This window comes from Heloderma suspectum, chromosome 2 (assembly GCF_057233095.1).
Source record: "Heloderma suspectum isolate Gila_16-S chromosome 2, 16-S_ref, whole genome shotgun sequence".
NCBI lineage: Eukaryota > Metazoa > Chordata > Lepidosauria > Squamata > Helodermatidae > Heloderma > Heloderma suspectum.
In genome coordinates, this window is record NC_139459.1 from 362693342 (window position 1) to 362762677 (window position 69336).

Below are 69336 nucleotides of genomic sequence, written 5' to 3' on the forward strand. Positions count from 1 at the left end.
CCTTGGTCCTTTTTGTTGGTTAGATATATTTTCTTTTGTGTTTCCTTTTGGTGCCATTTTGCCTACATAAGGACAGGCCCTTGGAGAATGAGTGCTTCTGGTCAGGGTTCTTTCCAGCCAGCCATGCCCTGCTCAAGGATACTCCATTTCATTTCCCCCCTTTCCTTTCTTCAGCCAACGCTCAACATTCATGGTGATTGAATATGCTCAGTCCTCATTGGAGTAGTTGTTGTCAGGGCACCTTTAAATGGGGGCGGGGGGTTTAAGTACCTCTACAAACCTTAGGATTCTCCCAAGCAGGCTGAAACTTCCCTCTTGTTTCGCAGTATCCCGTCTTTTGGCTACATAGTCATCGGCATACATCATCTGAGTTTGTTCTTAGAAGGTGTTGATTATTGGCTTGGGGGTGGGCAGTGGCTTCCTGATTTTTGCAAGGGCTAGCCTGTCAGGGTAGACACTGAGCCCATAGAATCCCAGAGTAGTTCTGATTCTGAGGAAGAGCAGTCGCTCCTGGGAGAGGAGCGCGCTCCTCTTTCCCAGGGCCAACAGCTGACAGAGATTCCTCCCACCAGCATTCCTAGCTTAGACAGCAATCCAGGGAGTGACAGGAAGCAGACTTGCTGGACGCGCGACGCCGACACAGAGAGCAGTGCCAAATGGAGGGCGCAGAAAGGAGGCGTAGTGCCCGGTTGGCGCGCAAACAACAGCTGCGCCCAGAGGATCCAAGGGAAAAGGGGAAGGACTCTCCCTAGTCCTTAAGTTCAGGGGTCTGCCAGTAATTCGGTCCGGAAACTTCAGCTGGTCCAAAATAGGGCAGCAAGATTGTTAACAGGGACTGGCCTGCGAGCTCATATTACGCCAGTACTTTTCCAGCTGCACTGGCTGCCAGTCCATTTCCGGGCCCGATTCAAAGTGCTGGTGTTAACATTCAAAGCCCTTAACGGCTTGGGGCCAGGTTACCTGAAGGATCGCCTCCTCCCATATGTGCCTGCCCGGACCTTAAGATCATCATCAGCGGCCCTTCTCCGTGAGCCCCTGCCAAAGGAAGTGAGGCGGGTGGCTACTAGGAGGAGGGCTTTTTCTGTTGTGGCACCCCGGCTCTGGAATGAGCTCCCTAGTGAGGTTCGCCTGGCGCCTACATTGTACTCTTTTCGGCGCCAGGTGAAGACCTTTTTATTTTCCCAGGCATTTTAGCTTTCTAAATTTTTATCTTTGCTGTTTTAAATCTGTATTTTAAACTCCTGTACTGCTGCTAGGTTTTATTGTGGTTGTATTGTTATATTGTGGTTTTAATGTTCTATATATTTTAAATTGTTTTATTGTGTGTTGTTTGGTTTTAGTTTTTGTGAACCGCCCAGAGAGCTTCGGCTATTGGGCGGTATAGAAATGAAATAAATAAATAAATAAATAAAATAAATAATTCCCTTTCAAACGGGGACCAACTGTTCCAACTTAGGGCATAGGTACTCTGCTGCTCATAACTAGTTGCTAACGGTAGAGTTGTTAAGTTGTAAAAGAGGAATAAAGCTTTGAAAAGAATCCATTTGTCTGTGTCTGGACTTGGCTACTGGATTAGACTGAGAGAGGCCTCCAAGGAGCCCTTGACACAGCCAACTACTCAACACTCTGCAGAAGCCTGCTCCAATAAATGGCGGGGAGCGGCTTCACGATGGACAGGCGGGTCAGCCAATGAAGAAAGGCCAGCTGTTCATATCTGGCTTCTCCACAATAATAAAAAAAAAGTATCCTTGCACCTGGCCCTGGGGAGAACGCTATACGTGTGTCACAACTGTAGTGCGTGCACTTGTGCACACCTTAAGGAGCAAGCCTGAGATATCCTTTTTTGTCCACATAAAAATAGGGGAGAAGCATCTCTCCAGCAAAGGAGGCTCCTGAGAATGCAAAGATTGGGGCTGCTGTATCTGCATCGTAAAAGGCCAAACGCCTCCCGGCACAGTTCAGGACCACTCGGATCCGCTGGGGCTTCCTACTCAAGGAAAGGAGAAGGAAATGAGGATGGTTGGAGGCCGTGTAAACCTGTGAAAACTGGGCCATGGCCCAGATGCCTTCCTCAGGGCTACCGGCAATAGTGCCCTTTCTCGTCACAGACTGCCTCGTGACTTCCACAGCCCAGTTCTTCTCAATGGTCACCTTGACCTCCCAGAAATGTCTGCCTGAGGTGAATCCCTCACTTCCCACCACAGAATGATTTTGGTCAAATCTCTCAGGGTTGTCAGGCACATCTTGGCATTCATTTCCACCTCTCACACCTTTACGATCCTCAGACAAGATGAGTTCGGGATGAGCTGTGTCTGGATCCAGAATTACATTTGCTGTTTTTGGGGGGAGGGGGATCGGAGGAAAGAAATGATAACAGAATCAACTGAGAAGACAGATTGAATTCTGCGCATGCGCGCGTGTGTATGCGTGCTTGTGTGTTGGGAATTCCGCTTTTCCATGCTCAGTTCCTTTCAAGTTCAGGAGTCAGGCCTGTGAGTGTAAACTGCCTCCAGTTACCTCACTCCTTCACAAATATATTTTTGTTGTTTGTGAAGGGGTCTGTAACTGGCAGTGACATAACAGAGCCAGAGCTCGCAGGAAAGCAGCACCAGCACTTTTTTACTAGCAGGGACGCTGGTGTCATCTGCCACCCCCACCCAGAATTCCCTGTTTCTGCTGAGCTTAGCTTCAATGGTCACAATAGCTGGGGGGAAATGAATTTCCCCAGCAACAACAGACCATTCCCTGTTGTAATGCAAAGTATTTGTTGGGTGGCCTGGTCTTGAATAGCCAGTTAGGATGGATCAGGTTCACAGAAGATTTGCTCCTGGTGAACATAAAACTGCTAGAGCTGGTTTGTTGATATGGATCAACACAGCTGCCTGAATTTTTGGACTCTCCTTGGGGCCGTGGCTATAGGGACTGCTATGGCAAGTGTCTGCACTTCAACGTTTACCACTACACCACTGAGGGCTAGGGAGAGCGGACGAAAACAAGCCACATTTTGAGCCTGGTCCAGTCTTGCATGGGTCTGCACCCAACACAAAGTCAGGGGCAACTTTTTGAGGGGAAGAAGGGGGTCCACCTTTTTAGCACCCCCCCCCCCCCGTTTCTACTGATGCTGGGAAAGACTGAAGGCAAAAGGAGAAGGGGACGGCAGAGGATGAGATGGCTAGATAGCATCACCGATGCAATGAATATGGACTTGAGCACGCTCCGGGAGAGAGCGCAGGACAGGAAGGCCTGGCGTGCTATGGTCCATGGGGTCACGAAGAGTTGGACACGACTGAACAACAACAACAACCCGTTTCTACACTCCGACCACCTTCCCCTGTATACACCAAAGCGATGCCCAAGGTCTTCCAAGGAGGCCGTACTGGTCCTTCCACAACCAACTGTGTGTCTCCAGGTAACGGCACGTAACCGGGCCTCAGGAGCGGCACCCACCCTTTGGAGCGCTCTCCCACATGTGACTTGAGAGGCGGAAACTGTGGCGAGCTTCAAACTCTTCTTGAAAACACTTTGTTCACTCAGGCTTTCTCTGATTTGTAATCAGTCATAACACTGCTCTGTTTTACTGCTTTTGTTGTAATATTTTTAAGGTATTTAATACTGTTTTTATATTCTATTGTATGTGATTTTATGTTAACCCTTTGGAGATCCTGGGGTGTCAAACAGTAGAGAAGCAGCTTAAATAAATGAACAAATAAGCCCTACTCGTTTCTGGTGAGCAGAGACTGGATTACGCTACCACAATGATTTGGACTGGGAATAGCAGCATTGCAGAGCCATTCTCCAGTTCTTCTCTGCCATCAGAGTACTTACAGCCCCTTCAGAACAAAGTGTTGAGACACTGACTGGGGCTGATAGACAGATTAAGATTTTGTATGACACCCCCCCCAAATATAAAATGGGCCCAATTATCTACTGAGTGGAAAATGCTCAGATAGGAATAAAGAAATGCTGTTTGAAGCTTCTTAGTTTAAAGGGACCCCCCCACACACACACACTAATGAATAGAGAAAAATATATCTCCTCCCTCCTTCTCCCCCCCTTCTCTGTCTCTCTCTCTCTGATAAATTCCATACACCATGTGCAATTTGAAAAAATAACCTAATGCCAATTAGCTGTAGCAGGTGACCCAGCTCTCTCTCTCTGAGAGAGAGAGACAGAGAGAGAGAGAGCTGGGTCACCTGCTACAGCTAATTGGCATTAAGTTACTTTTTCAAATTGCACATGGTGTATGGAATTCATTTCCATTGGAAGTGGTGAATGCCACAGGCTAAGATTGCCTTTAAGAAGGCCTAGACCAGAGATGCAGAAACTCAGGCCTGGGGGGGGGGGGGGTCAAATCCAGCTCTCCAGGCTTCCCCAGAAGGCCACCCCCCACCCCGGTTCCCACTAATTGTTTGGTGGCTTCCTGGCTTTTGTGCAGTCCCCCCCCCCCTTCTAAAAGGTAGAAATGCCTCTCCTAAGACTTGGTTACTGGCAGTGAGAGCTTCGAGCTACAGTGTGCTGCTATTTTTGGCCCTGCCTCTTTTGCCTTCAGCCCTGCCCACCACTGGAATGTGGCCCGTGAGAGCGTCTCTAAAACTGAATTCAGCCCCCAGTTTGAAAGCGTTTCCTCACCCTAGCCTAGACAAATTCAAGATACCCATGATAGCTAAATGTAACCTTTCTGTTCCAAGGCAATATAACCCTAAATAGGCTTGGAAGAAGAAAAGAAAAAAGTCTACAAAAATTACTAGCCCACAAACCATTGTTTTATAAGCCAAGCTTTCCTCACATTCCTGTGTGAGTGATTTGTTGACTAGAAGAAAAAATGAGCCCACGTTCCTAAAACCTCTCTTGCCTGGTCATCTAGAAGGATCCTTACCTGCTACAGGCAAGCAGCTATTTACAATCTTGCCTCTGAAAACAGGTGTTGAGGACAAATACATGAGGAATGCTGTTGCATTTAGACCAGTGCCCTCCAGAGGTGTTAGGGACATATGAAGAGCCCTGCTGGATCAGACCAAGATCCATCTAGTCCAGCATTCTCTTCGCACAGTGGCCAACCAGCCGCCCCAATGGGAAGCTCACAAGTAGGACATGAGTGCAATAGCATCCTCCCACTCATGTTCCCCAGCAACTGGCATACATAGGCATACTGCTTCTGATACTAGAGGTAGCATTTGTCATCGACAGCCTTATCCTCCAGGAATTTGTCTCATCCCCTTTTAAAGCCATCAAAGTTGGTGACCATCACAACATCTGATCCCACCATTCAACTTCATGGGATAACCCCAAGTTCTCGTATCATGGGACTACAATTCCCATTTTCCCCGGCCAGTAGGGCCATTGGCATCTTGCTGGCCACTCTTGGCAACAGAAGATTAGATTTGATGGAACTTGGGTCTAATGCAGCAGGGTAGTCCCTATGTAGATGGATCCATGAAAGAATATATAGAGATAGGCATGGAACCTCTCCCTCATTCTTCTTTCCTGCTAGCCAAAGCTAACCCAGAGACCCCAGGGCAGAACTGGTGCACTCCAATGAAACACAAGCAGGCAAATTTCTTACAAGCCCTCATCCCTCTTCTGGATTCAGACCCCAATCAGTCCCCACAATTACCTTTCTGCAGCACAAGTCCAGGTACCAGAGTATCTGGGGAAGGAAAGGGCACAGAGATTAAGCATCGCACCATCGTGATGACAAATCTTGTAAAAAAAAGAAAAAAAATCAGTTGATAACATTATATTTTTCCTTATTTCAAGTGAAGGGTTAAGTAGATGCTGAAACAAATTGGGAAATTCTCCCTCATTTCTAATTTGCTTGCAAATATTCACATTTCTCTGCTCCAAAAGTGAATTTTCGCAGTTATGGCTACCGTTGGACTTAGAAAATAATAAAAAGTATCAAATTTGTCAAGCTGACTCCTAAGGATTATTTATTGCCTGAAATGCTTACAGCCCAATGCTAAACATGGTGATTCAGAAGCAAATCCCCTGGAATTACCTGGAGCAGATGGCACAGGCACTCGATCTAAAATCAGTTGTGACAAAGGAACACGGAAACCGGTACCTTAACCCTAAAGTTAGTCACAGCTAATTGGTTTCATTGGTTTTATTTTGACTGAGTCATGGCTAACATTAGCTGAGTTAGGGCCCAAGTGTTTCAAAGTATCCCTTAAAAATCAAAATTCCAAAAGCAGAATGTGAATTTATGCACAACTGTATGCTAGTATTTTGTAACTGAAGCATGAGGGGTTGGGGGGTAGACCACAACGCCTTTAACGTCAATAGGAACATTTCATAAGAAAAGCAAAGGGTCCTGCAGATCAGGGGTGTTGAACCTCAGGTCCGAGGGACAAATTTGTCCCACCTGGGGCCCCAATCTGACCCTTCTGGGTTCCCCAGATGGCCATGCCCTTCTTTTGGCCACACCCCCTTTCTCCAAACCACCAATCGTTGCGTGGTTTCCTGGCTTTTTTTACAGTATCTTCCCCATTCTAAAAGGTTGAAATGTCTCTCCTAAGGCTCAGTTACTGGCAGGAAGAGCTTGAAGCTAAACGATGCTGGCATTCTGTCCCCGCCCCTTTTGTTTTTGGCCCCGCCCACCACTGAAATCCCCCCCCCCCCCCAGCTTCTCCAAAATAGAATTTAGCTCTCAGGCTGAAAGACATTCAACACCTCTACTGAAGAGCGACTGAATGAAACGGGGCAAACCTTACTGCATTTAGATTAACTTCATGCCTTCCTTTCCCCAGCACCATTTCTGCCCATATCCTCCACAGATTTGTCCAGCCACTAATTGCCATTTGTCAGTCAACAGCTAATAAAATTCCCTCCCTTTCACCCACCACTTCCCATTTGATTGCTTTTTCTACTCCACCCCCTGTTAAACAGTACCAGCTGAGTTCACAGGAGTAACTGTAGATCAAAAGGGAAGAATGTTGTTTATCTATAATTCTAGGTTAGTCTTCTAGGAACAATTCCAACCAGAGCTCTTTCCACAGTAAAATAAAATGGCCTTCTCAATTGGCATTTGAGTTTCCTGTTTTCCTGACGCCAGATAACATCAGAGCCTGCCACGCCCACATCTGAACCAATGCGACATCCCATTTAAAATCCTTGCAGCCATTTGTTATTACCTTTGAATTCCTTCATGATGCCCTCTAGAAAGGAATTTTCATCACAGAACTCCCAGATCCTCCACTTCAGATCTGGAGGGAAAGCCACAGGATTCTCAAACTTCTCCTTCTCAAATCCGGAGGAGAGAAAGAACTCACAAAATCTCTCCAGTTCAGAATTTCTGAGGGAAGTATAAGAAACGAATGGGGAGGAAGAGAACAGCAGATGGAACAGGCAACCTTTTGGGGCTGTGGGCACATCTGGCAATTTGAGGAACTGTCCTGGGCACCACCACAAGATGGCTGCCATGGGAGGCATGGCAAAGGACAAGTCACCTGCCCAGAGATTTGAGTACAAGGGAGAGGTGGGGTCTGAGCCCCAACACATGAAACAACACCTTCGAACTCACAATTTTCAGCACTCACTCTCATTTTTCAAATATAAAATTACTTTCATACTCCCTTTTTGAAACACTTCATTCATATGTAATTCATTAGAAATTACTTGCTTTGTTTTTTGGATTTAATTCATCTTCTGGAAAGCAAGGGCAAGGACATTTCTGAAGTGCCGATGGGGGCAGCTGACAGTTGCCCCGATATGCGCCTTCAACACTCAGCTGGGAAAGTAGAACCATTTCAGTGCAGTGTGGGGCAGTCTACTTTTAAAAGCCTCTGCAGTTGAAGCAGATAAAAAATTATACCTCTTTTAAAATGTGCATGGAGACATCTTGCATCTGGCCTTACTTTCCAGTCGTCCTGAAGAACTGCACGTGCGTAGGTTTTGTTTTTAGCAATGCCCTGCAAACTGTTCTTCCCTGACGCCACCCCCTACATCAGGGACATCGAACTTCTTTCAGCCTGAGGGTTGAATTCAATTTCAAAGAAGCTGTCAGGGCCGCGTTCCACGGTGGGTGGGGCCAAAGGTAAAGGGGCGGGGCCAAAGGGACCAGGCAAACATACCAGCATAGTTTAGCTGAGAGCTCTTACTGCCCAGTAACTTCATCTTAGGAGAGGCATTTGGACCTTTTAGAATGGAGGGAAAACACGCAAAAACTGGGAAACCACCAAACAATTGGCAGTCGGGGGAAAGAGGGCACGGAGGGCCAGATTCAGACCCCACGTGGACCAGATTTGGCCCACAGGCCTGAGGTTCTGCAGTAGTGAAAGGAACCAAGGTGCATAAGGGGAGGGCTTGGGAACCAGGTGAGGATCCCCACTGATACCCATGACCCATTCCTGTCCCACAATTTATAAGCCTCTCTCTAAAATACTCTCTCTGAGAGTATTTCTTTGACATAACATTTTTTGTTATGTCAAAGAAATACTCTCAGACGTTTGCATCAGCATCTTATAAGAGGAATGCCAACCCTGACAAAAAGTCCTCAGCTATGAAACACATCCATTTTGTTCAGCATTCTGTTTCCAAACATTACAGCGCTGGAAGCCACAAAGAGGAAGCTTCTAATTAAAGGTACAGTACCCCCCAAAAAACCTCAGCAGCACTTTGCAAGACTGTGCTAGACTGGGCAGTGCTACAATTATACTTTTAAGTGGTAAAATTGCCATAAATCCTTTTGGGGTGGGGGGAAGACAAGAGGAGGAAAAGGAAATCCCTAGAATGCAGCTGGTTGGCAAGAAGATTGGCTGGATTCTCTATAAAAACAGAGTGAACGGAGGATGGCAATTCCAGAATAAATAGAATCACAGAATCATAGACTAGTACGGTTGGAAGGGGCCTATAAGACCGTTGAGTCCAACCCCCTGCTCAATGCAGGAATCCAAGTCAAAGCATCCCTGACAGATGGCTGTCCAGCCTCGAATGCCTCCAGTGTGGGACAGCCCACCACTTCCCTGCGTAATTGGTTCCATTGCTGTATTGCTCTAACAGGCAAGAAGTTTCTCCTGATGTTCAGCTGGAATCTGGCTTCCTATCACTTGAGCCCATTATTCCACAGCATTCTCATAGACCACAAGGGAGGTTACTTGATAAAAAAATGAGAGATTTGTCTGGCAGGATTTGTTCTTGACAAATCCATATTGCCTTTGAGTCATCACTGCGTTGTTTTCAGGGTGCTTCCAGATGGATTGCTTTATCATCTGCTCCAGAATTTTCCCAGGGATTGATGTCAGACTGACTGGTCTGTAGTTCCCAGGTTCCTCCTTTTTACCCTTTTTGAAGATAGGGACAACATTAGCCCTTCTCCAGTCATCTGGCACTTCCCCCATCCTCCACGATTTCTCAAAGAGAAAATTCAGCGGTTCTGAGAGTTCTTCTGCCAGTTCCTTCATTACTCTAGGGTGCAGTTCACCTGGCCCTGGAGATTTGAATTCATTCAAAGGAATTAGGTGTTCCTTGATCATATGCCTATCGATCTCAAGCTGAAATCCTGCCCCTTCAGACTGTACTTTGCCTTTGCCAGGGGGCTCATAGACCCTCTTTCGGGAGAAGACAGAACCAAAGTAGGAATTGAGCACTTCTGCCTTTTCTTTGTCATCTGTTATCATTTTGCCATCCTTGTTTAATAGCTGAACCACCATTTCTTTCCTCTGTCTTTTACTTTGCATGTATCTGAAGAAAGCCTTTTTGTTGCTTTTGGCCTCCCTTGCTAACCTCAGCTCGTTCTCAGCTTTAGCCTTCCTGCCGCCATCCCTGCAATTCTGTGCTACCTGCCTGTACTCTTCCTTTGTAGCTTGGCCTTCCTTCCACTTCCTATATGTGTCCTTTTTTGTTTTCAGGTCATCCCTAAGCTTTTTGTGAAGACACATTGGCTTCTTCTGTTGTCTTCCACCTTTTCTTCTTGTTGGAATTGTTTGTGATTGTGCCTTGAGAATTTCCTTTTTTAAAAGCTCCCACCCATCTTGGACTCCTTTTCTCATTGGAGTCACTTGCCATGGAACATTACTGATCATTGTTCTGAGTTTATTAAAATTGGCTTTCCTAAAATCCAGGGTACGCATCTGGCTAGTGTGGAGGCAACCCTCTAGTTCAGAACAATCCACACTAAGGTGAATATACTTTCCTATTTAACTTGTATGCTCCTATAAGTTACAGACCTAGGTATCAGCACCACAAACTCAGTCCTTCCACTTCTTGTATAAGCAAAGGAGGTACGCACAGGTTTGGAGCCAGCCTTGCCTTGGAAAAGAGCCTGGGCTGTTTTTGCCACCGTCTTACCTGCAGGATTTCAGACACGGGCTGTTGGCTCTTCTCCTCCATCTCCCGGATGACACTTTCAAGAGAGAAGAGCTCCTCTAAGAGTTTGGCCATAAGCTCATCCCTTTTCCTTGTGATCTCCTTCTCCACCTCCTCCATCTCAGCCAGCAGAAGCTGCTCTTGCTCTTCCAGGAACTGGTGTAGTTTCTTGAACTGGGCCACTGTTTTTTGCCTCTCGGCCACTGTTCGTTTCTGCAACAAGCAGATGGAAAGGGGAGAAAAGCAGGCCAATGGCTGGCATGTAGTCTCTGACGCACACAACCTCAACACACAAGTTATGAGAATTTGATAGGAAAGGTGTTTCTGACTTTTCACAGGGGTCACATCAACATTCCAGCTGGGAAAGAGTTCCCTACAGGTATAAAAGTTCCCTCATTTAGAATGGACTAGAATGAAATGTTTTCATGAAACGTCCGGCCTTTCCAAAGACCAGAGACTGGGAGGATCAGGGCTCCCTCATGGGTTTTGACTCCTCTTCCTTTTTCTATTTGACAAGTGGGGCCTGCAACAACATGCTGCAGTGTATCCTCACCCACTAAACATTCTATTGGTCTTGGAGGCTACTGAGCATGCTCAGTCCTCACCGGGCTGTTTAGGGGAAACGGTTCTCCCATTTTAGATTTTCTTCTTAATATTTTGTACTTCTGCATACCTCCCAAACATGCTGATGCTGATACGTCCCTCATCTTTCTCAGTGAGCTTGTTATGGTTCTGGTTCCGTTAGCATTCACCACTTGGGTTCATTATTACAGGAAGCGATGATTTCCCCAGATATTGGCTCCAGTATTTGTTCACTTCCCAGTAATAATGACAACTCACCAGCAGATTTTTGCTTTTCTTGTCAGTTTTTGCTTTCTGTGCCAGAATGTTTTCTCTCTCCTCTCTCAGAATCTTCAGTCAGTTACAGATCTATTCCTGGAGACAAAACAAAAGTTCCAATTTGGTTCCTTTTCAGAATTTTGCAGTATGTGCAAAGCAAAAATGGCACTGAGGAATTGATGATGAAGATAATGATAATAATGTTCATCATCTTTACAGCACTTTCAAGTGTTTAAAACACTTCACCTGCATTATCAAGTTGTAATTTTTCCAACAACCCTGTAAGGTAAATCAAAATTATTATCCCCCATGTTGCAAGTGGGGCAACTGAGACAGAGAGAGACTGGCTTCTCTAAGTGCTACAAGTCCCAGCTTTCCCAGCCAGCATGCGATGGGAGTTGAAGTCCAAAGAACGAAAGGCACAAAACATCCCCTAACAAAAACAGTGTTTAAAACAGTGTAACAACACTAAAACAATAATTTAAAAAACCCAATAAGTCTAGTTCTCCAGTTCTAGTTCTCTAAAATACATTACAAGATCAGTCAAATATGTTAGGACACAAAAAAACTTTATCTGTGGCCTAATATCATAACAAATCTTTTTTTTTTAAATAAGAATGATTAGAAGTCAATTATTTCCAAAATAAAAAACAACATATTTTTAAAAAGCAACAAATACCAATTGCTCTCTTCTCAATCATCCCAGAGGGCAGGACATGGAATAATGGGCACAAGTGACAGGAAGCCAGATTCCGGCTGAACATCAGGAAAAACTTCCTGTTAGAGCAATACGACAATGGGACCAGTTACCTAGGGAGGCAGTGGGCTCTCCCACACTGGAGGCATTCAAGACGAGGCTGGACAGCCATCTGTCAGGGATGCTCTGACTTGGATTCCTGCCTTGAGCAGGGGGTTGGACTCGATGGCCTTGTAGGCCCCTTCCAATCCTACTATTCTATGATTCTATGATTTTCGGTTTCAACACCAGTATTATTGGAAGACACAGAGGGCAGAGCTGTAAGTTTGCTCCCAAGTTGGCCAATATATTTATGAATTGGTTTGAACAAATGTATATTCTGCATGAGGATGAGTTTCTTAAATACATAGGGATACATAAGAGATATTCTGATGACATTTTCATAGTCTGGAATGGATCTGAGGAAATTCTATTAGCGTTTAGCAACTATATTAATAGAAGACTGTTCTCTTCGACATCAATTATGATGGTTATCAAATACAGTTTTGGGGACATTTTCACACATAAGCAAAGCCATTTCATATGAATGTATGAAGTTGCCTTACATTGAATCAGACAGGGAGAGCAATCCTATGGCCACTAGACACTGTCTAGATGGCCATAGGATTTTTCGGTTTCTGGAAACTGAGGTCGTCTGACCTTGGTTTCCAGACACCACACTCCCCATCCCTCCCCCTCGTAGCCGGCACGGTTCTTTCCACGCTGCTGTTGTCTCTGTGCTCATAAACGGAGCGTGGGGAGGGTGAAAAGGGGCAGTCCCAGGGAGGGGAGGAGTCCACAGAAGCCAGTTTAGACAATTTCCTATTGGGTCTCTGAGCCCCTTCCCTCCCCCTCCCCGAAAACATGCATCTAGCCACAAAGGCAGGGCAGCTGGAACACGGAAGAGAGGATCCCCTCTCTTCCAAGTTCGGAGGCTGCCAACTATCTTGATAGAATTGTGCCCTAAATGGCCTATCTCACCCAGTACTGTCCACACTGGCTGGCAGTGGCTCTCCAGGATTTAAGATAAGGGGCTTTTCCCAGCCCTACCTGAAGATGCCAGGGATGGAACCGGGAACCTTCTGCATTCAAAGCATCTGCTCTACCGCTGGGCTGCTAGGTCCCTTCTCCCATACCTGGGATTAGGGATAAAGATTTTCCAGGAGAAGAGTGTGGATTCTGGGCATCCTTCAGTCCTGGTGTCTGACATTTAAGAATGTGCACTGGTTATTCCTGAGACGGCTCATTCTTACCTTGTACTCTTGGGCAGCCTCTTCCATGGGGACCACATTGTGTTCCCTGTGCTCTCGGGAACTGTTGCACACCACACAGATAGCGACTCCATCATCCTTGCAAAAGAGTTTAAAGGGTTCCTGGTGTTGCTTGCATTCTGCCCTCGCCCCTCGTTTCGCAGACAAATCCCAGCCTCTGAGTATTTCCACGATATTTGCTAGAGGCCTGTTTGGGTCTCCGTAGCCCTTCGGCACTGAGGGCAGGTGGCCTCTGCACCGGGCTCTGCCCAACATGTTGTGATGCACGTTTGGCAAAAATTGTGCCCACACTCCAGGGTCACTGGATCTGCAAAGTAGTCCAGGCAAATAGGGCAAGACGCTTCATATCGAAGCCTCTTCCTGGGATTCTCAGCAGCCATCACTTCATCCCCACCGTGCAGCATGAAAGGACCTTTCCATTTCCCAGAGTTCGGAAACAGCCCCACCTGCAGCAGAGGCCAGGCTCTCCTCACTGTGGGGAAGAGCTCAAAGGAGTGTGTCTCCACCCTGGAGAGAAACAACAACAAAGAGTCTTGTGGCACCTTAAAAACTTAACACATTATGGCATAAACCAGCCAAACTCAATCTGGCCCCCTCTAGATGTGTTGAACTACAACTCCCATGGTCCCCAGTGACCATGGCCATTGGCCATGGGAGTGGTAGTCCAACACATCTGGAGGGCACCAGGTTGGGGGAGGCTGGCATAAGCTTCGGTGGACTAGAGTCCACTTCATCAGATTCATGAAATGTTATCCTGACAATATATACCAGGGGTAGGCAACTTGGTGCCCTCCAAATGTTTTGGACTACACTTCCCATAATCTCTGACCACTGGCTATGGCTGATGGAAGCTGTAGTCCAAAATATCTGGAGGGCACCAGGTTGCCTACCTCTGACTATACACGTTTGAGGGTTGCAGAATTATTTATTACATTTATTTATTTATTACATTTATATCCCACCTTTCTTCCATTGTGGAACTCAAGGTGGCTACATGTGGTCCCCAGGTGGTCTCCCCTCCAAGCACTGACCAGACCCAGACCAGTAACGTCAGAGCAAAATTATCCCTCTGGAAATCACCCCAGAGCAGGTGCCTTCTGTAATCTGGCGCCCTCCAGATGTTTTGGACTGCAGATCCCAACGTTCTTGACCATTGGCCATGCTGGTTGGGGCAGATGGGATACGAAGTCCAAAGCATCTGGAGGGCACCTGGTTGGGGAAGGCTGCCCTAAAGATTAGTGCATATGCGTAAATTAAAGTTACTACTCCAGCCAGAAATCTAGAAGCCTTGTATCAAAAAAATGCTTAACTAGCCCCCCAAATTACAAATTATTATTATTTATTACATTTCTATACTGGCCAATAGCCAAAGCTCTCTGGGCCATTTACAAAGATAAAAAATACAGTATTTGTTGTCTTTTGTTCAGTCGTTCAGTCGTGTCCGACTCTTCGTGACCCCATGGACCATAGCACGCCAGGCCTTCCTGTCCTCCGCTCTCTCCCGGAGTGTGCTCAAGTTCATATTCATTGCATCCGTGATGCTATCTAGCCATCTCATCCTCTGTCGTCCCCTTCTCCTTTTGCCTTCAGTCTTTCCCAGCATCAGGGTCTTTTCCAGGGAATTTTCTCTTCGCATTAGGTGGCCAAAATATTTCAGCTTCAGCTTCAGTATCTGTCTTTCCAATGAGCACTCAGGGTTGATTTCCTTTAGGATTGACTGATTTGACCTCCTTGCAGTCCAGGGGACTTGTAAGAGTCTTTTCCAGAGATTAAAAGCCATTTCCATAAAAAACACATGAACAGACAATATGCACAAAAGAACATATATCTAAAACAACTTCAGACAAGCGATCTCAAAGCAAACAGCCACAACCATAAGGGATCTGATCCCACCCCCTACAGCAGCTAAGGAAGATCCTCTAGGAGTTCCTTGTGAGGAAGTCAGGAAAGAGAAGCAGCAGATGGGCACCCACACGCACAAGGCGGGACGTTTGGGACAGCTGAGCCTCCCATCCCCACATCCCCTCTAAATCTATTTGAGAGACAGAGAAATCAGCCTTTCCCAGCTGGGCACCCTCCAGATGTGTCAGGCTACAACTCCCATCATCCCATCCAGCAGGCTGGGGGTAACAGGAATTGTAGTCTGACACATGTGGAAGGTGGGCCCAGATGGGGAAGGCTGATCTATAGGATAGAAGGGTTGGAAGGGGCCCATAAGACCATCGACTCCAACCCCCTGCTCGATGCAGGAATCCAAGACAGAGCATCCCTGACAGATGGCTGTCCAGCCTCGTCTTGAACGCCTCCAGCATGGGAGAGCCCACCACCTCCCTCGGGAATTGGCTCCATTGCCGTATTGCTCTAGCAGTCAGGAAGTTTTTCCTGATGTTCAGCCGGAATCTGGCTTCCTGTCACTTGAGCCCATGATTCCGTGTCGCGCAATCTAGATATATGCGTTTACAAAACGTTTATTCCAGAGTTCTTCTTGTCCCTTTGCACCCCATTGTCTATCTGCCGCATTTTAATAACGATTCCTAAGAAACATGGAACATGCATTTCATGCACAGATTTTAAAAACAACAGCAACACAAAACACACACACACCCCTCCAAGACCCTGTGAAAAGGAGAAGACATCAAAATGGGTTTTTAAAAAAAATCGTGGGATATGTGCCAAGGAAAACCAATAATAAAAATAAATAATAAATGGGGAAACTGAGCCCCGGGGGAGAAACGCAGACAGACTGCGCTCACCCGCAAGCACGACCGGCCCAAGACTGCGCTTAAGGCTCCTGCGTCGCTTCGAGCAGCAAGAGCAGCAGCAGCAGCTTCACCCAGGAAGAGGAAGCGGCTGAAGACTCTTGTTCTGTTCAGAGCTGCTCACATTGATCAGCTTCCAGGTTCACTTTTGATGCCTTCGTCGTCTATTATCAATGCCCCTCTCGGCCGAAGGACTTACTGGAGAAATCCAGGATTTTTAGCGCAGCCCTGAGCGGGGAGTGGGCCCGGCATGTCCTCCCGCTCCCCAAACAAGCTTGCAGAAGAAGCAGGAATTCAGGTGTGCAAGTTCTGCAGCACACGACCAGGCAGATGCGTGCAGGCAGGACCAGGCAGTGTGCCCTGGAAGGGTCCCATTCCTCCCCGTTCTTCCCGGGATGCTGCCCCGTTCACGCAAGTAGCGCCACGCCAGGGCTTCATGCAGCCTTCCCCGAATCTGGTGCCCTCCAGATGTTTTGGACTTCGACTCCCACCAGCTCCAGCCAGCATGGCCGATGGTCAGGAATGTTGAGAGTTGTAGTCCAAAACACCTGGAAGGCATCAGGTTGGGGAACGTGGGCATCTAGGACAGGACAGGATAAGGGGGTGGAACACAGCTGATACACCAAAGGTAAAGAAAAGGGGCTCATATATTCATAAAGGCAAAACTGAAGTACTTTGGCCACATAATGAGAAGACAGGACACCCTGGAGAAGATGCTGATGCTAGGGAAAGTGGAAGGCAAAAGGAAGAGGGGCCGACCAAGGGCAAGGTGGATGGATGATAATCTGGAGGTGACCGGCTCGACCTTGGGGGAGCTGGGGGTGGCGACGGCCGACAGGAAGCTCTGGCGTGGGCTGGTCCATGAAGTCATGAAGAGTCGGAAGCGACTGACCAAATAAACAACAATATTCATGTTGGAAGATGAAGATTATATTGCACTAACCATTTTCTCCAGTTCTTCTATGCTTAAACATGCCCTTCCTTTCCCAGTCTGCAAATGCAAGGACCCCCTGTTTTAGATCATATTGATAGGAAACCAGCGTGCTGCTATAATTTAGTTAAAACTCTGTCCAAAATCTCCCCCATGAAACACTGCATTTTGGAACTGCTATAATGTTGCATAATTTTTCCTGTTCTATTATTTACATAATATAATACTATATGTTACACACACACACTCGCGTAGTTTTACATAATACACAAATAATATTATTTATATTTTCCATTTTCAAAATGTGTGTGCTCTAAAAAGCTCCTGACTTTTTTCTGGACAGCGGCCAGGTTGGTCATAGCTGCTAACCATAGGTCAGCAAATGAACTTTCTCTTATCATATGGAAACAGAAAATTTGGTAAGTTGCACTAATAAACTCACTAAACATTTTCAGGTACAAAGAGGGCAAGGAGAAACTGGCACTTTTTATGGAATATGGTATCCATTTATTGAATTTGCTAATACTGAGAATACAGGGCAACCTCCTAAGGCCCATGGAACTCTGTGGTATGATCTGTTAGGATGAAGAGTGATAACTTTATCAGATAACCTTGCTTGTACCAAATAGAGATCCTGAGTGATCAGAAAGACTGTAAAGAAATTGAGTCACGTGTGGTGTACTTAAATTTGTTACTTTAAAAAATTCAGTTAATAAAAAGTGTGCGCTCCTCTTCAGCTAAAAAAAACTCCCAGAGTGGAGAACAATCTTACAATAAAATAATAAAAAAAAAAAGGTAAAGGTGTCCCCAACCAGTCGTGTCCGACTCTAGGGTGCGGTGCTCATCCCCGTTTCTAAGCCGAAGAGCCAGCGCTGTCCGAAGATGCTTCCGTGGTCATGTGGCCGGCATGACTGAACACCGAGGTGCACGGAACGCTGTCACCTTTCCCGCCAAGGCGGTACCTATTTATCTACTTGCAATTTCTTGCTTTCGAACTGTTAGGTTGGCAGAAGCTGGGACTGAAGACGGGAGCTCACTCCATCACGCAGCACTCGGGTCTCGAACTGCTGACCTGCCAACTTTCCAGTCTGCAGTTCAGCGTCTTAACCACTAAGCCACCACGGCCCTTTACAATAAAATATATAATATTAAATTATAGGCAGACATAAATCAAAACAGCATGAGCCTGTTCAGGCATTTGCCTGAATGTGTGAGGGCATAAAGGGGTAGACAATCTCGTGCCCTCCAGGTGTTCTGGATTACATAATTCCCAAGTCCTAGCCAAGGCCAGGGATATTTGCAATATCAGCAACCATTGTTTTTGTGAATGGCCACTCTCAGTAATGGACAGTCTCCAACACTGCCCATCTGCGAGTGAGATCACTGCATCCACAAGCAGCCAGCCCCGCTGATTCAATTGTACAAGTGGCGCTCACCGCTTGCGCAACAGAGATTTGGTGCTTCTGGGGGCAAGCTCTGAAACGAGTGGAAATGCATTGTTTCTGGAACAGGGTAAATTGGTGGAGCTCCCTTATGCAAATCGGTGGGGCTGGCTGCTTACAGGCGGTTAGCATTGGATACTGCCCAACATGATTGTCACTGCCTGTACTCTCTGCATTTCATTTCCTTCTGACCTCACTGTTTACAATCCCCCACGCCACGACCATGTGTATATATACTTGTAACTCAGGATGACACTTCATGCATCTCATGAAGCAGACTGTAATCCTCGAAAGCTTAGGCCATAATAAATTTGTTAGTCAGCTGAATCTTACTTCTCAAAACATACGACAGGACACTGTCCTTCACCACACCCGAGCATAGCCAGGCCAGCTTGGGGGGTGCAGAGGGGCCAAAAGGCACATGCAGCTCTGTTCTCCAACACCTCACTGTCACTCCTCTTCCCCTGGCCTCTGCTGCCTGACTGAGGCAGCCACCTCATGCTGCCTAATGGTAGGGCCAGCCCTGCCTACACCCTTTCTCTCTCCATCTCTTTTTCTCGTTCCCACACACCATCCATTAAAAGGCGTTTGTGGGAAATGGTGATGACTGGAGGCCCTTGTTTCACTTTGATGAAATCTCAGCCCCTAATATGAATTTTTAATTTAAAAAAATTGGGAAGGGTAAAGGTGCCTCAGTGGTCACCAAGGAAGGTGTCTGGGGACACAATGGTCACACAGGGACCATGTTGTCTACCTCCACGAGATTCATTTGAACCTAGCCACAGTCCTAGAACCCATTTTCAATACTAGGGTTCAGCCCTGGAAGTAAGAATGGAGAGTACTACTGGGCATGTACAGAGTGTATAGTTTTCAACTGAGTACCCAATGCTACACTGCACATATTTAGGATTAGAACAGGGCTGGGGGAAGGAGCATCACCTTGTGGTGGCATTCACTGTCCACAGAAGAGGCTTATCCTCCCAAATGCCCCCATTTCTCCCTCAAGTTTCCCCCTAAATGTATGTGATTCATATTATGTTTTATATACTAGAAGCTGCCTTCTGAGAGAATGGTCATAGAATGCAGCCTGAAAATCTCGTAAAGAAAGAAAAATGTTTCTATTTGAACCCAAGCCATTTTTGATGGGCCTCCCTTTGTTTCTGGAGAAAGCAGTCACCCCTCCCCGCTCCCTCTCCAGTACTGACACGGGTTCCTTTCTAGCTCTTCAAGGAAGAGGAACGCCCAGTCTTGCCTGTAGCTGCCTGGGTGGGTTGGGGTAGGGCAGGGAAGAAAACGAAACACATCCTCTTCCATTCTGGTATTTGATTTGAGCTATGGCTACTGCGGAGAGCTCCAGGAAGAGGCTTCAGGATGAAGCGACCTGCTCCATTTGCCTGGATTTTTTCACAGAGCCAGTGACTCTCGACTGCGGGCACAATTTCTGCCAAGCCTGTGTGGTCAAGTGTTGGGGGGCTTCGCCCACAGCCGCCACCTGTCCTCAGTGCAAAGAGAGAGTGCAGTGGAAAAAAACTGAAGCCAAATGGGCAGCTGGGCAGCTGGGCAGCTTGGCTGAGATAGCCAAGGAGATGAGTGGGCCAGGGAAGGGAGAATGGGGGAAAGTCTGCGAGAGGCACCATGAGCCCCTGAAGCTCTTTTGCAAGGACAACAAAGCCTCCATCTGCGTGGTGTGCGACAGGTCTAAGGAGCAATGCACTCACAAGGTTGTTCCCGTGCAGGAGGCTGCCCAGGAGTACGAGGTCAGGAGGACTCTCTGTTTCATGGACTGAGGAATAATTTGTGTATTTGCAGAGAGGTGGGGAAAGTGGCTGCTAGAATTGCAGAGGGCCCTCTGATCTGGCTCCAGACTCAAGTGTCACCCTGGAGCAGACAGGCTGAGCAAAGTCCTTGAAGGAAGTAGCTGTATTAATGCTTCTGGCCTTGTGCCCCATGTATGAACTGCTTCAGACGCAGTTCACTTGAAGTACGTTTTCGCCATGAAGGGAGGTGGATCGCTCCCCTTCCTCATATATTCCAGGTGGATCTAGGAACTTATTAATAGGCTTTAATGCCTTAAAGACTCAAGGTCTGCTTGGGAGACACACACACCTCAACGAAAGGACCAGGAGCAGAGAGACAGTTTAGCATGTCTGGCTCGGTTTCTCGTTCTGTATGACAATTTTGATGTGTCTATTTTAGTATGTCAGCTAGATGTTGATATATCATCTTGGGAGCTTCCAGATGAGTTTTTTATCCTGCCATTGCCATGCCTCATCCACAGAAATTTTACAGGGGTTCCAGGAATCGTCATCTTCAACTCATAACCTTCCCATGTTTTCCCAGCACTTCTTCAGTCTTTTTTCTAACTGCAGGCAATATGTTCAGAAAGAAAAGAGGGAAAGGATGCATAATGTTGTCTCATTGGTAGCACTAAGAACCCTTTGTTTGGAAGCAACTACTGCATGGTTGAGTTTTGTTTAACAAACAGCCAGCGTGTGTGGAGCCTGGGGTGGATTAGGACCATGGCATGGAGGGGGCTTTAAGATTTTGCCCCCAGCAGGCCCAGCGTCAGGGGTCAGCCTGGATGGGCATCTCCCAAGGCCCCAGAGGTTTAAAAGGGCTCAGCTCTGATCTTGCCACAGCTGCTGTCAGGGCAGGACTACTGCTGTGGCGGCTCATAAAATCATAGAATAGTAGGGTTGGAAGGAGCCTATAAGACCATCCAGTCCAACCCCCTGCTCAGTGCAGAAATCCAAGGCAGAGCATCCCTGACAGATGGCTGTCCAGCCTCGTCTTGAAGGCCTCCAGTGTGGGAGAGCCCACTGCCTCCCTAGGTGATCGGTTCCATTGTCATATTGCTCTAACAGTCAGGAATTTTCTCCTGATGTTCAGCCGGAACCTGGCTTCCTGCAACTTGAGCCCATGATTCCGTGTCTTGCACTCTGGCATGATCGAGAAGAGATCCTGGCCTTCCTCCCTGTGACAGCCTTTCAAGTACTTGAAGAGCGCTATCCTATCTCACCTCAGTCTTCTCTTCTGCAGGCTAAACATGCCCAGTTCTTTCAGTCTCTCCTCACAGGCCTTTGTTTCCAGTCCCCGATCATCTTTGTTGCCCTCCTCTGAACCCTCTCCAGCTTGTCTGCATCCGTCTTATCGTGCCCAGAACTGGACATGGTACTCCAGATGAGGCCTAACCAGTGCTGCTGAGTAGACGGGCTCATCTTCCTTCTGTTAAACTCCTCCTCCTCCTCCTCTTCGCCCAGACTGCTCTGCTGGCAAAAGGAAGTGCTGCGGCAGCTGACTGGACAAGCCTGCAGGGCCTGTCCTGCTCCATTTCCAAGGGAAACGTTTCTGAAACCTTATGTTTGAGTAACAGCAGTCTGAACCATTCAGATGCTGCCTTGGGGGGGTGGGGGGGGGCAACCAGTGCAGACACAAGAATGGCAAAGAGACTGCCCCTTCGTTGCTCCTGTGCCTTCGGTGGCCATCGCCCCTCCAAAGGCAGCGTCTGATTGGGCAAGCAGATGCGTGGCTGCCTTTGGCTTTGGCAGAGTGTATGGTGGGTGGGGGACTTTAGCTTTGGGGGCACAGGCAGGGAGGTGAGTGGCTCGGGCAAGCGGCTTTGGGGGTGGGTGGCTTGGGCAGGCGGCCTTGGCAGAATATGGGCAAGGGACTTGGGCAGGCAGGGAGCTCTGCTTCGTGGGAGGGTGGGCAGGTCCACCTTGGTGGCAGGCAAGCGGTTTGGACAGGCAGCCTTGGGAGCAGGAGGCTATGGAGACTGTCGGCAACACTATGCCAAAAGCTCATTGGAATCTGGCCCTAGCCCCGCCATGCCCCCAATCCGAATTGGGGGAAATTGGAAAGCAGCCATTATGAATAACGGGGGGCGGGGGGATTCCAGAAAGGACCTTGGTTGGGGGAAAGGGTTAAACACCCACCCCAGCCACATTCCCAGTCCAGCTCTCCCCTGACCCCTGCTTTGTTGTTGTTGTTCAGTCGTTCAGTCATGTCCGACTCTTCATGACCCCATGGACCATAGCACGCCAGACCTTCCTGTCCTCCGCTCTCTCCCGGAGTGTGCTCAAGTCCATATTCATTGCATCGGTGATGCTATCTAGCCATCTCATCCTCTGTCGTCCCCTTCTCCTTTTGCCTTCAGTCTTTCCCAGCATCAGGGTCTTTTCCAGGGAATTTTCTCTTCGCATTAGGTGGCCAAAATATTTCAGCATCAGCTTCAGTATCTGTCCTTCCAATGAGCAGTCAGGGTTGATTTCCTTTAGGTTTGACTGATTGGACCTCCTTGCAGTCCAGGGGACTCGTAAGAGTCTTCTCCAGCACCACAGTTCGAAAGCATCAATTCTTCGGCGCTCAGTCTTCCTTATAGTCCAGCTCTCACAGCCATATATTACTACTGGGAAAACCATAGCTTTGATTAGATGGACCTTTGTTGGCAAGGTGATGTCTCTGCTTCTTACTATGCTGTCTAGGTTGGCCATAGCTTTCCTCCCAAGGAGCAAGCTTCTTTTAATTTCATGGCTACAGTCACCGTCTGTGGTGATCTTGGAGCCCAAGAAAGTAAAATCTGTCACTGCTTCCATTTCTTCCCCTTCTATATGCCAGGAAGTGATGGGGCCAGATGCCATGATCTTCGTTTTTTAATGTTGAGTTTCAAACCAGCTTTTGCACTCTCCTCTTTCACCCTCAACAAGAGGCTCTTGAGATCCTCTTTGCTTTCTGCCATTAGGGTGGTATCGTCTGCATATCGGAGGGTGTTGATAATTCTCCCGGCAATCTTAATTCCGACCTGTGATTCATCCAACCCGGCGTTTCTCATGATGTACTCTGCATATCAGTTAAATAAGCAGGGTGACTATATGCAGCCTTGTCGTACTCCTTTCCCAATTTTGAACCACTCGGTTGTTCCATGTCTGGTTCTTACTATTGCTTCTTGACCCTCGTACAGGTTTCTCAGGAGACAGGTAAGGTGGACTGGTACTCCCATCACTTTCAGAATTTGCCACAGTTTGTTGTGATCCACACAATCAAAGGCTTTAGCGTAGTCAATGAAGCAGAAATAGACGTTTTTCTGGAATTCTCTTGCTTTCTCCATGATCCAGCGAACATTGGCGATTTGATCTCTAGTTCCTCTGCCTCTTCGAAACCCAGCTTGTACTTCCGGTAGTTCTCGGTTCGCATACTGCTGAAGCCTAGCTTGTAGGATTTTGAGCATAACCTTGCTGGCATGTGAAATGAGCGCAATTGTGCGGTAGTTTGAACACTCTTTGGCATTGCCCATCTTTGGAATTGGAATGTAAACTGACCTTTTCCAGTCTTGCGGCCACTGTTGAGTGTTCCAAATTTGTTGGCATATTGAATGCAGCACTTTAACAGCATCATCTTTTAGGATTTTAAATAGCTCAGCTGGAATACTGTCATCTCCGCTAGCTTTGTTGTTACTAATGCTTCCTAAGGCCCACTTGACTTCACTCTCGAGGATGTCCGGCTCAAGTTCAGTAACCGCACTATCATGGCTATCAGGGACATTAAGATCTTTCCTGTATAGTTCTTCTGTGTATTCTTTCCACCTCTTCTTAATCTCATCTGCTTCTGTTAGGTCCCTGCCTTCTTTGTCCTTTATCATGCCCGTCTTAGAAGGCCTTCTTGTCTCTCCTTGCTATTCCCTGGAACTCTACATTCAGTTGGATATATCTTCCCCTTTCTCCCTTGCTTTTCGCTTCCCTTCTTTCCTCAGCTACTTGTAAAGCCTCATCAGACAGCCACTTGGCTTTCTTGCATTTCTTTTTCTTTGGGATGGATTTCGTTGCTGCCTCCTGAACAATGTTACGGACCTCCGTCCATAGTTCCTCAGGCACTCTGTCTATCAGGTCTAATCCCTGAAATCTATTCCTCACCTCCACTGTATATTCATAAGGGATATGATTGAGGTCATACCTGAATGGTTTAGTGGTTTTCCCTACGTTCTTCAATTGAAGCTGAAATTTTGCAACAAGAAGTTCATGATCTGAGCCACAGTCAGCTCCAGGTCTTGTTTTTACTGACTGTATAGAGCTTCTCCATCTTTGGCTGCAAAGGACATAATCAATCTGATTTCGATATTGACCATCTGGTGATGTCCATGTGTAGAGTCGCCTCTTGTGCTGTTGGAAAAGAGTGTTTGCTATGATCAGCATGTTCTCTTGACAAAACTCTATTAGCCGTTGTCCTGCTTCATTTTGTACACCAAGGCCATGCCTGCCTGTTATCCCGGTGATTTCTTGACTTCCTACTTTAGCATTCCAATCCCCTATGATGAAGAGGACATCTTTTTTTGGTGTTAGTTCTAGAAGGTGTTGTAGGTCTTCACAGAACCGATCAACCTCCACTTCTTCAGCCTCAGTGGTTGGGGCATAGGCTTGAATTACTGTGATGTTGAATGGTTTGCCTTGGATTCGTACTGAGATCATTCTATCGTTTTTAAGATTGTACCCCAGTACTGCTTTTCCCACCCTTTTGTTGACTATGAGTGCTACTCCATTTCTTCTAAGGGATTCTTGCCCACAATAGTAGATATGATGGTCACCTGAATTAAATTCGCCCATGCCTGTCCATTTTAATTCGCTGATTCCCAAGATGTCGATGTTCAATCTTGCCATCTCATGTTTGACCACCTCTAGCTTACCTTGATTCATTGATCTGACAATCCAGGTTCCTAAACAATATTGTTCTTTACAGCATCGGATTTTCTTTTCACCACCAGACACATCCACAGCTGAGCGTCCTTTTGGGTTTGGCCCAGCCGCTTCACTCTTTCTGGCGCTACTTGGAAATACCCTCTGCTCTTCCCCAGTAGTATATTGGACACCTTCCGACCTGAGGGTCTCATCTTCCGGCGTCATATGTTTTAGCCTTGTGATACGTTCCATGGGGTTTTCTTGGCAAGAATACTGGAGTGGGTTGCCATTTCCTTCTGCAGTGGACCACATTTTGTCAGAACTCTCTGCCATGACCTGTCCGTCTTGGGTGGCCCTGCACGGCATAGCTTATGGCTTCACTGAGTTACGCAAGCCCCTTCGCCACAACAAGGCAGTGATCCATGAAGGGGCTGACCCCTGCTGCATGGTGGCTATTTGTTAAAGAAAAATCAGCCAGACAAAGGCAGTGGCATAGTGGAGCCAGGGCTCCCAGAGACATAGCACTGGCATGTCTTCATTAGCAGGGACGCTGACGGTCATCTGCCACCCTCCTCAGAATTCCCTGTTCCCTCTGAGCTTACCTCCAATCCCCACAATAGCTTGGGGGAAATAATTTTCCCAGGAACAATATATTCTTCCCCATTGTGATGCAAAGTATTTTGGGATGGCTTGGTTTTCAATGGGCAATTAAGCATTACAAAAGACCTGTTCCTGGTGGAGATGAAAACTACTAGTACTGGGTTGTTGATATGGATCAATACAGCAGCCTGACATTTTGGACTCTCTTTTGGGGTCCTGGCTATAGCGTCTATGGGGGTAAATTCAAAATTTACCACTGCACAAGGGCAAACCACGTGACAAATCTCACGTCTAGTTTGGTGCCTACTTAACCTGCAACAAGGAAGCAAAGTGGGACTTCTGTTTTCTTTTCAGGACCAGCTCTTTGACCGCGTTGAGACTCTGAGAAAGAACATTCTGGCATATAAAGCAGATTCAGAAAAGGAAAGCCAAGACTTGCTTGTAAGTGTCATTATTACTGGGAAGGGAACAAATACTGGACCCTTGACATGACTTGATTCTTTCTATCTTTTATTCCATTTTTCCACAAGATACCCCCTGCTCCTCAGAATATCTGTTACTTGGAATGGCCTAGAAAAATGGTCATCCAAAGCCGTTGTAAGGGTGGGCCTTTGCGAGTCTTTTGAGCCTGGCTTAGGTTGACGTGAGTTGTGTAAGAATGCAGGACTATATCCTTACAATGGAATTTTCACCAGCTGTCTCTTGGGGCTGCAAAGTGGCTTTACCTTAGCACAGAGGTTGCCAACCTTTGTGGGCCTATGAACCCATTTCACATTTTGAGAAAGTGCTATGGGTACCACTACCAACACAGAGACCCATAGGCAAAACACAAGCATATGAAAAGAAATACAAAAATCCTACAAGTACACAGCTCACACAAAAACCCACAGACAAAACATCCCAGCTTGCTTCCCCTGGGGGGCTCTCCTAGTCCACCAAACAAACCATCCAACAGGGCTTCTCCCCCGCCCCATCCCTTCAAGAAGCTGGGCTCACCCAATAAGCAAAGCACCCATGTCCAGCCATCCTGCCCTCTTCCTTTCCTAAGAATTCCCCTGGGCCCACAGGTGTATTCTGGGAAGAAGATAGTGTAGCTACAGATGGTGCTTTGCTTTTCAGCCCAGCCACCAAGTTAAGAAAATGAAATCAGGATGGGCAGGGGACCTCGGTGGGCAGCAGGGGGATTGCCAGGGGTGCAGTGGTACCCACGGGCACCACAATGGGCACTCCAGTCTTAGTGGAAAGTGCTTCTGTTTGCTTAAGTTGGCACACCCAATTTTCACCAGTCCTCCCAACGTACAGCATCTCTCAGTGCCACATCCCATTCTGTTCCAGAGGGTCCCCCAACCCTCACAAGCAGGGTTTTTTTGTTTTTTTTTAAGGGGGGGGGCAACAGGAGGCATAAGTAAGTTGGAAGGATCAGCAAAAATTGGGTGCCCCGATTTAAACGAGTGGAAGTGATTTCTGCTAAGGCAGGGATGGCCCCCTTGTGGCCCTTCAGATGTTTTGGCCTACAACTTCCATCAGGCCTAGCCAGCCCAGCCAAAGGTGAGGGATGATAAGAGTTGTAGGCCAAAACACCTGGAGGGCCGCAAGTGGCTACGGCAAAGTCACCATTGGATACAACCCTGACTCTGTTTCTGAAGGTGGCCTCCTTTCTTCCCCTCTTTCCAGAAGCAAACAAAAGCAGAGAGGAAAAAGACAGTGGTCAAGTTCAAACTACTCCGCCAGTTTCTGGAAAAACAAGCTCCTGCTGGCCCAGATGGATGAGGTGGAGAAGGAGATCGCAAGGAAAAGTGCCGAGCACCTGGACAAACTCTTTGAAGAACTCTCTGCTCTTGAAAGTATCATCTGTGAGAATGAGAAGCAGCATCAGCAGCCAGTGAGTGAATTCCTGAAGGTAAGACATGGCACTCACACCTGGTGTGTTATGTCCAGGAGCATCCAAGAGAAATAGGACAGTGCATTTGTCTCAGTGTGAACTATTCTGGAGAGTTGCTTCTAATCTGGATCAACCACCCAGACTTCTAGGTCCTTCTTTAGCACCTGCCATTTTTCATACTAGATTTGTATGCTGAGTACTTTTAAAAGTATTTATTTTTATTGCAGTGGGTTGAATCTGATTGTGCCCTTCCATTTGCAGAAGAGTTTTTGATCCCGTAGATGCCTCTGCCAACTGAAGAAGAGGGGAGGCAATTTTTGCCAGCCCCCCCCCCCCCCCGCAGCCCTCTGTGCTTCCTGAAAATCTACTCCAAAGGGTTGGGGGATCACTAGAACAGCATGGAAGGTGGTCCAGGGGAAGGAAAATCAGCAAAAATGGTCTCCCCTCACCTTCTGTTATTAGAGGCATCCAGTGGATCAAAGACCCATCTTTGAATGAAAGGACTCCTTCCATTCACAAAGAGAACCATAGGATATTATCCAATATATTTGTATTTCTATATATTATAGTCAAAGCAGCTAACAATCCGGTGAAATCCGCACAAGACATAACTTCAAAATCAGTAATAAAATATCAGAAATAAAAATTAATGGGATAATGTACAGAAATAAATCCTAAACCGCAGCAATAAATCAGTTAAAAGTTTAAATGAAGCCACAATCAATACCCCAAAGCCTGATGAAACAGATGGGCCTTATGTGCCCATCTAAATGTAGGACAAGAAGAAGCCTCTCTAATCTTCAGAATTTAGGCACAACCACAGAAACACAAATGCAGTGTCACCCTCCACTATGGGCTAGAAAGCACTATTGAGGCATTTCAAGGCTACTCCGCCTTCAGTTAGAAGCTTCCTTTATGCAATGTTTGCTCCTGTAATTGTTGGACACAGAATGCAGGCCTGAGGTTCAACACTGCTGCTCTGAAGTATATGTGGGTTATGAAAGAGCAGTTTGCAGTTCCATGGAAGTAAAAAAACGGCCCATGTGCAGGACAATTGGAAACTAGAGCAAGATCAAAATTGTCTTAATGCACGTCATATTGCAGGAGTGCTTTGTTTTCGTCAATATATCTACTTACCTGCTCCAGCTCTTGAGATTTTAACCAGGATGCCCCACATTGCACTAAAAAGATTTCACTTTGCCAGCTGTCTTCGCTATATCATAAAGATTTTCTGCATGCTGTGGCAGGTACTGAATTCCCTCTTCTTTCTTTTATTTCCATCTAGGATGTTAGAAGCACCTTGCAGAGGTAAGTGGATCCCACTCATTTCCATTCCTCGTTCATGATGCAAGGGAGGGTCTAGATAGCAGGTGAAGTAAATGGTCCTCAAGACTCCTAGGGACAGAATTTTGGACTCCACGGTCTCCAGCATTCCACAGATGAAAATGGGGACACACTTTTGAACTTGTAATATGCCTGTTCTCACAAAAAAAATCACTGTCCCCTCCTCTTCATTACACACAGTTGAAGATGCTTCTTTGCCTGCTCTGCATTTGCCGTGGCAAAAAAATGGCAGTTTTGCGAGCAAAATTTGGTGGGGTGGCAGAAAAGAGGCAATTTTACTTTAAACCAAGGTGCACAGAGAGGACGCCCCTTGTTTTCAAGCAAAATCACTCTCTTGGAATGTTCTCAGGAGCATGATTTTGCTTGAAAAAACTAAAACTCTTGCTACTTCCACCACACCACCAAATTTTGGTGGCACATTTGCTGACAGGGCAACTGTGTGTGTGGGGGGGGGGGGGCATGGATGTGGGCCCAGCAATGTAGCCCCACAACTCCCGGAAGCAAAGGTATTGCGAGCGTGAATGCAATAATTAGGCAAAGATTGGATAAATGAATTCTTACACAGAAAGAAAAATAAAATAAGAGGGTTCAGTGTCATGCACATCTCTTTGTGGGCCTGCAGTAGTCTTGTGGTAGATCACACTACTCTGCATATGATTTGAGAAAATTTCCCTGTAATAATTGTAATTTACTCTCTTTTTGTAATTTGGTATAATGTACTTTTTCATAAGTGGCTAGTGTCAACCAGTCTTTAACCCAATCGTGTATATTCTGCATTTTATTTGTTTTCAGTTTTGTAGAATAATACATTTAGCTGTTAGTCTGGCCTTCGTAAACAGTGCAATATGTTCCTTTGGCGAGTATCACTTGCCCAGAAAGTACTTTAAAAAATTCGCAAAATCTATGCTGGTACATATTTTGTACCTAGCTATTTTGTATCGTTATCTCATAACTGTTCCTTTAAAATCTATCTAGCTCTGAATACGATCTCTCTACATTTTCATTCCATAGCAGCTTAAAGTGTATATTTTGTTTTGCTTATGATGAAAGAGATCTTCATTTATTTGTTACTGTATATCACACAAGAGAAAAATGTTTATTACAGTCTGTTAAATAACTGGTAGAGCGGCAAGTCTTTTCCCCCACATTAGCCCTTTTCTCTGCAATTGAAATAGTGTCACTAAGCTATTACAGAGTATCTAGACCACAGTGCTTCCACATGAGTGCCTGTTAGCATTGCTTTTCCAGGATCAGTTGGAAGCAGAATTAAAGTAGTGGTTCCATATGTCACTTCATATAAAATGATATCTGGCAATGTCCATCTCCATGGCTAAGAACCTTCTATAATATTTACTCTGCAGTAAGTCCTGTTCAGCAAAGCTCCCCTGAAACTTTAATTAGAAGCTTCTCTCTCATGGCTTCTGCTTCTAATTGCTTTCAGTAGGGCTGAGAAATTGCCCCTAAATTGGACTTTAATTAGTTGGTTCCTGTTCCATGAGCCTCGTGTGGCGCAGAGTGGTAAGTGGCAGTATTGCAACCGAAACTCTCCCCACGAGTTCGATCCCAGCGGAGGCTGGGTCTCGGGTAGCCGGCTCAGGTCGACTCAGCCTTCCATCCTTCCGAGGTCGGTAAAATGAGTACCCAGCTTGCTGGGGGAATGGTAGTCATGACTGGGGAAGGCAATGGCAAACCACCCCGCTATAGTCTGCCATGAAAACACCAGCGTAAGCGGCGTCCCTCCAGGGGACAGTAATGACCCGGTGCTTGCACAGGAGGAATCTTATCTTTCCTTTCCTTTCCTTTCCTTTCCTTTCCTTTCTTTTCCTGTTCCATGGGTTGATTACAGGTTTCCCCTTTTTAATATTTTGTTTCTTTTTCTTTATATATTTTAGTCCAGTACTATTTCACAATAGAAGGAAAAAATGAAAGGAAACTGATAATGCTTTGTCCTTGCTTAACAGTAAATGACAGGAGCAGAAACCACAAAGAGGAAGCTTCTGATTAAACACACAATAGCCCTGAAAGGCTGCAATAGGATTTGCCAGTCCACTCAATAGCATTTTAAGTGGAAAAAATCCCAGAAATCAAATCTGAAAAAAGTTGGGAGGACAACACAGAAAACAGTGGTATGCAAAGGGTTGGCAATGGCATCTGGATTCTCTGTAAAAAAAAAATTAGTAAATTTTCTTTCTCCCCATTCCTTCCTTATGCTCCCTTATGGATTGGATAGATAGTAGGTTAATGTTGTTTCTCTCCAGATGTGAGGAAATAGAGACATTTAAGGATCTTGTGGCTTTTCCTCCTGCACTGAAGTGGAGGATCTGGGACTTCTGCGATATAAATCCCTTTCTGGAAGGCGTCATGAAGTTGTTCAAAGGTAACAAAGAATGGCTCCAAGGATTTTATATTGGATGTTACATTGGAGGAGATGTGGGCATAGTAGCTTCAGGTTAGCAGGTCTAGGAAAATGGGGAATTTGAGTGCCTGTTGTGAAGATACTTTTTGTTCACCATAAAAAGAACTCTGGGCTAAGGGCTGCATTCTCTTGAATTTTTTTTCCCAATTCTTCTTCTTTTTTAATCTCCAGTAATTTGTACCTGTTGGCACTTCAGGTTTCTGCTTTGTTAAAAGTGGGACAGTGATTGAAGAAGCATCCAGGAGACTGTAACCTGGTTCATATGTAATACTTCCATCCTGGGTTGTTTAACCCACAAATTGGCAGGGGAGGGGAACCACTTGCCTCTTCATTTTTCAATTAACAGCCCAGGAACACCCTGTTTGTGGGTTGTTTCATGATGTCTGAACCTGGAACTCTGGTTGTTTAGGGCTTAAACAACCTAGAGTTAACCCAACAATTGCCCATGGGTTGTTGTTGGGTTAACTCTGGGTTGTTTAACCCATAAACAACCCAGAGTTCCTGGGTTCAGACATCATAAAACAATACAGGAACAGGGCGTTCCTGAGTTGTTGATTAAAATCGAAACAACAAGTGCACAACTCACATGCTCTGCTCGTCCCTCAATACCTGGGTTAAATAACCCAGGAACTGTGAGTGTTAGGTCCAAACTGGGCTCGTGTGTGTACGTGTGCTTGTGGGAACTGACTCATCAGGGCCTTATGAGGCATTCTCCCCCTGTTTGCTGCCCTTTCTACATGGCTGCAACCAAAATGGATCAGTCCATCTTGCTCGAGTGTGCCACAGTTTGATTTTAGAGAATGGTCTGAAGGTGTCTGAAGCACATATATTTATGAAGCAAAATATGTCTGAGCCTGCCAAGTACCTAGATTGGTACCTGAGACACCCACGTTTGCCGTGCTCAGCCACATGGAGGAAAGGCAGCAGACAAATATAGCAAATAATTCAGCTCTGGTAATAACAGCACCGGTGTGTCCACTTGAGCAAATTAGCCTGGTGAGACAGTTGATTTAAGAGGAGGTGCAAATTTGAATTATCCGTCTTAACTTACAAATATACTTGGACAAACCTATGAATGATATAAACAGAAATGGCTTCCTCTTTTCCTTTTCCATAACTCGAGCACTGGGATCCGCACCATCACGACTAACTCAAGTCCCGTTCGTGTCAATGGATCTACTCTTTGTAGGACTAACGTTGGATACTACCCTGTGTCCACGGACACTTCTCTTGGTGTCTGCCAGGATTCTTGCCCATCCTTACATTTTTTTATTTTTAAAGACGTTTTAATTAGTTTTTTAAAAATCACCCGGGAGGCTGGTGTCAGGACGGCCCCTGGTGCCTTCTGAATCCTCCAGTAGCCAGAATCAACACTGAGACAAAAGGGCTGCTTTCCAAGGCTTTAACTCCATTCAGCCTAATGAAGCTTACGGATGCTAATTGCCTGAGACTCAGAGGAAATACAAAGGAACAGCCTACCAGGGGTTTCTAAGAGTTAGGACGTCAGTTGGTCTTCATTTGGGGAAAAGCACGGCAACTCTTTGAACTTAAGGAGTAGGAGGGGAAAGTCTCCCCCTCTCCTGTGCGGCCACGGGGCGCAGCTGTTGATGTCGAGCCAATTGGGCTGAGCACCTGAGCTCGGCTCCCACAACCTCTCGCTTGTGCCTGCACCTCGCGTCTAAAAGCTCAAGTTGTCCCCCCCCTTTCCATGCCAGGGTCATTGTTGATCCCAGGAATGTGAGCAGGGAGGGCTCCCCTCCAGCTGCACCTCCGAAACCTGAGAGAGTTCCTCTCCCACAGATTGTATCTCTTCCTCAGAATCAGAGCTGCTTTGGGACTCTATGGGCTCAGATCCAACCCTGACAGCTGGCATGCTGCATCCTTGTTTGGATGCCTCGCTAATTTCGTTTTCCATCTCAAGTTCACCCTGAGCATTCTGGTCTGGGGGACAATAGCATGTTGTTAGTACTGAATTACTTCTGGAGCCTGATATTCCATCTTCATGAATTAGATGCCACAATTAATGCAGTTCCATTATTAGAGGTGTCCAGAGCACTGCCTGGTCCAGTTTTATTGGATGAATTTCAGTTATTGAGGCCCGAAGATTTGGGCAAGGTGCTTGAGCAGGTGCTTGCAGAACAACTCTTGAATGCCACAGATTATCTAGGTCCATTTCAGTTGGGCTTCAGGACTGGTTTTGGAACGGAAACTGCCTTGGTCACCCTGTGGAATTACTTTTGCCAGGAGAGGGACAGGAGGAGTGTGACACAGTTGATTCTCCTGGATTCAGGTATCCTTTTTGTCCCCACTGAACTCCAATAGCTAAATACACAGACAAGAGGCTTCTATCCATGACTCTTTAATCCCTTTACTTCAGTGGGTCATACAGATGCTAATTGTCAGTAACTCACAGTCTACAAAGGAAATGCCTTCAGGGAGTTCAGAGGGAAACCAGGAATATTGAAAGTTGCCTATCGTTTGAGAAAAGGCGGGCACACTTCCCTAACTTGAGGGCAGGGGGGATCTCCCTCTGTCTCGTGAGGTATCTAGGCGTAGCTGTTCCCGCCAGGCCTATCAGGCAGATCGCCTAAGCTCTGCCCCTGCCATCTCTCTCTTGGCCTGACGTCTAAGAATTCAGGCTGTCCAAGCCCCACCACTCACTGTTCACTATCTCTCAAGGGGCTGTGTGAAGAGAGGCTCTTTCTGTCCAGCTAGACTATTGAAACCTGTCCCTCCCTGTCTGGAAGAGTCTGGGAAAGTTTCTCCTCCATGTTTTACGGTTCCTCTTCGGACTCTGAGCTACTCTGCCACTGCCTATGCTCAGAGGCACCCCTGACATCTGGACCTCTCAGCAGCTTTCAATGCCATCGACCATGATATCTTTCTGGATAAGTTGTCTGGGTTGGGAGTTGGAGGCACTGCACTGAAGTGGTTCCACTCCTACTTGGATGGTCGATTCCAGAAACGGTTTTGGGGGATTATTGGTCTGTGCTTTGGCAGCTACGCTATAGGGTTCCACTGGGCTCTATTTTATCCCCTGTGCTGTTCAATATCTACATGAAACAGCTGGGGGAGGTTATCCAGCGGTGTGGGCTGAGGTGTCATTCAATATGCAGATGACACCAAGCTCTATCTCTTTTTTTCATCAAACCCAGGTGAGGCAGTGGCTAGGCACGGTAATGGACTGGATGAGGATCAACAAACTGAAACTCAATCCAGACAAGATGGAGATACTGTTAGTGGGTGGTTCATCTGTCCAGCTAACTGATGTTCAACCTTTTCTGGAGGAGGTTGCACTCCCCCTAAAGGATGAGGTTCGTAGTTTGGGGGTGCTCTTGGACCCAGAATTGTCACTTGAGGCACAGGTAGACTCAGTGGCATGGAGCACCTTTTATCAGGTTAGGCTGTTATACCAACTACGCCCTTATCTGGACAGAGATAACCTAGCTACAGTTACCCATGCTCTGACAACCTCTCATCTGGATTACTGAAATGCGTTATACATGGGGCTGCCTTTGAAAGCAGTGCAGAAACTTCATCTGGTCCAAAATAGGGAAGCGAGATTGTTAACAGGGACTGGGCAACAAGATCACATCACGCCAGTCCTTTTCCAGCTGCATTGGCTGCCAGTCCATTTCTGGGCTCGATTCAAAAGTGCTGGTATTAACATTCAAAGCCCTAAAAAGCTTGAGGCCAGGTTATCTGAAGGATCGCCTCCTCACATATCTGCCTGCCTGGATCCTAAGATCATCTTCAGGGGTCCTTCTCTGTGAGCTCCTGCCAAAGGAAGTGAGGCGGGTGGCTACCAGGAAGAGGGCCTTTTCTGCTGTGGCACCCTGGCTGTGGAATGAGCTCCCTAGAGAGGTTTGCCTGGCACCTACGTTGTACTCCTTTCAGCACCACGTGAACACCTTTTTATTTTCCCAGTATTTTAGCATTTTAGCTTCCTAGTCTTTTAGCTCTGTTGTTTTTAATCTGTACTTTGCTGCTAGGTTTTATTCTGGTTGCACTGTTATATTGTGGTTTTAAGCTTTCATATTTTATATTGTTTTATGCTGTACCTTGTGGTTTTAATTTTTGTGAACTGGCCAGAGAGCTTCGGCTATTGGGCAATATAGAAATGAAATAAATAAATCTTGTCCTCCATACTATTTAACGAATACATGAAACCACTAAGAGCGGTCATCTGGAAGTTTGGGGTTTGGTGCCACCGGTGTGCTGACACCCAATTCTATTTCTCCTTCCTGTTTAAATCCAAGGAAGCTATTGAAGTTCTAAATTGGTGTCTGATGTCAGTAATGGACTGGATGAGGGCGAACAAATTGAAGCTTAATCCAGACAAGACAGTGATGATCTTCGTCAGTCAAAAGACAGATCAGGAACAGGGAGTCAGCCTGTGTCGGATGGAGTTACGCTCCCCTTCAAGATTCAGGTTTGCGGCTTGGGTGTCTTCCTGGATTCAACCCTGAACCTGGATGCCCAGGTTTTAGCTCTGTCAAGGAATATCTTTGCCGAGTAAGGCTAGTGCACCTACTACACCTGTTTCTAGAAATGTCAGGTGTGGCCGCAGTGACACATGCTTTAGTTGCATCCTGCAACAAAGGGCATCAAGAAATTTCACTTCTTTGTTGTGACTGAAACATGAGTTTATCCCGTCATGGTGGAGAGAAGTGAAATCATGTTATTACAGTACTGTCTCGTTTGCATGCCTCTCTGATTTCATTTTCCTTCCTGAGATCACCCTGAGAGTTCTGATCTGGGGGACATTTGCTTGTCCCCATTAGGATATTTCTTTTTGAGCCTGGCATTGTGACCCACAATGCTTCTGTGGAGGAGTCTGTCCTTTTAAAGTGTTCTAGTCTGCTTGACACTATGCCCTCTGACGTACAGAGCAACACCCCCTCCAGTACGCCCTCCCTGTAGCATCTATTTTATGTATGTATGTATTTATTTATAGCATTTGATCCCACTCCATATCTAAAACAGATTCCAGAGCGGTGAACATAAGAAGTAAAAAGAATTTAAACACCATTATTAACATTGTTCTTTTGAAAACAGAATACCAATAAGAACCGTGGCTGGTTAGTTAAGGAATGCTTCCTGGATAAGAGCTGTAGGCGCTGAAAGCAGCACAGTATTAGTGCCTGCCTGACCTGCAGGGGCAGGGAGTTCCAAAGAAAGGGGGCCACCACACTGAAGACTTCTCCAGGGGGACTCGAATCGGGCCATAGGTCCACGTGGAACCACCAAGAGTATGCCCTCTGATGACCTCAGTGACCGGGCAGGTTGGTAAGGGAGGAGGCATTCTCTCAGGTATCCTGGTCCCAAGTTGTTTAGGGCTTTGTACACTAGCATCAAAACCTTAAACCTGGCCTGGTAGTGAATAAGTAGGAGTAGGAGCGGTGGTGTAGTGGCTAGAGTGCTGGACTGGGAGTCGGGAGATCCGGGTTCTAGTCCCCACTCGGCCATGGAAGCTCACTGGGTGACTTTGGGCCAGTCACAGACTCTCAGCCCAACCCACCTCACAGGGTTGTTGTTGTGAGGATAAAATGGAGAGGAGGAGGAGTATGTACACCGCCTTGAGTTCCTTGGAGGAAAAAAGGCAGGATATAAATGTAATAAATAAAAATAATAATAAATAAATAAATTTATATCCAGAGATCACTGTATCCTACTGGTTCTCTCCATTCCGTCAGGTTTCCATTGTTTATTTTGGTGCGGTGTGTGTTTTGGATGGGTTTTGTGTATGTGCGTGTTTTGACCGGGGTGCTGGTGGTTGTGGGTGGGTGAGTAGAAGGGTGTTTTACGTGTGTGTGTTCCTTTGAGCATCAGTTTGATGTAACTGGGATCAGCATCAGTTTGACATAAATTTGAGCAGTTGTAACTGGGAATGTTGAAAAGCTTCCGCATAGGGGAAGACTCATTTGAATATCTGGAAACAAATTAGAATTGGCTGATGATTATCAGCTGCCTCTCCAAGATTTATTTCTGCATTTACTTGAAATAATGAAAACATCGATGCTATAATATCAACTGATATGGTGTGATACTTAATCTCTGTTCCCTCTCCTTCCTCAGACTCTCTGGTAACTGGACTTCAGCTGCAGTTTCAGGGTTCCAATGTAAGATCATGTTCACAAAAGCTGTTTGGGGCTTCTCAGAAATCAGAAAGCGGGTCTTTCATTGGAGATCAACTCTTGTGTCTTGGGGGTTCTGGAACTACACATCGGTTCTCTAGAAGTCATAGGAATAAAGTATGAAGGGAAAGCTCAAGGCCCATCCATATGTTCTACATCTAATATTTAGAGAGCAATGCTATGCCCCCTAGACAGCGTCTGGGGGGACACAGGATGTTTCGGTTTCCTGGCTCCGAGCTCAGAGACAGGAAACTGCACTCCCCACCCTTGCAGCCAGTGCGGAGCCAGTTGGGTTGTGAACTGTGGATTGTTTGTGATTAACAAGCCATGGTTTGTTAGCACAGCTGGGTTCAGCCCTTCCCCTTGGTAGCGCTAGTAGCCCTCCATCTGGAAGCACCCAATGGCTCTGTACCCATGCCATTCCCCATCCAGACCATCGCGAGGGCATAACCAAGTGTCTGCTCTCTGCTCACCAGAACAGAGGTACCGCAATTCTCCCATAGTAGTCACAAGTGGTTAGTTCATGCAGGGAGTGTCCAGGGAGTGTGAATCCTTTTCTTACCCCTCTTCCTCCCTCCCTTCTCCAACGTTCTCAAGCAGCAAAGCACATAAATGCTTTCATGAGTATCTTTTCACCCTTTGTATGTTGCCCTGAATGGCAGGAGAAAAAGGATATAAGTATGTCAATAAATGACTGAGCCCTCCTGGTTATGAGGACGCAGTTTTAGTTTGTCTTTGACTAGCTTGCTATCAGGTTTCAGGTATGGCCTTTGTTCAAATGTGGGAAAGTCTAGCACATCTGACCAAAGGCCTCATACCTCTGGCCACATTCCCTCTGGGGAAATTTGTTGGGGGGCTGTGTGCTAGTGGGGGTGGGGGTGGAACCATAGCCAAAAGTGGGTGGGACCAGAGCTACCCTACATACTATCTCTTTTCCGTATACACACACAGAGAGAGAGAGAGAGAGAGAATGAATGGTGTAGTGGAACCAGGGCTCACGAGGATGCAGCATCAGCAAGTCTTTATTATCAGGGACGCTGATGTCACCTGCCACCCTCCTCAGGCTTCAGTATTCCCTCCTAGTTTAGCTGCAATCCTCACAGTAACTGGGGGGGGGGGGATGAATTTTCCCAGCAACAAGAGATTGTTCCCTGTTGTAATGCAAAGTATTTTGGAGTGGCTCACTCCTGAATAGGTAGTTAAGACCCATTCGCGTAACAAAAGACCTGCTCCTGGTAGAGATGAAAACTGCTACAGATGGTTTGTTGATATGGATCAACACAGCTACCTGAATTTATGGACTCTTCTCGTGGGTGTGGCTATTCGGACTGTCAGGATGAGTTCCTCACTTCTGAATTTACCACTGCACACACTCGTATATACCTTCACTCATATAGGCATCCTTTCATCCACCCATCTATTCTACTCTCTTTCCCTTTTCTCTCTTTCTCAACTCCCTCCTTCTTTCTAAATTTCTCCCCTCCCCCCTGTGCCCCTCCCCCACATAGCAATGAGGCTATTAAAAAAGTTTTCATTAGCATCAATGGCTGTTTTTCAAAACCTATCTGCCTCATGAGGGACAATTTTCGAGGGGGTGGCAGTGCAAAGGGAGGGGAGGGTTAACCCCCCCCCCAGCTGTGATCTCCCCCCAAATTATGCCACCTCCCTGGGTGCAGCAATCAGGCTTTTAAAAAAAAGCTTCCTTCAGTGCCAATAGAGGGTTTAAAAAACACAAACTAATGGCTGTGGTGGGAGGTGGGCCGGAGGCCGCACAGGCCAGAGTTCTCCATCCTTGGTCTAGGAGAAGGAGAGGAGCATCCCAGTCCTAAACAGAAGGCCTCTTGGTTTTAAAGGGAATGTGATTCCTGTCATGTGTCAGGAGAGACGTGTGTCAGGCTCAGGACAGAAGTCAGCCTCCCAGCTGACGCTGCTGTCTTCTCTTTCGCCTTCCAACAGCAGACGTAACTCTGGATCCAGACACAGCTCATCCTGACCTCATCCTGTCAGCGGATTGTAAAAGCGTGAGAGAAGGAGATGAAGACCAAGAGCCACCCAAACATCGCAAGAGATTCCGCAAATATCCTCTTGTGCTGGGACGTGAGGAATTCACAGCAGGCAGACACTTCTGGGAGATCACTGTTGGAAGTGAGGGGGACTGGTTTGTGGGGGTCGCCAGAAAAAAATGTGAAAAGAAAGGGGAAGCTCACCTTTGGGCCCAAGGGGGGGATATGGGATATGGGGAAATGTGGAGATGTGTACAGTGCGACCCACCCCCCTGCTCTCCATGCTGTGTCTCTGAGCCAGGAGCCCAAGAGGATCCGAGTGAGTCTGAACCGTAACGGGGGACGCGCGGCCTTTTACGACGCTGATACAGCAGCCCTGCTCTGTACGTACTTGGAATCCTCGTTCGTCAAAGAGGCCCTTCTCCCCTGCTTTTATCTGGATGAAGAGGCCCACCTGACACTGTCTGCCTGAGGCAGTCAAAGGGTGGAGGCAAGGCGTACGTACACACACCGCAGTGGTAAAACACTTTCCCCCAGGACTGGTGCAGAGCTTCTTTCAGCCCAAGGCCGGGGTTCCGTTGCGAAGAAGCTCTCGGGCGCCACACTGCAGTACTGGGCGGGGCTTAGGCAAAAAGGGGGGGATGGGGGCAAATGTACCAGCATATTTTAGTCATTAAGCCTTGGGCGAGGCGCTTCAACCTTTTTGAATGGGGAAAAACCACGCACAAGCCAGGAAGCTGCTACACGATAGGTGATGGAGGAAAGGGCTGTGGGCAAATATACAACAAAATGGTGCTCCAGTGGTTCTGCACCCCTGTCTCAGGGGGAGGAGAAGCCAGATGTGCAGAGCGCTGGCCCCGGTGCCAATTACAATGCACCCTATCCCCTTCTCAGAGCAGGACTGTGCCCAAAGTTGATTAGCCGCCCGGCCCTTTTCCAAGTCAGAAAGGCACCTCTTCCTCTTCCCCACCTGAGCCAATTTCAAAATGCGAGGAGGAGACCAGGGGGAAATCATAACAAATTAATAAATCATTGGTGATGATGTGGCAGCAGCAGGGCAGGGCGGGGCGGGGGGACCACAAACAGCTTGTTCATTGCTCCTCCCTGCTGTTCTTCAGTCAGCTTTCACTGTGGAGTGTGGTACAGGAGTGAAGACATGAGATGGCAGCTGGGGGTGGGGGAAAGGGAAGATTTTGCCCACATCAAGCCCCCCCCCCTCCTGTTTCTATGGACATCTATCCCCAACTTTCCCTAAGGCAGCCCGAAAAGATCATATTTTATTACAGCTCTGCAAAAGCCTATACAGACTTTGGGTCAAAGTCACCAAAACTAAAATGGAACCCTACCTTTCCTCTCCATTTACCATACGTCCCTCTTTCTTCTGCAGCTATTTCTTAAAGAGGCAGCTGCACGCTAACAGGTAAATTGATGTTTTTATTGTAAGAAAAGTCAAAATTCATAATGTGTCATATTGAGCATGTGTGTGTTGTAAGAGGGAACCCAACCACTATGAGGGGATGTTGTTCCAAACACCCCCCCCCCCCGAATAGTTATCCTGTGAGCTGAGCTGTAGTTAACAGGTAATCAGATCTATGCATTCATTTCCAAAGAGAAACTTGGTTTACTCTTTTTGTATCAACAGGCTTTTTTCTAATATTATTTTAGAAAAATTGCAAATTACTGTTCAATAATAATCAATTCTGCAATGTCCATAAAAATAAAATAACAAGATTAAAATAGCAGATAATAACAGCTAGCAATAATGATGCTGATAATATGTTTAAATAAATAAAAAAACAACAAAAAATTATTCCTAACGTAGTGAGACTGAACTGCATCCTGAAATATATCATTTCGATAACAGATAAAAAGACTAAATTTTTCTACAAATCGATCATTCTGTTGCTTCCTCTCTCTGATTTCTAGTATGAGTTTGGTTGTGTTGATCACGTCCCATATTCTTGTACACCACTCATAGATACAAGGCAGAGTAGTATTCTTGTATGAACATGTTTAATGAGCTGCATTACATAGGAACATTGGAAGCCGCCTTATCCTGAGTCAGACCCTGGGTCCATCTAGCCCAGTATTGTCGACACTGACTGGCAGCGGCTCTCCAGGGTTTCCGGCAGGAATCTTTCCAGTGAGACCTGGAGGTGCTGGGGACTGAGACGGGGACATTCCGCATGCAAAGCTGGTGCTCAACCACCGAGCTCCAGCCCCTCTGGGAAAGATTTGTCCTTGTGGTTTTTGTGCCTCCCTTCCATCTCAAGCACATGTTAGCCCTGGCCATTACTTTGTTTAGCTCAGGGGTGGGGAACCTCTTTCAATCTGAGGGCCTAATTCTGTTCTGAAGAAGCTTGCAGGGCTTGTATTCCAGTGATGGGTGGGGCTGAAAGCAAACAGAGGCAAAGCAGAAGGCAAAAGTTGCATGGCCAAAAATACAAAAGAAAACCAAATTATTATAGCTTAAAGCTTTCATTGCCAGTAACTAAGCCTTAGGAGAGGGATTTCAACCGTTTTGAATGGGGAAAAACCATGCAAAAGCCAGGAAGCTACTAAACGATAGGTGATGGAGGAAAGGGCTGTGGGTGAATATACAACAAAATGGTGATTTTTCCTATGTAAATTGTTGAGCATCAGAACAGCGGAAGCAAACTCCATTTTATCCCTGTGCTCATGATGGTGCCATGAAGTCAGCGATTTTAAAATGCAAAACTGCACATGCTCAGATTTCTTTCTTTTTTTTTTATCAGGGTTGGCAAACAGGTCCCCCCCCCCTCACTAACATATCAAGAATGTAGACGCAATTGTGCATGGAATGGTGGGGAGGGGAAGAATAGAAATGTTAGTTGTGTGCTACATAACTGAAGTTATACACCTGGCTGTCTAAAGCTTCCCCTGCCCCCCAATGAGGCCATGAAGTCCAGCCAGGGTTTACAGTGACCTTGTGGTACTACTATTTCTAAATCCCCCATTCACTGAGGGAGTGTGAGAATGAGGATGCTAACTCCACCCCCTCCATCGCCCTCCACAAGTTGGAGGGCAAATGTCTGCAGTGAGTAGCCCACTTGCCATGGCTACGTGCCCCGTGCAATTGAGAACCCCAATTTCCCAGGGCTCTAATTCACACAGGGAGCTTACACAAGTAACGCAGCCCCTCCGCTGCAGAAAAGGTCACCCTCCAATTTGTGAAGGGTGATGAGCCTGGCGAAACAGAGGGCAAGGTTAGCGTGCTTGTCCCATTCTGCCCCACAGGGCCAGCCCTGCTATTAGGCAGAGTGAGGTGACTGCAGCTGCTGGGGGCAACTTGGCAACCCTTAGCCATTCCTCCTGAGCCTTATCAGGCATTCTTATCTCTTGGAAAACAGAACCGTATGTGCCACTCTGCCTGGCCTGTACTCCATAGGCTAAACTGCTGCCCTCAGGTGTGGTGGACGATCTTATCCCATTGCTAGTGTTGAAGTAAGATTCAACTGCCAACCCTCTACTTGGAATGGGCATGGCGCGCCATCTTCTCTTCCCTTCCTTCTCCCACACGATTCCAGTTGCTTGAGGGAAGGGAAATCACCACCTGTATAGGGCTGCTAATGGGGCAAATAAGGGGAAATATCTCCTTTTTTTCTCCGGGGGGGGGGTCACTGTCACCACTGATGGAAGAGAAGGGAGGGAGTCTGTTGGGGGCTTGGGAGTGGCAGGGACAGCTTTTGGGGTAAAGGAGGGTGGCAGAGAGGGGTGGAGGAGGAAGCCGGGAATTCTTATCTATCTCAGATCAAGATCCCAAGTCAGAGGAGAATTTGGTGGGCCTTGTAAAGCTTGCCTCAGTCTTGATGTGAGCTTTAATGAGCCTCCAAAGTTAGTTTCTAAGCCTGGCTAGGAAGCACTTTGCCAGTCCCCTCTAATTCAAACCTACATATTTTTAAATAAATAAATAAATAAAACAATTAAAAATATTATCAAAGCTGTATGACATCACAGGGCAGGAAAAACTGCAGAAAAGGGTAAACAGAATGAACAGAATTTCACTGAAAGGATGAGCTGAAGCTTGGGGTGGAGTTGCTTAGAAAAAGGGCAGGTGAGTGGCTGGGGGAGGAAGAACAACCTTGCAAAATTGAAAGTTGCCATCCTTCAACAAAAACATTACAGAGTTTCCCACTGAAGCTGTTGAGGTGGAATTTTTGATACCTTCAGGTTAGCTCACAAAAAAAAGTAGTTGTCCCTCTTTCGGTGTTTTTGCACACTATTCATCTTAGTTTCTATGTCCTATTTGTTTCCCCTCAAACAAGCCATGTTGCCTGGGTTCAGACAACATGACAAGCTGCACCAGGTGGGTAATTAGAGAAATGGCGACCTGCACACGTTGACATGCACCGCCAATTAAAACGAGCCACGGTGGCTTATTTTAATTGGGTGAACTGGGTCAATGTGTCATACAATTTCCAGAGAAATAGGCGGGTTGCAGCTTACTACTCTGTTGCAGCAAAAATGACGCAGTCTTTAAAGACAAATATATTTATTATGGCATAAGCTTTTGTGGACTTCAGCCCAATTCATCAGATGCATGAAATATTATTCTTAACTCCAAGAATATATATATATGTGTGTGTGCGCGCGCGCGTTTGGTGAGGGATGTAAACACTGAAGATAGGATGGAACTGAAATGCAGAATGTACAGAGAGTAATCATTGCCCTTTATACAGTGGCCATTCACAGAACAGTTGGCAGGTGATAATTATACAGACATCCTTACATCGGTGAACTGATTAACTCACGGGAGAGTGATTTAAAACAAAAGCTTTTGTCCCTGTTCAAGCCATAGAAGGTAAGAATTACCTGCTGATGAATTGAATGTTTCCTGATGAGATCAGTCTTTGAAGTGCCTTCACCGCAAACCATCTATCGCTCTTTAATATGCAGGAGATAAGCTGGTCTCCAAGCCCTCAAGCGGCGATTTCACAAGGAGACCGGAAATCTGGCGAAGCGCGATTTCTTCTCGTTACCTTTAGCTGCCTGATATACCGACGGGCTGAATTTCCCCCAGCGCTGCCGGCCGGAGCTCTCCGCTCGGCAGCTGCGGATTGGCTCCGGCGCGCAGCCAGGTTGCTCCGCCCACCGGGCGCAGCCATTCACAAGGAGGACCCGCTGGTTTATCAACAGAGCCACGAGGAGGGAGACCCGCGTGTTCCAGGACGCGTCGCGCCCGAGTTGCTGCGGCTGCTTCGAATTCGTTGCCTGCGCGCCTTCGTGCTCTTTCTGGCGCGTTCCTCGGAGTAGGACAGCTGCGCTCTGCTGCTGCTGCTTTAGCCGGACTTGGGAGGTAAAGGAAATCCCCGCATCGGACCTGCTTTGCAGCCCGATCTTCTCCACGTGTGCGCAGAAGCCCACTTAGCTTTATTCTAAGGGTGCCGAGCATTGCAGGCCCCTCTGCGTGCATGAGGGCTGCCCGTAGGTCCCTCTTCAGACGCGATGGTGGCATTACGGCAATTCTCACAGCGTCCCTGTGAGTTGGACTCGCAGTCAACCTGGGGGTTGGACTCGATGGCCTTGTAGGCCCCTTCCAACCCTACTATGATTGATTCCCTTTCCTTCTGCGCTCAATCCTCTCGACGGCGACACATCCTTGCAGCGGATTTTTAAAAAATCTGTATTGTGCGCTCTCTTTCCTTATAAACTGGGGGTTGGAGTGAGTTCTGCCCTTCTTGGGAATTGCTATAGGAGACAGACAGAAAACGGGGGGGGGGGGCGCAAAGGAACTCCCAATAAACCATATATAAATTTGTGTCTGCATGCTGTATTTAGAGGAGATATGGGGGTGGGAGGGTCACTTCCAGGTCTTCCAGCAGCATGCATGAGAGGATCATCTGCTTCCCCTTTCCAGCTTTCTCCCAAGGCAGTGGATTGTAAGAATTTTCTGTCTAAACATGTAAACATGCATAGGATTGCGCCATTAAGATATGTGGTCCTGATTGTCATAGGAACGTATGCATGCGTAGCCTATGGGTCCAGACCATGGGTCTTTCTAGCCATGTATGGTTTGCTCTGACTGCAAATACCACAAGATTGACCCTGGGGCCATCTTCATGCAAAGCATGTGCTCTACCACAGAGTTGCTACCCCGACTGTTGTGGTGGTGGGGATTGCCCCCCTTGGTGTTGTGGGGTGGGCAGATAACGAGATCTGCTTTTCCTGGTTCTGGGGAATGTGGTAACCCAACACCCCCACCCCACCCCACCGTTCTTCCTTTCCAGGGTGGAGACCCATTCCTTTGAGATCTCTTCTCCCCGAGGGCAGAGCCTGGCCATTGTAATGCTGCCCCAGAACCTGAGCTAATCTTATCAGCTGAAGCATTCAAGTTCAATGGCAATAATTAGAATAATCCTTCCTGCAACAGACAATGGAATCCTTCTGGCAAGTTATAACTGTTCCATTATCGATTACATAATAGATTAAGTTAAATAACAGATTTGGTTCTTTCAGCAGAAATGTTTCAGCATCCTATAGGCTTTTCTTAGCACCTTCTGCCTTCGGTTAGTTTAAGGGGAGTCACAAGCCCTTTATTTCACATAAAATGAGCTTGAGGCTCGTAAGTTCCTCCATTTTGTTTTCTCATTCTGTTGCTCACCCAACAGAGCTCCAAAAGTAAGGCATCCTCTAATGCACCCTGCCTCAACCTGGGGCCCTCCTGATGTTGGTGGACTACAATGCCTGTCATCCCCAATCAGCATTGGTGTGCTGTCTGGGGCTGCTGGGAGTTGTAGTCCAACAACATCTGAAGGGCACTAGATTGGGAAAGCCTGCCCTAATAGGTTAGGTATAGCAGGTGTGGGGAGCCTGGGGCTCTCCAGATGTTGTTGGACTGCATTTCCCATCATCCTTATTGGCCTCAGTGGCTGGGGCTGATGGGAGGTGGAGTCCAGCAACATCTGGGGGGGCACAGATTTCCCCACCCCTGTCCTAGAGAGTGTGAACTAACCAGGTCTTATAGAGCTGAGCATATATGCCCTCCAGTGGTATGGGACTATAATTCCTATCATCCCAAGTCAGCTTGGTTTCACTGTCCTGGGATTATAGGAGTTGTAGTCCAGCAGATATATTGGGGAAAGCTGCGTTTGATTGTACAGTAGGAATTCCCATATATGCCATACCTGCCCATTTTAAAGAGGAGCTGTACAGACTGATGGTGCTGTTCCTTGCCCTTTGATTATCCTGGTCAGTAGGCACGGTCTTTGTACATGCTCTTGTTTCAAATTAAAGTTCACTGTGATCATAACTCTGTGACATTTCTATACAAGGTTGTGGCTGCTTCCAAAGAGAACTTGTCCTTCACTACAGGAGTGAAGCCATGGATGCAGAGAGTGCCAGGAAGAGGGTTCGGCAGGAAACAACTTGCCCCGTCTGCCTCCGTTACTTCAATCTTCCAGTGACACTAGAGTGCGGGCACAGCTTCTGTGAAAGCTGCATCCGTCAGTGCTGGGTGGAGTATGAAATGTGCCCCTATTGCAGGTCAGAGATCAAAAGCTCCTTCCATCCAAGCTATTCTCTCTCAAACCTTGTCGAAATAGTCAGCAGTTGGGAAGTGTCTGCAGAGAGAGAGAGACTGGCCTGGCCGCCTGAATGCGAGAGGCACCATCGGCCCCTGGAGCTCTTCTGCAAGGACGATCACGCCCCCCTCTGTGTGGAGTGCGACAGTTCCCAGGAGCACGCAGGCCACCGTGTGGTCCCTGTGGACGAAGCCGCCCGAGAGTACAAGGTAAGAGGGAATCCCCAGTGCATATTCTGGAAAGCCTCGGCCACCAGGGTTCAAGGCTGCCTGGAATTTTCTCCCCTCCTAGGAAGCCGTTATCCTTTACCCCAAGTGCAAGAGATAGTTTCCTTTATCTGTTTGTGCAGAAATGGACTCTGCACATGCTCAGGAGCCCTCTTGTCTAATGGTTCTTTAGATGACTCGTTACTTTGAGGGGACTCGCTCGACTGTGGTGTGTGTAGGTGCCTTAGGTCAGCTTTCCTTATCTAGGTGCCCTCCAGAAGTTGTTGGGCTATGCATTTCGCAATCCCCATCCAGCATTGACTGTGCTGGCTGGGGATGATGGGAGTTGTACTCCAAAAACCCTCAATAGAGGGCCCCAGGTTGCAAGAGGCTGATTTAGATACTTCCTATGCCTCCTCAATGTGACTGGAGCCTTCACAGCCTACCAGAGAGTCATGGTAGCTTCTACAAGGCCCTCTGCTTACCCCCTAGAGTATTCACATGATAACTTGGCTCTCCTTTTGGTGGCATAGTGGTACATTTGGAAGTGCATGTACTCATTATGGCAGTCCCCATAGCCACGCCCCCAAGGAGAGCCCCCAAATGCAGGCAGCTGGGTGGATCCATAGCAAGAAACCACTTCTAGCAGCGTTCATCTCCACCTGGGACAGGTCTTTTGTAAAGCGAATGGGTTATAACTGCCTATTCCAGACCAGGCCACCCCAGAATACCTTGCATTGCAACAGGCAGAGCTCATAACAATATATTGTTGCTGGGAAAAGCCATTTCCTCCCCAGCAAGTGTGAAGATTACAGCTAAGTTCAGAGGGAACAGGGAATTCTGAAGGGGCTGGCCGATTACATCTGCATCCCTGCTAATGAAAAATGGCTGGCTGTGTGTCCCTGCAAAGCCTGGATCCACGACACCACTGTCTCCTTTCCTAGCCTTAAGTGTAAATGTTCTTCAAAGAGTGGCCCACTCCTGAACGTTGCATTATTTATTTACATTTCCCTGTTGCCTTTCCTCCAGCAAGCTCAAGGCCATGTACATGGTTCTTCCCCCTCATTTTATTATCACAACAACCCTGCGAGGTAGGTTAAGCTGTGAGATAAGTCCAAGGTCACCCAATGCGCTCCATGGCTGAGTGGGGATTTGATCCCGCATCTCCTTTATTCTGTCTAGTGCGACACTCTGATCCAGCCTTTCCCAACCTTGGCTCCCCAGATTGTTGCTGGACCACAGCCCCCTTCATCCCCAACTATCAGGGATTATGGGAGTTGTAATTGAAGGAGCCAAGCTTGGAAATGCTGCTAACCACTACATCACCTTGGATCTGGCATTGGTGTGCCAAGCAGGGAGCAAGCAGATTATCCAGTGCACTCCCACCTCGCCTTTTTTTTTTTTTTCAATGACAATTTTGATTTGCATATTCAGTAGACCTCAAACAAGGAGCCAACCAGGAAACTTTTGCTTTTCAGGATCAGATCAGCAGCTACCTGAAGATTCTGCAGAAGGAAAAAGCAAAAAATACGGCATATAAAGTAGACACGGAAAATAAAAAACAAATCGCGATGGTAAGTGTCACAATTACTGGGAAATGACCCAGCTCTTAAATAGTATTTTGAAAAAAAATTGAATATGAAATTGTGAAGAGCCTAAAGCCATGATGCTTCGGGAGGTGTGTTTCTTTAGAAAGTTCTGGTCTCCCAAAACAATGCTAATTCACCCTTAGGGTGGCCTATGTAAGTCTTTAGGAAACTGAAAATTCAGAAGTGCCCTTCCAAGGGAATTCTGGTGGCCTCGCTCTTAAATGCTGCAAAGACTGACACGGCTCTCTTTTTCTTCTCTCTCTATCGGCTTGCCACAGAAGGAAATGCAATGCCAGAGGAAAGTGCTAGAGGGTGAATTGAATGAACTACGCAAGTTTCTGCATGATGAAAATGACCCGCTGGATGAGATGGACCTACTGGAGGAGGATATTATCGGAAAAGGGGATCTTCACCAGGCTAGGCTCTCAGAGGAGCTTGCCTCTCTTGGAAGAATAATCCGGGAGATGGAGGAGAAGTGTCGGCAGCCAGCAAATGAACTCCTGCAGGTCAGGAGGGGGCAGAAACGGCCCAGGCCCTCTTCCAGGGCAAGGCTGGCTCCAACCCTTTGTATGACTCCTTCATCTATAGTGAAGTTGCCCTGTTTATGGAGCTGATCAGCTGCCTCTGTTATAGCTACGAGTGTCCAAGTGAACTAGGAGAGAGAACTCTCCTTGATGCTGAGTAGAGATTCCTATTTGTTGATGGAATCTGATGGTTTTGTTTGTTTGATTTACTTTTATGCCATTCCTCAGCCAAAAAGTCTCCCAAAGTGGTTTACTTGTAATAAATTAAACAAGACAGTCCCTGGCCACAGGCTTACAGGCTTTACGGAAAAGACATGACACACAAGGAAAAAGGAATGGGGAGGGAAGAGGAGAAAAAAAAATCATTCTTTTAGGAGGGCCCTGCTCTCTCTCTCTCATATCTCCCTCAGCTCAGCTTGCTAGAATGGCTGCTGTTCTCAGCTGTTTGCAAGTGATTTGTTTCCTAATGGCTTTTGATTAGTGCTGCCTCAATGTCCTGCTTGTGGATTTCCCAGAGGCCACTCTGGCCAACCAGGACTGGCCCTGCCAGGAGGCAGAGTGAGGCAGCTGACTATGGATGTCATGGAAGGGTGGCAAATTGTTAAGTTACTTAACTTTGTCATTGCATCTTTACTGTTGGGGAGGGGGAGAGGTGCTTGTGGGACTTTCTGCCTCGGATGCTAAAATAACTTACTGGCCTTGGGTATTATGCAGCTTGACTTGGGAGTGTCGTTTGCTGCTCCGCTTTGGGCAACAAAGTATTTTGGGTCAGCCCCATTGTCAACAAGATGCTTGACTAGACAGACACTTGGTCTGACCCAGCAGGGCTGCTCTTTCATACTCTCTCAAGGATGGGATATGTGTCACTTCATGCATCCTGCTTCTCTAAAGAAGTTATGCTGTCTTCTGCGGTTAAACTACCTAGTTGAATGGTTGTACAGCATCCTTCTGGGCCTGAGGGGAGTCTAGATAGCACAGCTGGCGACAGGCACTGAGTTCCCTGTTATTTTTTTCCTCTTTTCCTTGCAGGATGTTAGAAGCACTTTGCAGAGGTAAGTGCATCTCCCTCATTTTCCTTCCTGCTTCATGTTGCTGGGAGCAATGTGGAGAGCTGGTGAAGAACATTCCTAGCTCCATATTACTGAAATACCTTGATTAGGACAACCAAAAGATCATCAAAAAATGTGCAAGCTTTCAAGATCCCCAGATCTCTTATGGAGCAATCCTATAGTTTCTCCCCTTGATGATGGTAAACCTCTGAACTTGTAGGCTTACCATCACCCAATGCAGAGGAGGAGGTGTGGTGGAGGCAATCTTCACCTCCCCATCCTCCCACTCTGCATTTTTCGCTAGATGGGCTGTTTTGCCATCTAGCTGGGACACTTTGGAGGGGCAGGAAGGAGGCTGGAGAGGCCTCAGGATAGCTTGTGTCCTGGCCCTTTGAGTCTCCTCCCCGCCCACTGAAACACCCCCTTTTCCCCCTCCCCAAGATCATGTTCCCAACCTTGGAGCAGATGGCACAGTTCTTTATGCACCGGCTGCGGGATGGGATGGGGGCTGGATCTCCGATTCCCCCCTCCGGTTGGAGTGCTGTCTCCGACCCCTGAGCTGGGAATCTGAACTATCCTGACCCCTCAGATGCAGTCCAGGGGCCATAGGATTGCTCCCTTAATCAAGTAAGATGTTATAAAAGGCGGGCAGGGCGGGGGCGGGGAGGTGACGTGTAGGGGAAGTTAGATTGGGGCTGTTCACACAACGTGCTAACCCCTGCTCAGTGGTTCAGTGTGGATTGTTTTGAACCATGGTTATGGTGTTGTCTGAACACAGCCGGGGTGGCTTATTAACTTTGCAGTGTGGCTTACTTTTCTCAATAAGTCGCCTTGAGAACCCATGGTTTGTTGTTGTTCAGGGTGGTTCACAAACCACACTGCATGGTTAACGAGCCATGCTGGCTGCATTCAGACAACATGATAACCCATGGTTCAAAAAACAACCCATGGTTCAAAACTCCCCATATGCAACTGAATGCGGGTTAGCGTGTTGTGTGAACAGCCCTATTGTCTGGATGTTCAGAGTTCCAGGGTGGAATGGGGGAAGGGGGGGTCTGCAGACCTTCATTTTAGGTTCTGCATGTCATGCGATGGTTACAGGAAGGATGTACAGCTGCCTCTTGGAGCCAGAAAGGGGGAAATGTTGGATCCCCCAAATATGAAATCCAGCTGTTCTCAGAAGTGTTTTCACTCCTGGCTGAAGCACATGGGCTCCTTTTACATCCAGGGGCCAATGCCTCGTAGCGGAGCCCTAGATCCATCACACCCCTTTTTTCTTCTCTACCTTATCATTTGGCTTCAACGATTACACTCACCATGGTGAGCATGACATACTCTGGCCAGCATGGCAAGTAACCAGGCTTTCTGCCAATGCTCAGTTCTGAAACTGCTGCTCTCCCCAGCTGTCCTCTCACCAGAGAGGGGAAGGCTCTTGGTCCATGCCCTGGCGCTGCTCTCTCAGGCTCTTTCTTGGGGGTAAAAGAGTTGCTTCAGTGGCAGAGGCTCTTTCACCTGCTGCTTTGACCTGGGGCTCTGAGCAGCTTCCCCCCTCACTTTCTCATAGGGTGATGCTGCTGGAAGGCAATGGGAGTTGTAGGCCAGCATACCTGGAGAGCACTGGTTTGAGGAACGCTGGACTTGTGGGTCGGAGCAGCTCCATTTCATTCCGTCACTAGCGCCACCTTCCCCAGCCTGGCGCCCTGCTGATCTGTGTTCTTGACTTTGGGGGTCTTTCCTCTCCTTCCTTCTGCTCCCCTTGGGAATTCTGGGTTGGACACCCTGGGGGCTCTGATGTCAGTGGGGTGGCGGATCCGCTCCAGACTTCAGTCAGAACTCTAAAGGAGCTAACCAAGGTGCAACATTTTTCTCCCCCTCTCCAGGTATGAGGAGAAAAAGTCACTGGAGACGCCTGGGCCTTGTCCTGTAGCACTGGACTGGAAGCTCTGGGAATACTCTGACAGAAGCCTGTTCTTCAAAAGCGTGATAAAGCAGTTTAAAGGTGAGGAAGAATGGATGCCAAGCTCCTGGTCTGGCTGTTCCATTGGCCCAGGTGTGGGTCTTTCCTCCTAGAAACATAGGAGGCTACTTCTGCCTTGGTCCATCTAGCCCAGTACTGTCTACACTGACTCTCCAGGGTTCTAGGCAGGATTTTTTTCTAGCCCTACCTGGATTGAGTCTGGGACCTTTTGCATACAAAGCAGGGGCTCTGTCACTCAACTACGGCCCCTCCCCTTAAGGGATTCCCTTTCCCCTTCCAGGCCCCCCATATCTGTTCTAGGGAACTCCCTGGAGCAGCTTTGGGGGTATAGGCAGGGTTGCAGAGGGGAGAAGAAGTGTGGTGTTGGATGTATCTCCGTTCCATTTAAACGTGTTTGGAAGACTGAAATGGTGTTAAAGAAATAATATAGCTGTGAGGTTTATTTGATTAATCTGCTGTGTTAATTAACTCAAAAGGTATCTGATTAATTGGGCAGCAGAGGGAGATATAGATTTATAATATAGATTTATAATCTCGTGTGTGTGTGTGTGTGTGTGTGTGTGTGTGTGTGTAACATCGTATGTGGGTTTGTGTGTTTGTGGCTGGCTGCAGGGCTGTCTGTAATGCAGAGAATAAGGGGGAGCTGCCCTGGGCCTAATCACACTGCAGGGGCCCACTTAGCCTGCCATTTGGGCCCTGCACTTGCTCCCGTTTTACTTCACATTCTCACTTGCCGGAGCGTATGACAGGAGTCACTGGGTTACATTATTACTTTGTTTATACTTTCCCTTACTAACAAGTACACCTTCTCCATCATGGTACAGGCCAGGTTTCTGATTTCGGCTACCAGTCATCCTCTTGGCCATCTTTCATTCTATTGGTCTCTCTCCCATTCACTCTGACTTCCTTCACCTTGGATTGGCTGGCCACCGTTCCCTCCCCTTTACTCATGGTTTCTTTTCTGATGTGCAGAGCATTTAGTTTCTCTCCCCTCTTCCTGCAATATCCAGCAAGGAAGCCTCTGTTGGAACATTTTAATAGTGGTATGAGATTCAGTGTGGATTATATTGTAGTAGTGCTTACAGATTGTCTCTTGCATTTTTAGTAGTGTTTTTTAGTCAATCTGCTGATTATAATTGTTGTGCTTTTTAAATCAAGTCTGGTGGATTCAACTGTTCACCTTTCTTATGGGGCCTTTCCGGGAAGCGTAAACCTTCCGTAAAGCGTAAAGAAGCCTTAATGTGCTTCTAACAAATAGTGCCTATGACAAAATTGCATCCCGGGCAACGCCGGGTATATCAGTTAGTTACTTTATAAAACTACAGATGGCAGCACCATCTCAGAACAGGTGTTTCTCTCCTTTGCTTTCACACAGGAGGGTCTTTCCCTTCTAAGATGATGCCTGCCATTACAAAAAACATCTGCATGTTTTGAAAACTAAGTAGGTTGCTTGCTTCAGAAAGACTGCCTTACCCACATGCAACTTTATGCAGGGATACCTGTAAAGAGTTCTGTTGGAATGTAGCAAAAGCTAGTCATGGCTACGTCCCCTATTGTAAGGATGAATTGAATTATGATGTTACTGGTTTCAGTGGGGCTTAAAAACTAAATTTGGCTGAGTTGGGGATGTAGTTCTACAGGCCACTGCATATTTCCTGTGATGCAAATCCTATGTAATGCAGATATTTAAACATTTCCAACTGGGTCCTAAGCATGTTTTCCTTGGATATCAGTCCCTTTATTTTCATGGGGTTTTCTCCCAAGTTAGAAAGACTGCATTAGATTGCAGCCTGAAGGCAATAATCTTGTGTTATCAGCTTGCCAACTTTGAATTGGCTGGGGTGGAAATCTCATTAGTGGAAGATCAATTGGAATATTTGGAAACAAATTAGAATTGGAAGGGGGATAACTTCCTCCCCCCCCCCCGCTCCCCAAAACCAGGCTCTCCCAGGGTTTTTTCAGCATTTTCTTAATCTTTTATTTGAAATACAGAAAATATAGATGCTATTTTTTTGTTACAATGTTTGTTCATCAAATGATGTTGTGATGCTTAATCTTTTTCCCTTTCCTTCCACAGACACCTTAGAAAATGAAAGTGTTCTCCAGGAAGGTAAGTTGAAGGAACTGCTGAAATAACAAATCCCCTGGTGGGACCCGGGGGCCTTATCAGAAAACTGCCTGCTTGAATTTTGTTGGGAGTTCTCCAGTCCTGTGCTGGGGGCTCTGGAAGCATCAATGGGTTAACTATGAGTAGCAGAAAGTCCACAAAGGAGCAGTTCTCCGCCAATTTCTATACTTGCTTCCCTTGGTTTTGGATATCTGCCTTTGACATGGTCAGGGGCAGCCCATCCGTATGGGCGAACTAGGTGGTCGCTTAGGGCACCAAGGTAAGCGGGGTGCCAAATCTGAGGGGGAAAATACATGCGCGTACAGAAGGAATGTGACCGAAGGTGTGGAGGTGAGTGAGGCAATGTGGGATATCCTTCTCCACTGCTGCTCCCGGTTGGAGGCAGGGATGAGAGGCCGCCCTCAGGAGCAGCCACCTTCTTTGCCCTCAGAGGGCTGAGCCGAGGGGCTGGCAGCGTCTTCTTGGCTGTGTCACCCCGAGGACGCAAGCAGGACCCTTCTTCCAGGGACCTCCCTTGGACGTTGTGGAAGGGACTTCCACTCCTTTGTAGAGTGGATGACCGTGCTCATCTCCTTTGTTGTTTTTCTCAGACCCTCTGTGCTGATACAGAGCGTAGCCAAAAAAAAAATGGGCACATTTTATTATAAATGATATTTCTGCTTCCGAAGATGTGTGTGGGAGGGTTGCCTCTTCACAAAACGGAAACATTATGTGGAAAACCTCAGACTAGATCTGCCCTTGGGGGTGGGGGGTGCCAGTTGCTGGCAGCTAATCCAGGGCTGCCCCTGCACATGTTATGTTATTTGTTGTTCAGTTGTTAAGTCATGTCTGGCTCTTTGTGACCCCATGGACCACAGCACGCCAGGCCCTCCTGTCCTCCGCTCTCTCCCGGAGCATGCTCAAGTCCATACTCATTGCATCGGTGATGCTATCTAGCCATCTCATCCTCTGCCGTCCCCTTCTCCTTTTGCCTTCCATCTTTCCCAGCATCAGGGTCTTTCCCAGCGAGTTTTCTCTTCGCATTAGGTGGCCAAAACATTTGAGCTTTAGCTTCAGTATCTGTCCTTCCAATGAGCAGTCAGGGTTGATTTGCTTTAGGATTGACTGATTTGACTATGCCGCCTTTTGGCCAAAAGGCCCCCAAAGCAGCCCATAAAAATATACAAATACAGTATTCCAGCAATATTCTAAATACAAGTTTAAAGCAGAAATATCACAACCACTGTTTAAAACTAAAACAGCTAAAAACCCTGCAGCCTGAACATACCTCCTACATATCCAAAAGTAAAACCCCATCAGCAAAAATGCCAGAGTAGAGCTGGAGTAATCCAGGGCTCCGTATACGGTTTCCCAGGCAGGAGGATGGGCAAAGCAGATGCGGGGGGAAAAATACCTTGGTTGGAGCAGCACCTTCCCCTGAAGCAGAGCCTCCCAAGCTGCAGCTCTAGCCTTGCTTTTAAAGTCTGCAGGTGTGGGCGGGGGGGGGGGGTAGCAGGGGGAGCAGCTCACCCTCGATGGAGCAGCGCCATGGTAACTGTTCTGCCCAGTCAGCCCAAGGTTTAGTCCAGGGCGGGGAAATGCTTTGTTTCTGTGAAGGGCTACATTTCCTCTGGGGTAATCGGTCAGGACTTGCATGCCAGTGGTGGGTGGGACTTATAAGTGGGCGGGGCAAGACCCCAGCGCGGGAAGACGTAGTCCCATCCCTCTGTCCTGAACCTGCTGCCAACCACTTCCATTGAATGATCCCAAGGTGCAGGACAGAAAATGTACCTCTAGTCCCCCACAAAGAAAAAAAAAAATCCTAAAAGCCACCAAAACTCCACCCCCACATCCCATTTCCTATCTTTTCCACTTCCCTGTCCCTGGGCAGAAAGAGGAGGAAAGAAGTGGCCATAAACTAGAGTGAAGACAGATGTAATTTCCTTTATAGCAGCCACAAAAGCTTTTGCACCTATATATTTGGAAGCTGCAGATGGATGTCTTGCTCTTGCTCCTGTTGTCTAAAAAGAACAAAAAACAACCTCATACTTCTAAGGTGGTAATCCTACGCACATTTACTTAGGAGTCAGCCTTGCTGAATGCAGTGGGAATTAATTTTGGGTGAATATGCATAGGATTGCATCCGCTGAAGCTGAGTGGTGGGAGATTCGGGACATCTTGGTAACATCTTGCCTGATGAAGAGCTCTGCAAAGCTCGCACATTTTTTGTGAACTTGAGTTAGTTGGCCTAATAAAGGTATGACCTTAATACAGGTTTTCAGTATGCTTTGGTGCCATAGAAGTGCATAAAGGAGACTCTTTGAAATGCCACTAGCTGAATTAGAACTGCTCAACAGGTTTGCTGTGCTGAAGCTGTTCCCAATCCGAAGCATACATGCCAGAGGGCATAACCTAGTGCCTGCTCAGCTGCCCTGAGGCAAATGGGTTTTCCCTGAAATAGCCATTTCCCACAAGGAGTGTCAAGGCAGCATAAATGCTCATCTCTTCTCTCTGGCCTCCCTTCTTCCTCCAGTTGTCTTAAACAGTAAAGCACAGAACTGTTTTTTATGGGTGGTCTTTGTTTTTGCCTAAGCTTCCTTGAATCGCAGGAACAGCAGGATTTTAAAATATTTTAAAGAAATAATGGAGGGGTGCAATCCTATGGACCCTAGATAGCACCTGAGGGGCCATAGGATTTTTTGGATTCCTGGATCCGAGGTTGGAGACAGTGCTCCTACCTTGGACTTGGGAGTCTGTGCTCCCTGCCCCCTCGCAGTCGGCACAGAAAACCACGCTGGCTGCCTCTCTTGAGGTTGCAAAGGGGCAGTTCTGTGGGCAGTGAGGGGATTGGGGAGGCCAGTGTATGGAGAATCCCTCTGCCTCCTTCCATACTCTTCTGCAGAGTGCTAGCTAGATGTCTAGCAAAAATGCAGAGCAGGAGTGTGGAGGTGAAATTCACCACCATGCTCCTCCTGCTTTGCATAGGATACCTGTCAGCCTCCCATCATTTCAGAGGCTGATGAGCATCTTGATAGGATTGCACCCTAAATCCTGCATGAGGGTTAGCAGAAGGGTGTATTTTCTGCCATTGACTAACCTGCCCCCAGCATTTTCCCTGTTAAAATGTGGGGAGGGTCTGGAAGAAAGAGGATAATCCCAATCCGGAATGCAGTACATGGAAACCCTATTGATTTTTAAGGGGAAGGCAATGCCTGGGATGTTAAGAAGCTCGGTGTAAGCCACCCTCCCACCTAATCCGCTTGTCTTCTCTTTCCTCAATTCCCCACCACCACCCTACAGCGAAAGTAACTCTGAACCCAGACACAGCCCATCCCATGCTCATTCTGTCTGGAGATCGTCGGAGTGTGAGATGGGGAGACAGACCTCAAGAATTGCCCGACAATCCAGAGAGGTTCAAGGAACGTGCTGCTGTGCTGGGAGGCGAGGGATTTACAGCAGGCAGACATAGCTGGGAAGTCACCGTGGGAGATGCGGAACTGTGGGCTGTAGGGGTTGCCAGGAAGTCTGTGCAGAGAAAGGCCTATTTCAACATTAGTCTTGAGGAAGGGGTCTGGGCTATGGAAAAGCAGAGAAGGGAGTACGAAGCTCTCAGCGACCAGAGTCCTCCCATGAGTGGGGAGCCCAAGAGGATCCGAGTGCTTCTGAACTATCCAGCGCGAAAAGTGGTCATTTATGATGTCGACAGAGCAAGGCCAGTCTATGTTGTCTCAGGTGCTTCATTCTCTGGGGAGCCCCTCCTTCCATTCTTTTTCCTGGGGGGGACAGGCCAGCTGACGCTGTCTCCCTAAGGTTGTCAAATACTGATGGAGCTTAGTGCAATTATAACAACAACAACAACAACCATCACATGACCTGCAGAAAAGGACAGCGTATAGTAGGAAGAAATTGTATGGGGCTGGGAGCTTGCAAATAACTTGGGGGGGACACTCACATTACCCACATAGAGAGTTTGCAGCACTTTTCCAGAATGGCCGTGGAATGTGAATGTGGAAGGTCTCCCCCAGCAAACAGTGGGGCCAAAATGGCTGCTTTCCAAGACAACATGGTCCTCTCTCCCGCACCATTTTTCAAATTTGGCTCGCTGTGTATGCCCCCAAAAAACATCCTACTTGGTTAAACAAATCTGAAATTGTATTTGGAGTGTGGTTGAAACTACCCCATCCCCTTTCTGCCTTAGAACGCGCAGCTCACTAGTCAGCAGTCCCCAGACATGCATTTGTATATTTTGCCATCACACACTGATATGTATGCCTGAGTACAAATGAGAGCTTATATATGTCTTTCAATGCGTTCCAACTTCATCCCAACCCCCTCCCCCTATTTTATTTGTATTTTATTTGTATTTTGTAAAAAGAGAGAAACCTATTAAATATTAATTAAAGAAAAGACACTAGACAATTCAGGAGACTTTATTGTGAAGATGGGAACACTGATTTGTACTGTTCCTGTAATTTGATCTGTTTGTTTTTTATTAACAAAGAAAGGTTAGACATTGACAAAGTAAAACATGGTCTTAATATTCTTTGGCTCATAGTAACATTTTTGTTTTTATTCTGATTTTTTTATATTCTGAACTGTTTATTGTATTTCTATACTGTCTTGGTTCCTTTCAGAAAGGTGAATAGAAATACAGTAAATAGGCATCTGGTAAATAACCTGTTTTGTTAAACTTCATGAAGTGTTGCCATTAAATAACCAAAGTTGTTGTTCCTCCATGTACTAAAAAATTGAACCATATAACAGTTGAATGATTCACAAACAACTTTTCTAAAACTCAAGTAATGTGCCCTTCAACATTATCCTCAACATTTTAACCCAATGCAACTGTTTTATTATAAACTCACAAGTTGTATATCAATAAATATAATGAAAGGTATCCATCTAACAAATATATCCTCTCACCCTGTTGCAGAACCCCTGTGGTTATTTAAAGGAAAGGTATATTTTCATGTACAAATGATTTGTTGTTGTTCAGTCGTGTCCGACTCTTCGTGACCCCGTGGACCATAGCACGCCAGGCCTTCCTGTCCTGCGCTCTCTCCCGGAGCGTGCTCAAGTTCATATTCATTGCATCGGTTAGCCTTGTGATACGTTCCATGGGGTTTTCTTGGCAAGAATACTGGAGTGGGTTGCCACTTCCTTCTCCAGTGGATCACAGTTTGTCAGAACTCTCAATGACCTGTCCGTCTTGGGTGGGCCTGCACGGCATAGTTTATGGCTTCACTGAGTTACGCAAGCCAACAACAAGGCAGTGATCCATGAAGGGGGATGTTAACTCTATGCTACCTTTATGTGGCTAGTGTGTATATATACTCTTATTCTCCTACAAGCTGTAAAATCATCTGAGGTCTCAAGATGAGTCAAGGGACTTGACATCAGCCACCAAGAGAAACAAGAAGAGCAGGCTGGTTTGTGGGGGAGCTCTCCCCATTTACTTCCCGCTTGTCTCCGCCTGCCATTTCACGCTTCAGTAATGTGACTGAATGGTTCTGCTGCTGCTCCAAAACAGCCACTCTCCTGGGCTGGGCTCTGGCTTTCTGTGCTGCTTCTTCAGAGGAGTTGGGACATGGCTTCTCCGTTCTCTTTTCCAACTGCCTGCAGACCAGAGCAGTGACTCCCCAGCAGTAGGGTTTGCATGATCTACAGGGGAAATCTCCCTATCGGAGATTTTTTCTGTTCCATTTTCTATGCATGAGTGGGAAGGAAAGGAACAAGGGAATGGGGAGAAACTCCTACACTCATCCCCCCCCCCCCCCCGGCAAGACTGGCAACTGTTAGATTAGCCACCAGTGTGTTCACCAGGACCCCGGATATCGGCATGATGAGGGGTCCCTATCCCCTGCCAGAGAGGGAGTGACAGACTCCCCATTTCCCCCATGGGGTACTGAGCAGAGAGAGATCAGTACCACCTGATGGACTCCTGTGGGTGGGGCCTGTCCCCATAATGGCAATCATGGCTTACCTGTTGAATGACTGAATTATTTACAAACAGGCTACCTTTCCCTGCACCGAGGAACAAGATGAGGCTGTGTGGTGAGCCAGGGCCTTGTCTGAGTTGGCGCCTTGGGTCACATGCTGTGAGTTGCTCTCCCTCTTCCTGCCATGAGCTGAGTGCGATGCAGAGAAATGCTGTGGAGGTGGCCATGCTGCCCTCTGGAGCACTAGGTAATTGTGGAACAGTCAATGTTAAGGCACACTGGGTTTCCTATGGCCAGGATGGGGAGTGGAGAGTTGCTTGTACCTACACTTGGTAAAGGAGCTGCCTGTCCTGCTTTTCTTTTTTGAGTCTTAAGGCCTCATAAGTCATTACTCCTAAGGGGTTGCTAGGGTAGCCAGTTCTACTTTACAGAGGACAGTCCAAGAAATGGATATTGTTGTCGTTCAGTCGTATCCGACTCTTCGTGACCCCATGGACCATAGCACGCCAGGCCTTCCTGTCCTCTGCTCTCTCCTGGAGCGAGCTCAAGTTCATATTCATTGCATCGGTGATGCTATCTAGCCATCCCATCCTCTGCCGTCCCCTTCTCCTTTTGCCTTCAGTCTTTCCCAGCATCAGGGTCTTTTCCAGAGAGTTTTCTCTTCGCATTAGGTGGCCAAAATATTGGAGCTTCAGCTTCAGTATCTGTCCTTCCAGTGAGCAGTCAGGGTTGATTTCCTTTAGGATGGACTGATTTGACCTCTTTGCAGTCCAGGGGACTCGTAAGAGTCTTCTCCAGCACCACAGTTCGAAGGCATCAATTCTTCGGCGCTCAGCCTTCCTTATAGTCCAGCTCTCACAGCCATACATTACTACTGGGAAAACCATAGCTTTGATTAGATGGACCTTTGTCAGCAAGGTGATGTCTCTGCTTCTTACTATGCTGTCTAGGTTTGCCATAGCTTTCCTCCCAAGGAGCAAGCGTCTTTGAATTTCATGGCTACAGTCACCGTCTGCGGTGATCTTGGAGCCCAAGAAAGTAAAATCTGTCACTGCTTCCATTTCTTCCCCTTCTATATGCCAGGAAGTGATAGAGACAGATGCCATGATCTTCGTTTTTTAATGTTGAGTTTCAAACCAGCTTTTGCACTCTCCTCTTTCACCCCCAACAAGAGGCTCTTGAGATCCTCTTCGCTTTCTGCCATTAGGGTGGTATCGTCTGCATATCGGAGGTTGTTGATAATTCTCCCAGCAATCTTAATTCCAACCTCTGATTCATCCACCCCAGCATTTCTCATGATGTACTCTGCATATAAGTTAAATAAGCAGGGTGACAATATACAGCCTTGTCGTACTCCTTTCCCAATTTTGAACCACTCGGTTGTTCCATGTCTGGTTCTTACTGTTGCTTCTTGGCCCTTGTACAGGTTTCTCAGGAGACAGGTAAGGTGGTCTGGTACTCCCATCTCTTTAAGAATTTGCCACAGTTTGTTGTGATCCACACAATCAAAGGCTTTAGCGTAGTCAATGAAGCAGAAATAGACTTTTTCTGGAATTCTCTTGCTTTCTCCATGATGCAGCGAATGTTGGCGATTTGATCTCTAGTTCCTCTGCCTCTTCGAAACCCAGCTTGTACTTGCGGTAGTTCTCGGTTCGCATACTGCTGAAGCCTAGCTTGTAGGATTTTGAGCATCACCTTGCTGGCATGTGAAATGAGCGCAATAGTGCGGTAGTTTGAACACTCTTTGGCGTTGCCCTTTTTCTGTGTATTCTTGCCACTTCTTCTTAATCTCATCTGCTTCTGTTAGGTCCCTGCCTTCTTTGTCCTTTATCATGCCCATCTTTGCACAAAACGTTCCCTTGAGATCTCCAATTTTCTTGAAGAGATCTCTAGTCTTTCTCATTCTGTTGTTTTCCTCGATTTCTTTGCATTGTTCATTTAAGAAGGCCTTCTTGTCTCTCCTTGCTATTCTCTGGAACTCTGCATTCAGTTGGATATCTCTTCCCCTTTCTCCCTTGCTTTTTGCTTCCCTTCTTTCCTCTGCCGGGGCTCGGCCAGCGGTCCCCCGAACCGGCATGCGGGTGTTTTTAAAAAGTATGCCATGAAAAAAGAAAAGCTGGCCCACGACTTCATTAGCCGCCTCGAGTGCCATTTTGGGGCGGAAAGGTGGGGTATACGTCACATAAATAATTATTTCCCAGGCATTTGGTGATCCTGGATTCGTTTTATGGTTTGGCCGGCTGCTTGAAGTTGTTTTTAGACGTAGATTGTCTCTGTGTATACTGCCTGTGTATATGTTTTTTATGTTTTAACATTTTTCATACTGTATTTTTGATGTTTTTGATTTTTGTAAACTGCCTAGGGAGCTTCGGCTATGGGGCAGGTGTTCTGTCGTTCATTCGTGTCCGACTCTTCGTGACCCCATGGACCAGAGCACGCCAGGCCTTCCTGTCCTGCGCTCTCTCCCTGAGTGAGCTCAAGTCCATATTCATTGCATCGGTGATGCTATCTAGCCATCTCATCCTCCGCCATCCCCTTCTCCTTTTGCCTTCGATCTTTCCCAGCATCAGGGTCTTTTCCAGTGACTTTTCTCTTCGCATTAGGTGACCAAAATATCTGTCCTTCCAATGTATGGGGCAGTATAGAAGTATAAATAACAACAACAATTTACTAGTGAACAGACCTGACTTTGCATGGGTTGGAATAGTGCTTCATTTGATACTGTGAACCCCCCAAACTTACACAGGTGTCAGAGTTGGGCACGTTGTGCCTGCCCTGCTTGAGTGAAGCCGCACCCACTGGCACCCCTAGGCACCGTCCCTGCCATGGTGCACCCCACAGTCCTCTGAGGGAGGGGGCCTGGCCACCCCGTTCCCCTGAGGGAGGGGCTGTGCCACAGCAGGCGGCAGGCATATAACCCTGTTTCTCTGCCTACTAATCTCCCCTGGCTTCAAGCTGCACGGACTGCAAAGCTATGTGCTGGTTAGGGCAGTTCGCCCAAGATGTTACTGCAGGCCTCAGCCACATGGACACATTTTAATTAACTGAGGGCACAATCCTACGTTTATTATTACATTTATATCCCGCCTTTTTTCCTCTTGCAAGGAACCCAAGGTGGCTTATATGGGCCGCCTCCTCCATTTTATCCCCGCCACAACCCTGTGAGGTAGGTTAGGCTGAGAGTCAGTTACTGGCCCAAAGTCATCCGGGGAGCTTCATGTCTGAGTGGGAACTAGAACCCAGGTCTCCCAAGTCCCAGCCCAGCACTCTAACCCCTACACCACACTGGTTCTCTTTGGAGACAGCAAAGAAGTCCTACAACCCAGCATGGCTGGCTTTGACATGCTGGGGGTTGCAGGACTTTTTTCTCTGTCGAATCATGCATAGGATCGCACTGTTAATTGATTAAAATTAATGTGTGCAGTCCCTAGGGTCCCCTGAGAAGGCATGCCAAGTTTCAGGTATCTAGGATTCACAGTCTTGGTGCTAAAGCGCGGATGGACAGACACACATCCTCTTTTATTATTATAGATTATTATTATTTTACCAGAATATTTATTTTTCCACAAGATGTAGTGATGACCACCAATTTGGATGACTTTAAAGAGGGATTAGACAAACTCATGGAGGATATGGCTACTAGTGATTACTATATATTTTCTCTAGTATCAGAGGCAATATGCTTTTGTATGTCTGTTGCTGGGGAGCACGACCGGAAAGGTGCTATTGTGCTCATGTCCTGTTTGTGGCCTTCCCATGAGCCTCTGGTTGGCCACTGTGGAGAAAGAATGTTGGACTAAATAGGCCTTTGGTCAGATCCAGCACAGTTCTTCTTATGTACTCAGAATAGTGTGATGTTCAGAGGATTGGAAAAGTACGACTCATTTGTAACATCATGGTATTCATTTATTATATATGCAAATAAAGAAATGCCCACCATCTAATCAAATGTTCTGAGATGAACTATTTAATTCAGGGGTGGGCAACTTGTGGCCCACCAGCTGTTCTTGGACTGTGACTTCCATCAGCCTAGCTAACATGGATAATGGTGAAGCATGATGGGACTTTGAGTCCAACAATGTCTGTTGGGAGGGCCATGGGTTCTCAACCCCTGAAGTGCTCACATCAACTATCACGCTGTAATCCTTACAACAACCCTGTAAGGTAAACCAGTGTTATTATCCCATGCAAATGGTGGGCGAGGAGAGGGGGAAGGCTGAGGCTCCTAATCCAAATAACATGAAACACACCATTTTTTCTCATCTCAGGATGGGATTCAGAGCCAGATAGCTGCCTTGAAGAAGAAAAAAGATGAGATTGTGGGGTCTAAAAGAAGTGGCAAAATGGAAAGCCAAGAGCTGCTGGGAGGTATCCTTGTAAATGATCCTCGGTGGCACTCTCTAAATCTCAGATCTGTCAGCTCCCCCATTTTCAGGCAAACCTCCCTCACATATTGAAATCATGACCTCTTTATTCCAGCCAGCTTTATCTTTGCTAAAGTTTCCTGAATAATTATGATAATAATTGCATCTGAAGCTATGCAAAAGTTTCTAGAGCAAAGCAAAACAGTTTACAACGAAGCTCAGGTCCTCTGTCATGGTAAACAACACTTTGCAAAGCATTTTGCCTTGCTCAGAGCTGTTCTTGGTATATGGCACAGTCTAAAGGTAGCCGGCTCCAGTCGTTTCGCTGAAGCTAAGCATATCTGATCCGGTCAGTGTTTGGATGGGAGACTGCCTGGGGACCACATATAAACCTATCACCTTGAGTTCCAAGGAAGAAACATGTGCTATAAGTATAATAATTAAATAAATTTTTCCAATGGATTTAGTGTTTTGCTACATTTTATGGCTACATGTTTTAATTGGTAGATTAATCAACTAAAACTCTAGCTGATTGACAGAAGGAAGCTTTAATCCAGCTTCATCAAATTTGAATGGTGAATTAAGAATGTAGTATGTTATTTGAAGTTATTTTGGTTTCAGTTTGTTAGTGTAATACAGTGTAGAAAAAAAGAAATATTAACTTTGGCCTTTCATTCTAACAATGACTGGTAGCCTTTGCTTAAAACAGTAACTTATTTCTCATCTTTCTTCAGTATCTCAGTAAGGCATGTATATGTAAGGCAAGCAAATATGTAAAAGAAAATATGCAGTTTGTCAATTAAACATTCTTATCTAGCTCTGCAAAAATTCTTATCTAGCTCTTAATAATCTTTGCGGAACCTGAACTAGTTGAGTAAAGCTGGATTCTTCAGGCTAATACTTTGCTGCTTCAACAAAAATAGCCCAGATCTAAAGTCTTGCAAGTAAACCTGAATGGACAAGCTCGCCTCAGAATTTGTAAATGAAGTAAAAGACCAATCTATTCTCATAATTATAGCAAAGCGGTATAGGACCGACTCAGTGCGTTTGTTTGTAGCTTAATTTAGGAATATGAGCTGTGAGTGACTAGGATTTTTTCTATATTTGTTTGTTTTCTCAGCTTGGCTTAATGGGTACAGTAATGGGAATAGTGATTTCAGGACCAGGGAGCAGAACCTAACAGTGCAGTCTTATGCACACCTACTCAGAAGTAAGACCCATTTATATAATCAGATTTATGAGTTGGAGCTGACTCCCAAGTAAGTGTATAGAGGATTGCACTTCGACAGTGCAATCTTATGTAATGAACCCCAGGTTCCTAGAAATGTAATTAGATCTGAACAACAAAGCAAGATTACCACATATTTATAAACAGAGGAAAGGGTAAGTACAGAATTCAGATAATATACAAGGGCAGGTCAATACATATTTTACCACAAGGTAAAACCCTTGTGGCTAGCATTCTAAAATTTGGCAGACAGGATCTCCTCTGATGGGGTAATGAATCCTGAAATTTTTATCCAATTCTTCCAAAGAATTAAAATGTTGTTGGCAGTTCCCTTTAAAAGAAAATCAAAATATAAACCCTGCACTTATATTTCTGACATTGGGCAGGTGTAATTCCCTTCTCAGGGGCTACTGTGCCTGAAATTATCATCCAGTTCTGACCAAGAGAAAAAAGTTACAGGGTTTTTTTTCTAATTTCCCATGGGAATCAACAGGAGGCATAAAGACTAATTTGTCCAAACCTTGACTCAGGTTTGGTACTGAGCTGAAGTGGTCTGACTACAAATTGGCCAGAGCAGAAGCGGGATGTTTTCCAAAATGCTGAATCGGGGTCTGAGTTGAAGGGGGGCGGGGGTGTCAGTGCACACTTCTTATGTATGTATGTATGTATGTAATCTATACACACACACACGCACACTGCATGCACGCACACACACACCACACACATATATACTAGACGTGCGCTTAGACTCGTCTGTGTGTGTGTGTGTATGCAAATTTGTGTTATGGGCCTGTGCCCCGGATCTTTTAAGACCCTAGCAATGCCCCTGGCGGTATAGCTAATACTTTGGAAGACAGAAACAAAATTCAAAGTGATCTTGATAGACTGGAGTGCTGGTCAGAAAACAATAGAATGACATTTAATAGGGATAAATGCCAAGTTCTGCACCTAGGAAAAAGAAACCAAATGCACAGTTACAAGATGGGGGATATGTGGCTCAACCACACTACAAGCGAGAAGGATCTTGGAATTGTTGTTGATCACAAGCTGAATATGAGTCAACAATGCGATGTGGCTGCAAAAAAGGCAAATGCTCTTTTGGGCTGCATTCATAGAAGCATAGCTTCCAAATCCTGAGAAGTACTAGTTCCCCTCTACTCAGCACTGGTTAGGTCTCATCTGGAGTACTGTGTCCAGTTCTGGGCACCACACTTTAAGAAGGATGCAGACAAGCTGGAGAGGGTTCAGAGGAGGGCAGTGAAGATGATCAGGGGATTGGAAACAAAGCCCTACGAAGAAAGACTGAAAGAACTGGCATGTTTAGCCTGGAGAAGACTGAGGGGAGATAGGATAGTGCTCTTCAAGTACTTGAAAAGCTGTCATAGAGAGGAAGGCCAGGATCTCTTCTTGATTATCCCAGAAGGCAGGACACGGAATAATGTGCTCAAGTTACAGGAAGCCAGATTCCGGCTGAACATCAGGAAAAATGTCCTGACTGTTAGAGCAATATGACAGTGGAACCAATTACCGAGGGAGGTGGTGGGCTCTCCCACGCTGGAGGAATTCAAGACGAGGCTGGACAGCCATCTGTCGGGGATTCTCTGAATTGGATTCCTGCACTGAGCAGGGGGTCGGACTCAATGGTCTTGTAGCCCCTTCCAACCCTACTATTCTATGATTCTATGATTCCAGCTCTTCTTCCCCTCCTCCCCTCCCCCGCCCTCCCCATATGCTGCCAACCCCCTTTTCTGATTGTATGGGTAACCTCCTCCTTTCCCCTGTTCCCTGCTGTATCTATCTGGTGATTTCAGGTCCAGCTACACCTCTACATGTCTACTCAGAAGTAAACCCCATTGAATTCAATGGCACTTACTCCTAGATAAATATATATAGGATTGCATCCTAAATCTCCCTTTTTAGGACTTTTGAAAAGTTGGCAGGTATGAAATGTATCAAACTTGAAAAGGCAGGAGCCAGTGAGGCAGTGAACGCTATATATAATGCAGAATTCTGAGTTTAATAAAAAGACCTCATTTTCCAAAAGCTCACAATGAAAGGCAAATGTTAAGGACTTTTGGGAGCTGCTGAGAATTTTCTGGAAAGTTTTTACTGAACATAAGATGTAGCTTCCTTGACGTATCAGAAGCTGCGAAATTTTATACTGGAAAGCCGCCCCCCCCGCCCCACACACACACGTCACAAACCACCAGAACATTCTGTTATGCCCCACTGAATAGGAATAGGAACTGTGTAAGAACACTAGAGTGTCCTGAAGTAGCTCCCATTCATCTCAGTGGGACTTTGCACAGAATGTCCCTATAGATTGTATCTGGTGTCTCCCAACATTCCTTCTACTTACTCCATTACAGACTTTAACCTGCCCTTCTCCCTGTTCCCATCTGTTCCCTGCAGAAGCAGACAGACAATGAAAGGCAAAACATGGTGTCTGAATTTCAGCAGCTGCACCAACTGATGGAGGAGAAAAAGCTTGTCTTGTTGGCACGGTTGGAAGAACTGGACAAAAGGATTTTAAAGCGGAGGGATGAGCACGACGCCAAGCTCTCTGAGGAATGTACCTCTCTAGACAACCTCGTCCAGGAGATGGAGAAGTGTCAACAGCCAGCAAGTGAATTTCTCCAGGTGAGATGGTTTTCTTCTCACAACACCTAACCCCTTCATGCATTTCATAGAATAGTAGGGTTGGAAGGGGCCTACAAGGCCATCGTTTGTTTAGGTACTTGGCCATTTTGGGCAGCCACCTAAACATGAAGCGAGGGACCACTTTCCCTCCGCAACTCCTGCTCAGCCCTCCTTCCTCAGTGGGGTGATTCCTCTTTATCTTCACAATCCTGTGAGATACGTCAGTGTGAATGACATGCACAAGGCTATATAGCAAGATCCATGGCTGAGCAGAGGTCTCCCTGAACTGAATCCAGTGTTCTGTCTCTAACGCTATGCTGGGCCTCTCAACTACAGCCTCTGTGTTATTGATTGCATTTATATCTTGCTCAGAATCTGTTCCAAGGAGTTCCCAGCTGATTTCCCTTCCAAGCAATGATGGATTGCTGAGCAGCTGCTTAGCTAGCTAAGTTTTATCCAATGGTTCAGTCTCTTAGCCATTTTGAGCAGTCACCCAAGCAAAACGTGTGGGTCTACAGCAGCTCACTAACTCACCCTGGCTTCAATAATTCACTGGAATTCTGGCCAGTTTCTGTAGAGTGCCATATGGAACTCATTTACATTTCTGTTCTCTCCTGCTTCTAGGACATCAAGGGCATTTTGCCGAGGTAAGTGGCTCTAACTTTCTGCCCTTAATGTTAGGAGTTTAGTTTCTTCTGGGTCCTGAACTTTGACAGTATACTGGACAACTCATGCAACTCCACAACAGAGACATTTAGGCTGCAATCCTATACTCACTTACATGGGAGGAAGCCCCATTGAACTTACTTCTGAGTAAGCCTGATGTCCGCGCCTGGC

At 46.7% G+C, this 69336-nt stretch overlaps 2 protein-coding genes and 3 pseudogenes across 6 annotated transcripts; 4 read left to right on the forward strand and 1 right to left on the reverse strand.

Annotated features, from left to right (window-relative positions):
- Positions 1 to 1815: 1815 nt before the first annotated feature.
- LOC146355689 (E3 ubiquitin-protein ligase TRIM15-like) lies at positions 1816 to 13532 on the reverse strand. 3 transcript variants are annotated; one of them, XM_084831039.1, is made up of 7 exons: positions 13135 to 13532; positions 11146 to 11241; positions 10288 to 10518; positions 8157 to 8165; positions 7134 to 7266; positions 5615 to 5647; positions 1816 to 2333 (listed from the first exon to the last, which is right to left on the reverse strand). In XM_084831039.1, exons 3-7 carry the CDS (start codon positions 10423 to 10425, stop codon positions 1816 to 1818), a joined length of 831 nt encoding a protein of 276 aa, XP_084687165.1. In that variant the 5' UTR covers positions 10426 to 10518; positions 11146 to 11241; positions 13135 to 13532. The 3 variants fall into 3 exon arrangements, with proteins under 3 accessions (XP_084687165.1, XP_084687164.1, XP_084687166.1); XM_084831038.1 differs by lacking the exon at positions 8157 to 8165 and adding an exon at positions 8605 to 8629 and having other exon boundaries at positions 7134 to 7242; positions 10280 to 10518; XM_084831040.1 differs by lacking the exon at positions 8157 to 8165 and having other exon boundaries at positions 7134 to 7294; positions 10280 to 10518; positions 13135 to 13514.
- A 6086-nt stretch (positions 13533 to 19618) lies between these two features.
- On the forward strand, positions 19619 to 41110 carry LOC146355690 (E3 ubiquitin-protein ligase TRIM7-like; annotated as a pseudogene). The gene is made up of 7 exons (XR_014787211.1): positions 19619 to 20041; positions 25907 to 25993; positions 27227 to 27452; positions 28720 to 28742; positions 31037 to 31155; positions 37273 to 37316; positions 39288 to 41110. The product of XR_014787211.1 is annotated as an E3 ubiquitin-protein ligase TRIM7-like (transcript).
- LOC146355691 (butyrophilin subfamily 1 member A1-like) lies at positions 39299 to 39806 on the forward strand (annotated as a pseudogene).
- Positions 41111 to 44489: 3379 nt separating the features above from the next.
- Positions 44490 to 59259, forward strand: LOC146355692 (zinc finger protein RFP-like). Of its 2 annotated transcripts, none has more exons than XM_084831022.1 (8): positions 44490 to 44651; positions 46627 to 47084; positions 48560 to 48655; positions 48949 to 49176; positions 50224 to 50246; positions 52124 to 52242; positions 54299 to 54331; positions 57629 to 59259. In XM_084831022.1, the coding sequence occupies exons 2-8, from the start codon at positions 46677 to 46679 to the stop codon at positions 58135 to 58137; spliced, it is 1416 nt and encodes a 471-aa protein (XP_084687148.1). In that variant the 5' UTR covers positions 44490 to 44651; positions 46627 to 46676; the 3' UTR covers positions 58138 to 59259. The 2 variants fall into 2 exon arrangements, with proteins under 2 accessions (XP_084687148.1, XP_084687149.1); XM_084831023.1 differs by having other exon boundaries at positions 44496 to 44651; positions 46667 to 47084.
- Positions 59260 to 64363: 5104 nt separating this feature from the next.
- Positions 64364 to 69336, forward strand: part of LOC146355693 (E3 ubiquitin-protein ligase TRIM15-like) — an 8540-nt pseudogene continuing 3567 nt past the window's right edge.

What these genes read in the sequence shown, in the direction of transcription:
- LOC146355689 (XM_084831040.1), bottom strand. Translation starts at nt 10,425, where the DNA reads ATGGAGGAGGTGGAGAAGGAGATCACAAGGAAAAGGGATGAGCTTATG. An exon ending in CATCATGAAGGAATTCAAAG is followed by an intron (nt 5,648 to 7,133) that starts GTAATAACAAAT and finishes TTCCTTCCCCAG; the next exon opens with ATACTCTGGTACCTGGACTT. An exon ending in TGGACTTGTGCTGCAGAAAG is followed by an intron (nt 2,334 to 5,614) that starts GTAATTGTGGGG and finishes CCCCAAAAACAG; the next exon opens with CAAATGTAATTCTGGATCCA.
- LOC146355692 (XM_084831022.1), top strand. Translation starts at nt 46,677, where the DNA reads ATGGATGCAGAGAGTGCCAGGAAGAGGGTTCGGCAGGAAACAACTTGC. An exon ending in ATAAAAAACAAATCGCGATG is followed by an intron (nt 48,656 to 48,948) that starts GTAAGTGTCACA and finishes GGCTTGCCACAG; the next exon opens with AAGGAAATGCAATGCCAGAG. An exon ending in TGAAAGTGTTCTCCAGGAAG is followed by an intron (nt 54,332 to 57,628) that starts GTAAGTTGAAGG and finishes ACCACCCTACAG; the next exon opens with CGAAAGTAACTCTGAACCCA.